Raw genomic sequence first — 72,089 nt, 5'->3', positions numbered from 1 at the left:
TGGAGAACTAATGGATAAATGACTTAGTTCTTAAGTGAATTCGATGATCACAGGCTATTCTCCATAAGGTTGGAGAGTATACAACAGAACAAGAAATATAATTCAAACTATCACAATTGTTACTCAACTCTGGAGAAGACAAGACCTGAGACAATAAGGAAAGTAAGTGGTCAGAATGATTGTCAGAACAGTGCTTAATCGGGTCACTTCAAACCAGCACCTAAGGTCTTCATCTTGGCCTTATGAAATTAGATAAGAATATTTGTCTTTTGTGCAAATAATTTGTGAAGCAGGAATGAGAAGTGCATTTAAATAGTGTTAGCTGCATGGTATATTGGTAATAAGTAAAAAGAATGTTAATTTGTACTGCAGTGTAAATGTTGATGAGCCAATCAGATATCAGAGCATTGATTTCATATACGGATGTGGGGAATCTGCATTAACCATATAAGGGAACTTGGCAATTTTAAAAATTACTTTTCAGCAAAAGAGAAAATGGTTTCCTTCTCTGTGCTGGGAAACCAATCCAATCTTAAACCAGCCTTGTTACATAGATGTCTCTGTGACTCTCCCCGGAGGTACCCAGGATTGTGAGGCACCTCACCACCACCTGCCCTTAAAGTGAGGAAGTATTCTCGTGGGGGCCCCTGCGGGGCCCGGGGCCTGGGGCAAATTGCCAGCTGCTGTGATCAGCTCCTTGAAATCATCAGGCTCTGGGAGCACAAACAGTGCTTTCCATGCCTCTGCAGGCCTTGTTTGCTCTGTATGCTTACACCAATCTCCAAGCCTTCAGAGCATTCCAAGGTGTCCAGCTACTTATTCGCTGAACACCCACAGAGTTACCAGGCCTGCTGCTCTGAATGTAACATTACACATCAGCTTGTAAGAATCATCTCAGGATCACCGCTTTGCTTATCACCACAGCACTTAGATACATCTACAGTGAAAACAAGAATCAGTTTATTATCAAAGAACAGAGATTCATATAATAGTGAGTAAGAATAGTGGAAACAAATGATTACATATAAAACAAAATCATAACATGCTTTATAGAGACTAAAACTTAAGCTTCTTTAGACAAGAGGATAAATTATTAGTTATCTCACTCAGAGTTCCCTCTAGAATTTTTCACCAAGCCTGGTTGAGATCTCACTTTTATGAAGCAAATTCTCTGTTCATTTACTTCCTAGGTGAGGAATGATATGGTGTCTACTTTGTTCCCCAAATATAGCAGAGAAAACCTTTGATGTGAACCTCAATATATGGTCCTCCCTGCCCCACCACCCCTTTCTGCTTGTGTCTTCCAGTTGCTTTTTTCCCTTTGAATTTTTTACAATCCTTAATTAACATTCAGTTGAGACTGGTGATAGGAGACCCACAGGGAAACAATACTTAATTTACATGTAAACAGCCTACTAGATCAACCTTTCTTGTCTGACAGCAAGCCTCTTTTTCAGCTTTGCTGGTGACCAGTTCCTAGACAGACTTTGAAAACATATATTCAGTATCTGTATATAACTCCGTGTATAGTATTTGTACATATATTCCACAACAGTGATGACTAGAGTGGAAGCCTTTTATTAGAGACCTCACACGACACTCGGTGAATGAGAATGTAAATACTAGACTTAGGAGATTCTTCCCCATGCAGCCCCTCAGTACACCTTGTGCACCTCAGTTTATACTAAGAGGCTTGTGGGCAACCCCTCTCCACATACATATGCAGTAGAATCACTCACTGGTTGATCCATAGATATTGGTTCAGAACTCTTTCTTGCCTTGACAATGTGTCTGCCACTATATTTGCTCTATCTTTTTTAAATGTACAATTTCCATGCCATATTTTTGGAGAGATGCTCCTGAGTAGCAGTTTGGAGTTGGTACCTTTTTGCTCTGTGTTGCCATACCAATGGAGAATGGTCTGTCAGGACTCTAAATTGTCTCAAAATAGACAAGGCCTTTACTATTTGATGGCCCATATAATCTCATGACATTCTTTTCTATGATAGAGTAATTCTGTTCATTGGATGTCAATTTTTTACTCGTTACTTTCCCCGGTTTGCACCAATACTGCTCCTAGACCCGTGTTGGATGCATGAGTGAACAGCTCAAACATTTTGTCAGTCCGGATGGGCCAGAATAGATTTCTCTGATAGGTTGTGTTGAGGTAAAGAAAATTCTTTGACAGGCTTCCATCCACACTATTTTGTTCAGTCTTCTTGCATAAGTCTGTGATATTAGACAAAATGTCACTGAAACCATTTACAAACCAGCGAATGCTTTTTATTCTGGTGGTATGTTCATATGCTGTCATACCTGATACCATATACACCATGGACCTTGAATCCTTCTATTTGCATCATTGTACTCTCTTTGGTGATGAGCCAAAATCTAAGCTGGATTTTTGTAGGCCAGGATGTATGTGTAATTATTCATAAATGGAGCAGAAAGACCACTCAAACCCTGAAGAAAAATCTACCCCCTGTACATACTTAATAAAAAAAAAAAAGTATTTTGGAGAAACCCTGCATATCATTGCCTTTCAGAATTCAGAGAATTGCTTAGAGCAATTCAGACATATATAGGCCTAAATCTGGCTTCATTTTGTTTCCTCGTAGCAAATATAATCCAAAGGGCAGGGGAAGGAGTGTAGCTCTACTAAATGGAAACAACAAAATGTAGCGACCCTGTAAAAGGCATTCACACCCTCCTGTGTGCTGTACTCTGTGTGGGCTATCTATGGTGCCATGGTAAACAGACTGGGAACATGAGTGTAACCATGGTATTTGCCAATACCTGGCCAAACCTCCTTGCAGAGGGTAGACACACTACAGAGGCTGCTAGTAGAAGAGCAGTGCTACAACTCTACTCTGGGGAAGACAATTCTATTTACCCTGATTTACCCTCCCTTGTGCAAAGTTTATTGACAGCATCCACCATAAACAGATGTTTGTACAAAAATATATTTAAAAAAGGCAGAACAATGGAATATGTGTAATATCAACAGGAAGCATATTTTTGCCTCTGTGACTCAGTCAGGTTTTCAACAGCAGATGTGCTGTAGTAAAAATTGGCTTGCAGTGGTACTAAGAACATAAGAATGACCATAGTGGGTCATGCCAAAGGTCCATCTAGCCCAGTATCCTGTCTACCGACAGTGGCCAATGCCAGGGGCTCCAGAGGGAACAAACAGAGCAGGTAGTAGATTAAGTGGACAACAAGTCATAAAACTTCTTGAAAACTTTTTTTTAAGTTTCATAAATTCCTTGAAGTTCAATCCTCCCCTTTCTTGATATCCTGCATCCACTTGTGATTTCTCCTTCCTTTCTTGCAAACTAAACCTGTCATCTGTCTCCAGCCAGAGCTAAAATTCCAGCCTAGTGAATAAAACTTGCATTTGAATTTGATAGGAGAGCTGTGTAGAGAGTAAGTATTGTTCAGGGATTAAGGCACTAGCCTAGGACTTGAGAAAGCTAGGTTCAAGACTTTACCATGCCACAGACTTGTTGTGTGACCACAAGCAGTTTACTTAGCCTCTTTTTCTCAGTTCCCCATCTGTTAGGGAATAAAAAATGCAATTAGCACTTCCATACCTCAGAGAGGTAAATACTTCAAAGAATGTGAGGCACTCAGATACTACAATAAAGGGAGACATAATAAATACCATAGATAGAAGCATTCTCATCTAAATTGCATGAAAATCAGATTTTCTCAGCATGTGTATATATATAATTTATTTCTGGTCAAAGCAGGACCCAGAAAATTAAACTATCAAGAGTACAAAGCATTTAACTAAAGTCATAAAATGTAACCAAAAGAATTCCCTTTTCCTAATAAGAGACTGTAATGCAAATCACATGAAAAACATATTTGTACTGAGAGGTCAAAAGGTAGAATGCTGCCTGAAAGAACAATGGAACGTCATACTTGAGATTTTGTTGTTTCAGTTAGCGAGGCCCACAGCCAGCCATCTGAACACCACCAGTTTTGGAGTGTTCAAAATCAAAATCTGAATCCAAGTTTTACAAATGATCCCTGACTTTTATAGTGAGCTGAACTATAACTTCAGAGCTAAATGCCTATAAACTTCAAAGTTTTTAAAATCTAGATATGGATTCTAACTTTTTGGTTTGAACCCATCTCTAATCTCACTGATTTCTATTACTTTGTCTAGACAATTTATAACTAAGAAAATTTAACACCCAGAAGTTGTAATAATAAAGCCGTATTGAGAGTAATAAACAAATTATGGATACGTAGCTGTATCTTCTATTTCCTTTTTAAAGAAACCAGTAAACATATTATACACAGCAGTCTGACTGCAGGTGAATTACATTTCAAAACAACCTTATTAAGCATTTAAGGTCAAACTTTCAGAAAGCCACCTCAATGTGTAAATGCATCCATTTGTGTACACAAAGTCCTGCTTTAGAACATGAAAATTAGTGCATAATCACCCAATTTGCCATTACAACTGTGGGATTTTGCACAAGGAAATGGATGTGCTCACAAATATTTTTAAGCACAATTTAGGAAGTTCTTTGAAAATATGGCTAGAAACTATGTGCTTCCTTTAAAAATGAAAAGGATGCAAAATGATGTAGATTCAAAATATTTGCCTTCTGAAGACAGTATTCACACTGTAGTTCCAAATATAGCTATATGTTTATAAATTAATATGGTGTAGACTGTTTTTACAGACCATTCAGTATGTGTATATAATTTAATAATTTTATTTAAGCAAGAAAAAGCATCCAGTGATTAATATGCATGATGCTTCCAAGCAGATTAAAATGTATTTTTAAGTTTCTCTTTGTTTCCCCATACATATTCACAAGCTATATTTGCCTAGTTTTGTTCTGCAAGAACTATCTTCTACAACAATGAAACCTTGATACTTGACTCAATATTAGTATAATTATCAGCCAACATCTAAATGCCCAATAACAAGAGTGTGATAGTATGCTTTTAATTAGACTTACCTTCCATTTTTTCTCCAATTGTTCACTCGGCTTCCATGCCATGCAGCCCTTGCCTACACCCTTCATATCCAAAGCCTACAGCAAAAGTGTTGAGAAAGACAGTGATAGAAGTTTCCAATAAGCAGCACCTTGAATATTTAATAGGAAGACTTTTGTTGAAACATCTTTCCTGATGTAATAATACCATGTGGCCCCTTGCACTGGTCTACTTTGGCTTCAGAGGGGGCAATTTAAATTAGTTTAACTCAGTGACACTCTCTACATGATGCTTCATGTGTCAGAAATTGAGAGAGAAACAAAACTGATTCAATGGAACCACTGAGAAAGAGAGAGGGTCAGATTTTCAAAGGTATTTAGGCATCTAATGATACAGATAGGTGCTTATTGGGATTTTCTACCTATCTCCCATTGAAGTCAGTCTATCAAATATTCAGTAGGAATGAAATTTATTATCTGTCAGTCCTATGTGAAGAGAGTTGGTGGTCTCAGTCCAGTTTGTGGTGAACAAATGTCCACTGCAATCACATTTGGTAATTTCAACACTGAGGCCAAAGACAGACTGAACATGATAAAATGAACCACTTTCCCACCTACACTGGTGGTTCTTCTAAAAGAGGGCTGAGGTGAATTAGCAAGGCACTGTGAGGAAGCTTGCAGTGTTATTACCAATGATGTACCAGTTATTACCTACAATGTATATATCTATAACATTTTTCAATACAATGAACGTTCATAGAAGACATTAGCTCTTCCTTTAATAAAGGAACCTGAAATAATCACAATTGTATGAGAGGTAATAAACTGGTTATGAAAGCCAGGTCTTTCTCAAGAAATGAAATAGGAGTATAGATTTTTGCTGTTGATTTCCCTTAACACTCTCAATAGAGCAACAACTTTTAAAACATCATGGCAATGATTTTTGTTTGTTTTTATTTCATAAAAATATATAACATTTGTATAGTGCCTCTGGTCCTGGACTGGAAAGTGAAGTAGGAAGGGAGATTCAGGCAAAGCCAGGGACAATACTCATTCAGTGCAACAAGGCTGCTGACAGATTGGTCCCTTACACTTTTCAGGGAGAGAAATATAATCTTACCAAGGTTTACTCTTTTAAAATGATTCCTTAACAGGATTTTCTCTGAAGTTTTGAGATGGTGTCTAACCCTAGGCTGTGGGAGGGTCAACAAGAGATTGACACAGAGTAGACATTTCTGAGAGATTCTGACCCAGTCCAGAGAAGGCAGTGTATCCAGCTGGACCTTGCTGAATACATGTAACTGAATATATGATTTTCTTTATATTTATTTTTAGTATGACATACTGTCAGATAAATTTAAATGAAATTTTATACATACACACATATATAAATAACTTGGCCTGACCAACTGATGTTATGTGTTGGCAAATTAATTGATATAAGGTGATCAGAGGCAGAAGATTTCCTGTCCATGAAGGGTAACTTTTCCTATGTTCCTAGTTGAGCAGGACAGGACTGTCACTTGTGTCAAGGAAAACAGGATTACAAATAGATAAAATGGAACAACCAAGGTAAAACATGTCTCAAAGGCATCTTTTACAAGGAGGAATTTGACACAAGCTCAAAGAAGCACATCTATTCAGACTATATTATGCAAATTTTCAGTTCTGATCTTGTAGGATGCTGACACTTTTGGCAAGGTCCTGAGTGTCCTATATGTATCTAGCAAGGATAGTTGTATAGAATCTGTCTCCATGGTATCTTGAAGACAATGGACTTTGAGGCCAATCATCATTTTGTGGGATGAGAGAGAGCCTTGTTCCTAATTCTAAAGTACTAATTTGATAGAGACATATCAAAATATTGTTTTGATTGTATTGTTTTGATATTGTATTGTATTGTATTGTTTGATTGTTTTGATATTGTAACTTTAAAAAGTACTGACTAATAAACATATCCTATTTCTCTTCAGACATGAATACTGGAAATAATTGTTGTTTTTGCAAATGCTGGTCATTGTGTTATTGGTATTATGAGTTAACATATGCAACCCATATGTTGAATAAGGGCAATAATTTGAACCATTTGCAGGGCGAATGCACTGAAATAGAACAGGGTTTTTTTTGGGGCGGGGGTTATAGATGAAAAGAATTTAGATTCACTAGCACAAAGCAGACCATCTGCTATAAATATATATATAAAATAACTAAAGCCTTAAAATCTTGTTAAAGCTACAATGTGACAGAAGTGGAAAGAAATACACTGTTGGAGTTAAATACTGCTGATGGAAAAGAACACTGCTGCAGAGAAACAGAGTGGCTTATTACTGACTGATTATACCAACTATTCTACTGTTGGCGCCCACCCTTTCTCCATGCTGCCCCATGCTCTTGAAACCACCTCCCTAACCCCAGCTGGTATATTTCCATCTCTTTCAAGTTCCTCCTAGCCCTACATGGCCTTCCATTTAACTTACTGAAAAAGAAGTTCTTTCTAAACCTATAAATGAAACAAATAATTCCCTTACATTGCTTTTGGCTTTTTCTCACTGCCTCTGTTGTGTTTGTGTGCTGTCCATGTATATTCCAATCCTGAAAGTGCTGAGCTTCTCCCGTGTGGGCTGAACACCTTCCTATATCATTGAAATTAGAGGGAGTTGGTGGGGGTTCAGCAACATATAAGCACTTGGCTCCTTCCATGATCTGCCCCTTACTTTGTAAGTTCTTTGGGGCAAGGAACTTGTTTTCATGTCATTCTGTAAGTGCCAAGCACACTTTGAGAGGTATAGATATAGTGACTAATAATAGGGTCCTTTGACAGCCTGACATAGGATTCTGCTGACTCACCCTGGCAGTCAGATCAGCTGGGTCTCTTTAGCTCTATCCCAGTGTGCATCTAAGGCAGAGAAAACTGGGTGAATAGATATAAGGCTTAGAACTGAAAAACACTAGGAACAGCTATGTGTGGGAGGAAACCTAGGTAGAGGTTTGTGTTTGGAGGGTTATTTTAATTGTGAATTTAAATAACAAACAGAGCTAAGTCTGGACTACTTTGTGGTGTGTGTATGAATGCCACCTGCTTCCCTGGGTGTCACACCTTCTAAACAAAGGGGAAAATGCCAGAAGTGATTAATTGGATAACAGGACTCAGACAACAGCAGCAAGCCAGACTGCAGCCCAACGACAACATAGCAGGCCTTGCTGCAGTTTGTGAAGGAAAAACAGCAGCAATGGCTCTGTGGCTCCGCTCTGGCCACTAGTAAACCCTAGATGTTCCCTGTTCCAGTTAGGATCATTAGATGACCAAGAGGCTTATTGGGTCACTTTTGCATGAGTAGCTACTGTAGATCAGTATGGAAAGGAGTCCTGAGGTTTTCTAATGGGACAGGCACAACCTGTGTATCGAGTTCTGGATAAGGACATTGCTACACACAGATCATAAGCTAAATTATTTTGGATGGATTGGGGATCTCAGAAGATAAATATTGGCAGAGATTTTGAAATAAGCCATAGCCCTAATTCCTTCATCGGATACCTGACAGAATGGCTAACCTGTGGAATTAGGCCTGAGACCCTTAAAGCAGGGAAACAGTGGACATACAGATATTGGAACAATATGTGGAAAATCTCCCTGAGAGAGTACAGACCTAGATGCTTTGGCAACAGCTATCTATGCTGGCAGAGATGGTGTGAAAAGCTGAGCGATACTAGGAAGCTGAACTGCCAACTCCATGGCCACACCCAAGAACTGAAGGACAGTCAGTTGGAAAGATGGAAGAAGTTCAAGAGAAAGAAAAAATGGACATCGGGACTCCAAAGGTCAAAGCACAAAAGACATGGACACAAAGCCTTGGGTTTTGCCAACAAAGACAATATGCACTTACTGATCCCATCTAAAGAAGTGCTGTGTGCATAAAGAACATGGAAAACATTCACAGACATACGACTGGTCATTTATATCATGGTCCATAAAGATAACTGAAGTTTCTATCAACTTTTTTGAAGAAAAATGCCTTTTTAAATTACACAATGTACCTTTTCACAATTTCCAGTTTTTTGAAGAAATGCAATTAAGTGATTTGTGTGTGTGTGTGTGTTTGATCAAATTAGTTTGAATCTAAACACAAAATGTTGAGGTTTTTGTTTAGTTTGGTTTTTCTCCTTTTCTTGTCCATTAAGAAAATGAGAGAAAATACAAAGAAAACAAAACTTTAAAAAAATGTTTTGGCAAAAAATAAAATAAAATGAAAAAATTGGGGAAAATTTTCAAACACAATAAATGTTTCATTTCATTTGAAAATTTTCATAGAAAAGAGCTCATATTTTTAAACTAGTCGTAAGGGTCATGCTTACTTATTCGAAGTGCTGCAAAATCATGATTACAACCTGTCCTGGGTGACAACCAGTTATGTCATGGGATATCCCTGGCTACAGACCTTATTAAATTATATCTGTTACAGTCCGTTTCCCAGGAGTGGGAGGAATTGTACAACTCATGCACTGGTATCTGGGAGCACAAGCTTCCACCAGTCTGTGGTGGTCAGACAGCAGATGACATGTCACACTTCGAGGGGGCTTTGCCAGAGATTCATGATACAAGCCATGTCTGATAGATGTGGCAATGGTATATTTCATTTGTAGCCTGGTTTTCAGAGCAGATCAGAGGTTTAGTAGAGGTGGGTAGGTGTGTGTGAGAGAGAGAGAGAGAGAGAGAGAGAGCTAAACAAGCCCTCCTTTCCAAGATCAGTCCTGTTCTTGTTGTCCTTATTTTCTTTCCTTGTCACCACTGCCATTCTGAGAATGTTTTTGATTATTAACATTACTTGGTGTTTGCTCACCTCCTATGTTACTATACTTGTGTAGTCACAGGGACCCACCCAGCAAAAAGCATGTATTAAAGCAATCAGACCTTGCCTTTCTTTATGCATTCCTTGTGCCTGGATCACACATGCACAACTGAGGAGCACAACAGTAGGGTTCAGGGGTTTGTGGGATGGCCTTACCCCTTTTAAGTAAGTCCTTGACTATTTTTGACATGCTCAAATCCATGGACTGCAACATGGATAGACTCACTGCCTTTCACTGACGGAACTAAGGAAGAGCACAATATTTTTGAGCTAGTACAGTTTGCATCAAACTCTCTTGTGAGCCGCCCTGGGATGGGATAATTTATCCCTAACAGTTCTTATGGAAAAAAAATATCATGCTTCATGTCACAGATGTTTTTCATTTTACAATTAAATGCTATCTTGGATCACTGCTCCATTCTCTTGCTCTGAAACAGTTAAAATCAGCTTAATTTTTAAAGCTATCAGTTCAGCAACCAGGGCCCCAGTTTTTAATGATTCCAAAAACAAGGCAATATTTTTGAAGACTCTACCACAATACCTCTATATAGGTTAGGAATTTGAGTGTATTCCTTCTAGGGACAATTCAAGAGGGTTTCACTCTTTAATATCATATTCAAGGAGAATAAATACCCCTTTCAAGTGTGCAAAGCATCTTGTCTTCCCTATTGTAATATGGTGACGGCCTTCTCTTTGAATTCTAATACATGACAACAATTTTCTAAAGGATGAAGCCTGCTAGGCAGAGTGTCAGCTTAATTCGAGCTAGGCAAAAATGTATTGGTTTTCAAATACTGTATAACAAGCCTCAGGATAGATATGAGCTAATGGAGATGAATTCAGTTGCATATAACTTTAAAGATGTACGAGGCAGACATGACCTTTCATGACATTTTTAACCCGGTAACTTATAAAGCCCATAACACAAAAGTTTTGCAAAAAAGAAAAAAAAACCAGATTGATACATGAGAAAGGGAACATAAATTAATGATGTTCTGCCACTTGACTCACCGCCTGCATCCATAGCCTGCCTGCTACATTTTGGATGATTTCCTGGGATTCGGAATAAACTACATTTAAGTCTAAATTCTTATCTTTTTCAAGCTATTGTTCCACAATTCATTTTAAAACTGAATTTGAAGGAGATCCTTAGGGGTAAAAATTATTTCAGGGGTATACATTATTCCTTTCATATTTGACATTATGTCCTTTTTTAATCCCAAAGTTCTCTAAATTTCTAGCAGAATTGAATCAATAAAGATAAACGTCTTCATATGCAAACAGTGGAACCACTGAAATGCAGAGAAAAGCAGCTTCAGTTCATTTATATTTCTTTTTTATAAGGCCATTACCAGGATAAATACTAAGCATGTGGTTTTCCTAACTTGAGTACTGTATATCTCAAGCTTGTGTCATTGTGAACATCATTGACCACGTATCAACTGATCAAAACAGAGACAGGAGAATCCTGGGTTCTAGGTCTATATGAATCATTAATTTAGGAATAAGTTGTATCAATTAGCCACATTCTGTAGTAATAAGGGCTTTGGATTTGTGCTATCAAGAAAAGTGGGAGGAAAGTCTGTGAGGGGGAAGATGTGAAAGTTGTGACATCCAATGGCATAGTGCAACTTGCTCCCTGCCCTCCCACGCCTCTTCAGGTCAGTTCAGAGTCTGGACCATGACCTACAACTTTCTCTCTTCTGGTTGGGAGTAGTTTAGGTTCCTCCTCTGCCCAGGCTTTCATAGAGGAGCAGTCCTTGTGCTCTTCCAAATACAAACTTGTCCCTAGCCCTTGTGAAGGAAACATGGATGAACTGACATTTCTTTGTCTCTCCCACGCCTGTTCATTCAAACTAGTGCAAGTGACAATCTGCTCCTTACTGTGGAAGCAGAATTTCTCCCATTGAACTCACTGAGGGTTTGGCCACTGAATAGAATTTGGTTTATATGTAATGCTTATAATACTCAGTACTTCAAAGCACTGTATGAAGTAATGTTGTATTAAATATGGATGATGTGGTGACTGTACAGGAAAGGTGTGCCAACCAGTATGCCTTTAGCAATTGCACACACAGAGTTTAAGCTTTAGAACCTGTTTTAATGAGATGGGATATTAGTCATTATGTTGGGATTTTCACCTTCGTAAGATGAAAAGATGACTTCTCATCCCTATCCTACTCTTAAACCGATTATGCTGCCCACATAATACACTTTGATGGATCTTTTTCAAAATGGGAAAATAAATTCATTTTAAGCTCCACTAATTAAAATTAATTTTAAACGTTTAAATTTACCAGGGTCCAAGATATCTCTCTTTGGATCTCTTTGTAATATTAAGGAGCATTAATTGAAGGCGATCATATTGGATTATGTTCCTCCACTTTTGTATGCTATTTCTAGCACTTCAAATAAAGACATGCCCACAAGATAGGGAAACCAGATAAAAATCTAAGATTTATTTGCACTTGGAAAAGGCTACGTGCAAGTACAATACAATATGAAAAGAGAATCAGAAATAAAATTAAGTGAATAAAATAAACATGTATACTGGAAATAGTGAATAAACTAAAATTTGGTTGATGTCTATCTAAAATCAGTTGTTATCCCCAGTCTCAGGCCTGGTCTACACTAGAAAAATTAAATTGGCTTAGCTACATCTCTCGGGGATTTTAAAAATACACACCCCTGAGTGGCATAGTTAATACAACCTAACCCCTGGTGTAGACAGCACTAGGCCAATGGAAGAATTCTTCCATCGACCTAACTTCCACCTCTTGGGGAGGCGGATTACCTATGCTGATGAGAGAATCCCTCCAATTGGCATAAGTAATGTCTACAATGAAGTGCTACAGCAGTGCAGCTGAGCTGCTGTAGCATTTTAAGTGTAGACATACCCTCAGTTACTGAGGCCATGGCTACACAAACAGCACAGCAGTGGCGAAGCTGTACCGATGCAGCTGTGCTGCTGCTATGCTGATGGAAGAGAACTCTCCCATTGGCATAAAAAAACCACCGCCATGAACGGCAGAAGCTATGTTGGCGGGAGAAGCTTTCCCACCAACATAGCGCTGTACACATAAATGCTGATTTTGGTGTAACTTACATCACTCAGGGGGGTGGTTTATTCCCACCCCTGAGCAATGTAAATTATGCCGACATTTCTGTAGATATAGCCTGAGAACTGGAGAAACTACAGCCGTAAAATCTACAGCTTGAACTGCTAGTTAGTCCTTGAGAGGAACAATAGCATCATTTAATTTAATCATTTCAGCCTTTTATTCTACTCCTCTGAGAAAGCCGAGACACTGCTTCCACTCCAAGCAAAGATTCTATGCAGATTGTCTTAATTGACATATCTTCCCTTTGTGGACTTTGTATTAATACAGATGGACTATATGGGCCACATATAACCTAGTTACTGTCCAAAAATAAACAGTTTTAAAGAAGGTTTGGGGTCTGGTATACAGAGACCTTAGCTTGCTTAGTACCAAGGCAAACACAACATTAAATATTCTTATAACCTTTTACAGATATACAAAAGGGGAAACCACTAAAGAATCTCAAATGTAAAGTATTAAATACAGCTTTTATTTAAATAACTTTTTTGTTCCCTTTTGCTGGACACAGTTTTTAGAAGTAAAAATCTCCTTGGTTGACTGTCTTTTAGATTGTATCAAAGATGGTAATAGTTGTTCTTTCTTGGGGGGAAAAGAAATTAGATAAGATGAACGGGAGCTGTCACTGTTGCTTTGGTTATTAAAATTCGATCCTGTTTCCTAAAAGACAAAACAAGACAAACACACACAACGGATGAGAAAATAATAGCAAAGATGTAAAGTGCAGCTTCTGTTGCTGGTGTTGAATTTCACTTTCAACCTCACTGCTGGAAAAACACAGGCACAGTACAGTCTTATTACCCACTTTGAGACTTGGCAAACGTGTACCAGCATTGAGATGTTTAGTGGAGCGCTTTAGCTGCCTTTTTTTGGTTACAGTTTACAGCAATATTGCAAAATATACAGTCTTGGCTGGTTAAGTCAGATTCCCATTAGACAGACAGAAAAAAAAGGGATAGGAAAGAGAAGAAATAATGTGGAGAAAGAAAAAAATGTGGAGGATGGTGTGGAAGACAAAGTCTCACATCCTCAGTGGTAGCTGGGATTTAGCTGGAGTTGGTGAAGGTGGTGGTGTCATCTGGGTCTTGCTCTCTGGGTCCAGTCTGGTTAAAAGACTTTATAGGATTAGGATTAAGAAGGTCCAGGGTTCCAGAAGGTTATGGGGTAGGCAGCCATGATGGTGAACCTCGCTTCTTCCCCTTGTCTTGTTTTTGTCAGCTGGCATCGCGCAGCCTCCATCTGTTCGTCCGCATTTCCCAACCAAAATCTCTTTTTAAAAAAAATACGCACACAAAAGAGAGTAATGGGAAGAGTCGGCCATCCTTTTATTTTATTAATAGGCCTAATTTTGAAACACCAATCTGGTTCATTATTTTTTTGGTTTTACACTGTATTGTTTACCAGGTATGACTGTAACACAGTCCTTCAATTTTATTACCTGTTTCTTTGTTTTATTTCAGTTTTTGTCTCCCTTTTGCAATTTCCCCCATCAATATTTATTATTATAGGTTATTGAGACACTTTATCAACTTTCACTTGCTTTTTACAGTTGAGTCAACAATTACAGTAAATTTGTAGTCCCAATTATTATAACATAATCCCTTTCTTTTATGAAATAATCTAGGATCTGACTTTGTTCATAGAATTATAATCACAAACGAATCTTATTTAACCAAATAGCAAAAAAGGTAAAAAGAAAGAAAAAAAGAAAAAAGGTACTTAGATATATTTTAAGGTTTCCATGTTTTTTATTCCAAAATTGGGATTTACAAAATGTACTTGATTAAATATTAAATAAATTACAGTTAAACCTTACAGATGATAACACCAGCAGTTTTAAATTTTGTTTTCATTTCTTGGTTTTGTTCTGTCTTTGACAGATGTTTAGGGACAAACTAGCTTTTGTTACTTTTTATTCTGTAATGCTCAGGATGGGTAAAGATGGGGAAAACGTTCCCCTTTTCTGCTGTTTACACCATTAAAACTGTACATTTGCACAAATCATAAGAATTTTTATGCCCCAGTTGTTAAGCTTGCTTACTTGGAGAAAAATCTTTAGCCTTGATGGCATTTTTATCCAAGAGTGTTCCTTCCATTACAAAGAAACAAGAAAATGATTGGGGGTGGGGGTGGGGTGGGGGGGGAGGGTTTGAACCACATTTGCATTTTAGCTATTTGCAGCACCCAAAGGTGCTAAAACTTTTCAGGCATTTTTAGTCTATGACAGACCTTGCCCACCTTTTTTTTACCACTAACAGGTGGGAGGACTAAATGGCCACTGTGGCAACATAGTCATTATGGGGATATAACTTGTAATAATAGCACAGTGCTGTCTTACATGCAAAGAATTGCGAAAACCATTGACATAAAAACCACTGCAAAAACACAAAAATGCACCAAAAGATTGCAAAAATATCAAGGAAAAAAATGTTAGAATGAAACAATTACTGAGTTTGGTGTTGCAACAGCCCTTAGTTTTGGATGTTTGAGATATAATTTACAGTCAATGCAGTAGAGGCTCTGAATTAAGACAGCATTTTGTTAACTGGGGGCTGCCCATTGTGTTATTTTACTAAAAGTTTACTTTGGCAGCTTAGCCTTCTTTAACTTAAAACACCATTTAAAAAAAATTTGTAAGCCTTTTGCATTAAACAACTAATACAAATTACAAACTTTAAAATAAAAGAATAAAACAAAAATCATTTATTAACATTAAAAACTTTAAGACATTTGTTAACCCTCTTATTTTTAGAACAGGAACAGATTAAGAATAAACCGCAAGAGTGGCCATACTGGGTCAGATCAATGATCTACCTAGCCCAGTATCCTGTCTTTTGAGAGTGGTCATTGCCAGATGCTTCAGAGAGAATGAATACAACAGAGCAATTTAGTGAGAGCTCCATCCCCTATCATAGAAGATTAGGGTTGAAAGGGATCTCAGGAGGTCATCTAGTCTATCCCCCTGCTCAAAGCAGGACCAATCCCCAGACAGATTTTTATCCCATTTCCCTAAATGACCTCTTAAGGATTGAACTCACAATGGTGGGTTTAGCAGGCCAATGCTCAAACCACTGAGCTATCCCTCCCCCAGCTTCTGATAGCCAGATGTTTAGGGATACCCAGAGCTTGGGGTTGCATCCTTGATCATATTGGCTAATAGCCATTAATGGACCGATCCTCCATGAACTTTCTAATTCTTTTTTTTATCTAGTTATACTTTTGGCCTTCACAACATCCCCTGGCAACAAGTTCCACAGGTTGACTGTGCAGTGTGTGAAGTATTTCCTTATGTTTGTTGTAAACCTGATGCCTATTAATTTCATTGGGTAACCCCGGATTCTTGTGTTAAGTGAAGGGGTAAATAACACTTGCTTAATCACTTTCTCCACATCATTCATGATTTTATAGAACTCTATCATATTCCCCTCCACACCAATCATCTCTTCTTTAATCTGAACAGTCCGTGTCTCCTCATATGGAAGCTGTTCCATAACGCTAATAATTTTTATTGCCCTTCTCTGTACTTTTTCTAATTCCAGTATCTTTTTTGAGGTGGGGTAACTAAACCTGCCCGCAGTATTCAAGGATTTATATAATGGCATTATGATATTTTCTGTCTTATTATCTAAGCCTTTTCTAATGGTTCTTAACATTCTTTCAACTTTTTTGACTGCCTCTGCACACTGAGCGAATGTTTTCAGAGAACTATCCAACATGACTCCAAGATCTTTCTAGAGTGATGAAAGCTAATTTATCAGGGGGTAGCCGTGATAGTCTGTATCTACAAAAACAACAAGGAGTCTGGTGGCACCTTAAAGACTAACAGATTTATTTGGGCATAAGCTTTTGTGGGTAAAAACCTCACTTCTTCAGACGCATAGAGTGAAAGTGAGGTTTTTACCCACGAAAGCTTATGCCCAAATAAATCTGTTAGTCTTTAAGGTGCCACCAGACTCCTTGTTGTTTTTGAAAGCTAATTTAGACACCCTTATTTTGTATGTGTAGTTGGGATTATGTATTACAATGTGCATTACTTTACATTTATCAGCATTGAATTTCATCTGTCCTTTTGTTGCCCAGTCATCCAGTTTTATGAGATCCCTTTGTTACTCTTTGCTGCCAGCTTTGGTTTAACTATCTTGAGTAACTTTGAATCAAATGAAAACTTTGCCACTTCTCTGTTTACTACTTTTTCCAGATCACTTATGAATATGTTGAAACAACTCATGTCCCAGTACAGTTCCTTGGGAGACTCACAATTTACCTCTCTCCCCTGTGAAAACTGACTGTTGATTCGTAACCTTTGTTTCCTATCTTTTAACAAGCTACTGATCCATGAGAGGACCTTCCCTCTTATGCCATGATTGCCTTCTTTGCTTAAGAGCCTTTGGTGAGGGAATTTGTCCTTTATCAACTTCTATCCTTTCCTCTTTGCTAGGATATAGATTACACTGCTCTACAGCCAAAATGCTTCTGAAATAAATGTAGTCAAACTTTACTAAAGCCAACAGATCATACCAGCAATTGTTACTTCTGCAAGGTGCCTCCAGTTGGGAAAGGTGTGTCAAGGAAGAAAAAGTGGACAGTGCATTATCCAAACATTCCATCAGCTATACGCCCAGGACTCTACGGAGAAGGACTACCGGTTCCTGATGCACCAGAATCATTCTCACTTGAGTCAGACCAGGAAGAGGAAGAGGATGAAACTTCTGGTCCTGAACCATCAATGTCACAGGACCCACATTTTCTCCCATCCTCCTCCTCTGAACCACACCTCATAACACAAGGTGAACTGAATGACCTTGTCAGGGATTTGGAACTACCCAAGAGTAAGGCAGAGCTGTTGGGCTCCAGACTACAGCAGTGGAATCTCCTGGCAGGTGATGTTAGGGTTTCCATGTTCCGTGACGGTCAAAAGGATCTTGTCCCATTCTTCTTCATACCCACACAAGGAAATAAAGAAACAAATCAACAGAGCCAGATGTGTACCCAGAAGCCTCCTGCTACAAGATAGGCCCAGAAGAGAAACTAACAGAACTCCACTGGCCATCACCTACAGTCCTCAGCATAATCCTCTCCAACGTATCATCAGTGATCTACAACCCATCCTGGACAATGATCTCTCACTTTCACAGACCTTGGGAGGCAGGCCAGTCCTCGCCCACAGACAACCTGCCAACCTTAAGCATATTCTCACCAGCAACCACGCACCACACCATCACAACTCTAACTCAGGAACCAACCCATGCAACAAACCTTGATGCCAACTCTGCCCACATATCTACACCAGCAACACCATCACAGGACCTAACCAGATCAGCTACAACATCACCAGCTCATTCACCTGCACGTCCACCAATGTTATATATGCCATCATATGCCAGCAATGCCCCTCTGCTATGTACATTGGCCAAACTGGACAGTCACTACGCAAGAGGATAAATGGACACAAGTCAGATATCAGGAATGGCAATATACAAAAACCTATAGGAGAACACTTCAACCTCCCTGGCCACACAATAGCAGATGTAAAGGTAGCCATCTTACAGCAAAAAAACTTCAGGACCAGACTCCAAAGAGAAACTGCTGAGCTCCAGTTCATTTGCAAATTTGACACCATCAGATCAGGATTAAACAAAGACTGTGAATGGCTATCCAACTACAGAAGCAGTTTCTCCTCCCTTGGTGTTCACACCTCAACTGCTAGCAGAGCACCTCACCCTCCCTGATTGAATTAACCTCGTTATCTCCACACTGATTTATACCTGCCTCTGGAGATTTCCATTACTTGCATCTGAAGAAGTGAGGTTCTTACCCACGAAAGCTTATGCTCCCAATACTTCTGTTAGTCTCAAAGGTGCCACAGGACCCTCTGTTGCTTCTTCATGGAAGGTGATCTTGTAACCTGCAACAACATCGATGGTGTGATGGCAGCCCTCAACATCGTTGATGATCCAGATGACTGGAGAGTGTTCATTGATTCATCGAAGACGAGTCTTAAAGCTGTTTTACTGCATAATGGCAATGTTTTGCCATCAATTCCAGTTGGTCATGCAGTCCATAGGAAGGAAACCTATGACAACATGAAACAACTTTTGAGGTGCATAAACTATGACCAACATCATGGCAGCTTTGTGATGATTTGAAGGTTGTTGCTCTCTTGCTTGGTCTGCAGACTGGATACACAAAGGACTGCTGTTTTCTCTGCGAATGGGATAGTCGTGCAAGAGATTCCCACTACATCAAGAAAGATTGGCCACTCCGACAGTCATTGGAGCCTGGGAGGAAAAGTGTTCAGCATCCACCACTTGTTGAATCAAGGAAGATTTTGTTACCACCCTTACACATCAACCTGGGTCTGATGAAGAACTTTGTCAAGGCCATTGACAAAACACAAGCAGCTTTCAAGTACCTCTGTGGAAAATTTCCAAGGTTAAGTGAAGCTAAGATAAAGGAAGGGGTCTTTATTGGTCCTCAGATTCGTGAACTTCTTCGAGATGATGCATTTGAGCATGCAGTGCGTGGCAAGGAAAAGACTGCATGGAAAGCCTTCCAGTTATTGGCAATAAATTTTCTCGGAAACAACAAGGCAGACAACTACAGGTTGTTGGTGGAAAACCTCCTCAAGGCATACAAAAGCCTTGGTTGCAACATGTCACTATAGATACATTTTTTGCACTCTCATCTAGATTTTTTTCCACCGAACTGCGGAGCAGTGAGCGACGAGCACGGCGAGCGATTTCACCAGGACATTGCAACAATGGAGAAACGCTATCAGGGCAAATGGAGTCCATCAATGCTTGCAGACTATTGCTGGACAGTGACAAGAGATGCTCCATTTAATGAATACAAGAGACAAGCCAAGAAGCGCCGAGTAGACACTGAATAGGACTAAATTATATACATAATAGTTTTTTGCCTTTTGTTTCATAATAAATTTTATTTATAGAACCCTTTTGCTGATTTTTAAAGTGTTACATAAACAGGACAGGTGAAATATTATCATGTAAAGCAACCATAAACACATGAAAAGACCTAGGTTTACAATTTATGATTAAAACTCTACTATCTACACAATATACATAGACATGAAATGTAAAAACTTAAATATCTTAGAAACAGTAGCCAATCAGTTGTTTTAATTGTCATATTTGAATTCAGCACATCAAAATACATAATAAATCGCACATTTTATCTCCGAAGCAGACGACTTCTCAAAAATTGTAGACCAGTGTTACCTGCTTCAATAAATCCTCCCTTAAGGGATGTCTTCATCTGAACCATGTGCTCCTCTGCCCCTGTCAGTGTCCCCCAACCCTTAGCTTAAAAATCCTTTACAACCTTTTTAATTTTACATGCCAGCAATCTGGTTTCCTATTGGTTTAGATGGAGCCCATCGTTTCTGTATAGTTTCTGCCTTTTCCAAATGTTTTCCCAGTGCCTAATAACCCTAAATCCCTCCTCCAAACACTATCCTCTCTTCTACTCACTGAGACCCTGCGCTTCTGCATTTCTATCTGGCCCTGTGCATGAAACTGAAAGCATTTCAGAGAATTCAACCAATGAGTTCCTGGACTTTAATCTCTAACCTATCAGCTAAATTTGGCTTCTATGACCTCTCTTCTACCTTGCCCTATGTCATAGGTACCTACATGCTTTGCTTTGCATGCTTGTGTGATGTTACACCCCATATAGAAATATGCTTATGATATAACTGAGATAATTTATGCAAGATGGGTCTTGTAAGGTATCATTGGAAAGGATATAATTTACTGAATATGATTATCCAATTTGTATGCATGTATCATTTCTGTATCTAAAGTTAGGAATATTGACTGTGTAACAATTACAACTGGGTGTATACTTGGGAAACACCCACCAGACAAGAGGCCATCAGCCTTGATGGGCCATTAGGAAAAAACAATAAGACTTTGAAAATACTAATCTCTCTCCTTTCTGAGAGGCATCCTGGGATGTTGCTGTGGCATTATTTGGTCAGGTGGTCATGTCACCTGGTATTAAACACCATGTTGGACTTCTAGTAATTTTTCACTAAAAGGAACGGGTGGTCAAGACTGGGAAACAAAAGATTCCCACCTTATGTAAATCTTATTTAAGGCTGGGGAGGAAATTGATCTTGGTTCACTGTTCACTGAATCTCCACCCAAGATGACTGCTGGAAACACCTATGGAACAAGGACAAAGGGAAAGGGGGAGGAGTACTGAACCCAGGCTGGAAAAGGGATCTGATCTGTGAATAAGATACCTGAAGATTGAAGCTGCAAACAGAGTAGCTACCTTCAAGAAGTTCTGCAACCTGCCCAAAATCAACATTTAGAGTGAGAAATTACTTCTTGAAACCAGTCTCTTTAAGATCTTAAGCTTAGTATGCGTGTTTTGTTTTATTTGCTTAGTAGTCGGCTTTGTTCTGTTTGCTATCCCTTATAATCACTTAAGATTTACCTTTTATAGTTAATAAACTTTTCTTGTTTATAACATAACCCAGTTTGTGCAATTATATCAGGAGGGGTGCAAGAAGCTGTGCATCTCTCTCTCCATATTGAGGGAAAGGGTGAATTTTGATGAGCTTGCACTGTGCAGACTTTTCTATACAGTTCAAGACAATATTATTTTGGGTTTCCTCCCCAAATGGGGTGTGCATTTGAGTGTGGGCAATTTCCTAACTGAATCTTCCCATAGAGAACTGCTTGCAGACTCTGTGTGATTCTACAGCTGGTGCATACCTACCTGTGTGTGTGTGCTGCCAGAGACCAGAAAGTCTGATTCAGCAAAACAGGGAGAGGGAGCCCAGACTAGAGGAGCAGGCAGGCTCAGTGAAATCCCAGTACATCAGGTGGCATCCCGGACGGGGGGTGGGAAGGGTCCAACCCGTCACAGCTTGTTCCAAACAAAACACATTTAAGGATTTTAAAACAAGCCTTCACATTGACACAGAACTGTGTACACTGGGGTTAAGTCCGTATAACAGTGTAAACACCCATGATTGACATAGTTATACCAATGCAAGTTTGTAATGACCTGGCCACAGAGACCTTAGCCTGCTTAGTACTATGGCAAATACACCATTAAAAATCTTTTAAACTTTTTATTAAAGATACAGGAAAGAGGAAAAAACAGTTAACAATTTGAAATGTAAAGTATTAAATAAGGCTTTAATTTTAACAACCTCCATTGTTCCCTTTCCCTTTAGCTGGAGGGAGTTTTTAGAAGGAAAAATCCCTTTGGCTGGCAGTCTTTAAGATGGTATTCAAGATGATAATCATTATTCTTTTTTGGGAAAAGAGAAGAAAATAGTTAAGCTAGGCTGTTGCTGTTGTTCTTAAAGTCTGATCCTCTTTCCTAAAATGCAAAACAAGAAAAACACCCACAAAAGGGAAGAGAAAAAAAATAGCAAAGAGAGAAAGTGCAGTTTCTGTCTCTGGTATTGGCTTTTACTTGCAATCTCACTGCTAGCAAAACACAGGCACGGCACACTGTCTTATCAGCAGGGCCGGTGCTACCATTAAGGCAAACTAGGCAGTTGCCTAGGGTGCCAAGATTTGGGGGCACCAAAAAGCGGTGCCCCCAATTTCCCCCCCACGGCAGCTCCCCACCCCTCCCCGGCCCAGGGAGCCGTGTGGCAGCTCTCCACCTCAGCTCACCTCTGCTCCGCCTCCTCCCCAAGCACGCCACCCCCCCGCTCTAATTCTTCTCCCCTCCCAGGCTTGCGGCGCCAAACAGCTGATTTGGCAGGGGAAGTGGAGCAGCAATGGCGTGCTCAGGGAGGGGGCGTAGCAGAGGTGAGCTGAGGTGGGGAGCTGCCGCGGGGGGGGGGTGGTTTCCTCACAGTGGGGGGGAGCTGCCACGGGGGGGGTGCCTCAGGACGGAGGTGGGGGCGCAAGGTGGAAGTTTCGCCTAGGGCGCGAAACTTCCTTGCACCGGCCCTGCTTACCAGCTGTTCTGAGAGACCTGGTAAATATGTACCAGCATCGGGCTGTTTAGGGCTTTGCTTTTATCTGCCTCTTTCTGGTTACAGGCTTACAGCAGTGTTGCAAAATGCACAATCTTGGCTGGCAAAGCCAGATTCTTACTAGACAGAAGGAAAAATGAGAGGGATAGGACAGAGAAGAAACAAAGTAGGGAAGAAAAAGGACATGGCAAGGTGATGGGGGGAGACAAACCCTTAGCTGGTATACAAGATTTAGCTGGAGTTGGTACAGGTGGTGGTGTCTTTCTAGCCTGTTCTGGTCAAAACATTCTTAGCATTAGGACAAAGAAGGTCCAGGATCCCAGGATACCGTGGGATGGCGAACCACACTCCTTCCTCTTCTCTTGTTTCAGTCAGCCAGCATTGTGGCAGCCTCCACCTGTTCATCCATACTCCTCCCACCCACCCCACCAAACTCTTTTCCTTTAAATAATCCCCAAAAGAAAATATGGGTGGAATAGTCCATCCTTTTACAATGTTATTTATCAATAGGCCTAATTTTTGACACACCAATTTTGGTTCATTATTTTTTGGTTTTAAACTGTCTTGTTTACCAGTCATGATTTTAACAGTCCTTGAATTATAGTAGGACTTTTTGTTTGTACTTGTTCAGGGGATTTTCTTTCTTTTGCAACATTTCCCATCAGTGTTTATTATTATAGATTATTGTGACACTTTATGAACTTCCGCTTTTTTACTGTTAAACCTACAATAAAGGTAAATTTGTAGGCCCAATTATTACAACTGGGCTGCTTCTAGAATCGAATCGAATTATTCACACCTCTGAGGGACATGAGTTGTACCGACATAACCTATAATGTAGATAAGCCCATAGCTACTGCCTCTCAAGGAGGTAGATTACCTACATCGATGGCAGAAGCATTACGGCAGTGCGGCTGCAGCCTTTTAAGTGTAGACAAGCCCTCAGCTAGAACACAGTCTGTGCAGCATTTTAATATTGTATGAAATTGGAGGAAGAATGCAGGGAACAGGGTCTACATATGAGTCAACAGCATAGCTGCCTCAGAGAGGTGTTAAGTGGCTCATTCCTCTCAATGAGATGTTCACAACTGAAAGACAATACTCAAGGGAGATGAATACAACCCGAAACAATAGCTGTGAGACCTAAAACCTGATCCATTCATGTCAGTAAGTGGGTGTTCCTTTCCCCTCCCCCAGGTCTGGAAGAGTTTCTGATATGTATCAAGCACAGCCATTCTCTGCTCCTCACCCCAGTCTGAGCACTGTGTTCTTGGTGCTTGCACTGAGCTTGCCTGTTCTAAGCTCACCACCCATCTGGCTTCCCCAGATACTGGCTCACATGGTGGGATAAGGGATTTAAACAGCTCCAGAAAGGCAAGTCCTTCGAGAACCTGGCTTACATGAGGGAGGCATGGGGTACAGACCCCATAGATGGGCAAGGGCACCAGATCCTGTCACCCACATGGGGAGGCAGGGAGCATGACTCAGACTCCCCAAGAGAGGCTGTGACCCCACAGATCCCAAATCACATGAAGGGGTTGGGGAGTGGAGTTCAGAAACCCAGATAGGCAAACCTCCTCCAGAACCTGGCTCCTCTCCCACTCCCCTAGTCTTCTGCTATGATCAATGGAACTTTATGATGTGCCAGGGTCAAATTGGGCCTTATGCAGAGGCCTTAGAGATATGTTTTGGCTGGGTTACACCACTTTCCCCACATTAGTCAGAATTTGGCTCATTGGTAGGTAATAGGTTTTTACCTACATATGTGAACAAGCTAAGAGTTATCTTCCCTCCTCCCTCTCTCCCCCTTTTTTTCTTTTAGTTTTGTTTTTATGGCATTATGTTTAGAACATTAAACTACACAAGGTGCCCATCTTTTTTTTAAAAAAAAATTTGGTTAAAAACAAACCTAATGGAATTTTTTGTAAATCCCTAACAGTTTTTCCCCAATTTAGCAAATAATTTCATCTGCCAGTTTTTCCCTGACACAAACCAACCTGCCACTACCTTGTTTAACAATATCTTGTTCAGTGATGAGAGTCATCAATAATATTATCTGTTAAGTCAGCACAGCTCTGAGTATTGGTTTATTATTAACTTACGTTAAATGTTTTAGCTCCAGGTCTCTACACTGCTAGATAAAGTAATATGGGGCCGAGCATAAATAATTACATTTAGGTCAATTTAAAATAAGCGGAATATGTATTAAGTAGATGTCCCTTCCTATCAGATTATAGCAAATTTAAGGTAGGGAGAGTATAAATTACTAGATAGTGTTTCTTTAAATCTGGTTCCACCTAATCTCAGCAGGTATTGTAACAAATAAATCAAGTAATAGAGAAATGAGTAATGATTTGGTATTTGGCAGTATTAAAAAGGTACTTTCCTTCCTACTCATCTATTTACAGATTTTGCTAATGACAAAAAAGGCTTTTTCCAAAGCAGAGGTGAATTTAGCACTTGTTTTTGCTGTCTAGATGTCTGAGATAAGTATAGTATGGCATGCTTTGAAAAGATTACCTTGCCAGCTGCTACAAAAATTTGAAAATGATTTATTCTCTGGATCAAGAAGACTTATTCCTAAGTGGAATACAGGTTGTTCTGCCCCAAAGTTAGTGTAATTTCTAATGTGATGAATAGGCATTAAATATTCAAAATGGATTACTCAATTTACTGGAAAACTAAGTTTAATGAGACATTGAATAACAATGCCCAGCAGAAAACTCCTGGTTTTCATCCACTTTCTGACAAATGTCCGTCTGATTAAAAATTTAGGTCAAAATTCTCTCTGATCTACAAAGCCGACCTGTTAGTCACAGCGTGAATCTAGTTTGCACATTCTGTATTTGCTTCACATATAGAACTTTGTGACCAGTGAGATTTTAGCACATGGCATGAGTGCAGCATAATCAGATGAAATCCCCAGTGTAGATCACAGAAGCTTGATGCACTTACTTTTTAATTTGCGCTGCTTTATTTATCAGTATTTTAAAAGGGAAAAAATTCTTTATTATTGATGTACAAAGAAACCCCAATGGCCACATTTTGTTCTCAGGGCCAAATCCCATTCACTTACTCAGGCAAAACTCCTGGCTCTCAGACATAAAAATGTGCAACCCTGTTACATTTCAGTTGACTTGCATGTTTATAAAGAATAGAAGAGCTTGGCCCAACACATTAAGTTTACCCCTCCTCCCCCATTACTTGTCATTCAGTATTTTTGGAAGGGCAAATCTAGCAGTCTTCATTGAGACAAATCTCCTATTTATGTCTACTGGGAGTTTTGCCTAATGAGGACTGAAAAAAAATTGGCCTAGTGAGGACAAGATTTTGCTCTCAGCTACACAAGTTTATATCTGGAGTCATTTCCCTTGTCTTTGGTGGAATGACTCTTATTCACACTGTTGTAATGGAATAGAATATGTCCCTATGTGCAATAGCAATATGTCCTAAATGGCAGACTCTCTCCATAACAAGGTTGCTTGGATGGATATTTTTAGCTGTCATCATCCATTCCTTAAGGTTTGAAGCTGCTTAAAGTCAAATACAGACATGCAGGCTTGTCCAAACTATCCCACAAATAGCTACAAATAATAAATATGTGTGCAGAAGTCAGAAAACAATTTGTAAAACCAAACAAGGGCCAAAATCACAACAAATATTATTTGCAATAAATAATTTGACCAGTTCTGGTTTGACTTCTCCTACACACAAGCTGGGTTCTGCTTCCATCAGTATGATGAAACCTGTTCAGTCCCCTTCTTGAGGGAAATTCTGACTTCTGTTGGCACTTCATATCCTACAAGGAATGGTGGTGGTTAGCAGTAGTCTAAGATTAATTGCCTCTCACACACACTTAGAGTTTCTGCCACTTTTTCTTCCCTGTTAATCAATATATCTTTGTTTTCTGGTGAGGACTCCACTACTAGGCATTGAATGGTTATGGTCTCCTTGTTCTTATCTACGTACACTTTCTGTGACAAATAAAAATTTAACATCCCACTGTGTCATCTGAATTTCAGTTCAGCTTATCCTGCTATAGTTTTATAGCCCTTTCTAAAACACTTTGCTATTGCCTGCTTATACAGAGGACAGGAAGGAGTGATGCTAGCTAGTGTGATTTTGTGTGTGCTCCCTGCTGGTGAGTTCAAGGTCAAGTAACCATTTGGAGTGGGAGGGCTCCATTCAATCTCCTTCCACTCCACCCCACTCAGTGTAAGAGGGCTTAAGCCCCTTCTGGAAGACAGAAAGATCATTATTCAAACTCAGAAAGATCCAAGATTTCCCTGTTTGATATGGACCAATTCAATCTTTAATTGCTGGAATTAGGACTTTAAAAAATAATTATACACTGTCACGAGTTTCCTAGTTTCATCTTTTCCTGAGGTAAGGTTCTGATAGAAAGGACATGAAAAAGACTCTATTAATTAACTTGTGGAGCGGTGTGTGTGTGTGTGTGTGTGTGTGTAACAAAAAACAACAACAAAAAACAAAGATAAAATTGGAGGAGCCACAAATTATATGGTTGATTTGAAGAATGGCTTTGAATTTAAAGGAATGTTTGTGAATGCTGCTAGTAAAGAAAATGTCATTTTTACTGTGTCTGGTAGTACAAGATGTTCTAGTGATTAATGTTTGTTCTTGATTTATGTGAATCTTGTTTTTAATAAACCTGTGGCCTTTTCTCACAAAAGCTTTGGTATAATCATGAATTCGTGACTTGTCTCTTCTTATATGGCCCCATCATACAGTTTGTGGTTTGGTTTGATCCCTGCCCTCCACACAGTGATTTCACAGCTTTAGTCTAAATAATTAATACACATCCTGACAACCAGATGTTGGCATCTGAGGAATTCTGTTTGGGAATCTGAGTGTGGCAAGGCACTGTAGCAAGCTCCAAGTATAGTTTTTCCTGTAATCTGGCTCTAAGCTTCATCAACTCTCTCTCTCTCTCTAGTCTATATATGAGCAAGACTCTAGCAAGAAAGAAAAAAAAAGATGAATTTATCATTCAATTTGCCTTTACAATTCTGTGAAATTATTTTTACCTTACTCCCTTTATAAATAATGGATTATATGTCATTATTTGTTCCACTGTATTTTTGACAACTTCTTACACTCTACACTGTCTTCAAATCACACTATTTGCTGTGGGACCTGATAGTTCAGTGGTTAAAGTGTGACTTTCAGAAATGTAGATATTAATATTCTTTGCACATTGCCTTTTCATAACCAGACTTTCAATGTCACGTTTATCTACATTAGAGATGGGTAAATAATGAAAGATATTTTCATGAGCATTTGTTTGAATGTAAATGATAATTTCATTTGACTGTTTTTTTTTCCTTTTTATGGTCACTTCCCATGAACACTAATATAATAAATATTTTTAGTATGAATTCTTACTGAAAGCAAGTTGTAAACTCACATGCTTGAAAACTTATGGAAAGCAAATTTAAAATAGATGTCTTCAAACACTTACAGCAGAAACTTTATGAAAGGCATTCAGCCTATCACAAAACAAAAACAATATCATGTGACTTGTATGTCCAATCACAAATAGAATATGTGAACAAGAGAAAATTACTATTTGCCTGTTCTATACATAGAAAATAAAAATCAATCAAATAATTGGTTTAAAAATATTTGCTCAGAGCAAACTGTTTACACTACACCAGGAAAAAGTGACTGAGTTTACACACACAGCAGAAGTCCATACATGGACACTTACAGAGTAAACTACAGAGAGACTGACAGGCACTAATGGATATGATGAGATGAGGGACAAACATAACACCAATAAGAGCTGCAAAAAGACTTAGGTGCATTGAACGTTGGGTCTGTATAATATAATTGTTGGGTTTTTTTTTTTACTCCTTACAGCCCTTTCACAACCCAATCACCATTTCTGCACATGCAACTGTACAAATACTTACAGCTGCCTGTGCACTTGTTCTGTATTAATATTTGCATGTTCAGGTCATTCCAGTGCCTAGATGAGCAGGTGAGAATTCATAGTGGAAAAGTTCACTAGTAAAAAATAATGCTGTACATGCAAATCCTAATAGCAATGCATGTGCATGTATGGTTCTTTGCCTACACTGAAAATCAGCCTGTAATGTATTAATCTGTCAACCTTTAATTGCTTGTCACTGGACTTTTTGATTCCTTGTTCAAGATCAAGATTTAGCTGCAGAATAAAAACTATGGTCATGTTCTTAATTGTCCTTGAAACCTACAGGTTTGAAAGCTTGTAAATGTTTTGTTTTATACTATTGTAATTTTCATGTCTACACAAGCACTTAAAGCTGTTTTCTGGTTTGGCCACTTTTGGCCCTAAATTGTTTTGCCCATCTCCACCTTTAAAAATAAAACTTTTTTCTGTTTTAGTTTGTTAAACTTTTAGAAGCTGTTTTTTTTATTTTGATATGTTAATGCATTTTGTTGTATTATGATGTATGGTGCCCTAAGTACTTTTCCAGGAGGCCATTTTAAATTCAAGAATTTCATTATGATTTATTGATCTTCACAAACATGCTCTGCACAAAATATAAAGGAAGTTACAGTACAAAAGAACTTAGTCTTAGAGCCTGATCTTGCAAGACCAAACTACAGTTCACAGTGAAGGACTTTGAAGTTTCCATCTCCAAGGAACATTCTTTTAAAGGTCCATGGTGTTAAGTGTTTTATCTACTGTATGTACCAATCTTGGAAAAATAGATTTTACAGCACAAAAATGCTCACCAATAAATTGCAAAAAGAGGCCACAGGCTTATATTGATGGCTGTGTTGCTAGCAAAATGTGTTTCGCTTTAAAAAAATCACAATTGACTTTTCAAAGGAAGTTCTACATTTGCTTTGCATCATCCTTCAGGTCATACTGGAAACAGCCAAGTGTAGCCAAAGCCTTTGGCTTCTTCTCAGCTGTTTCCAAAGTGAGCCAATGGTTGATGTCAAAACATTCATTTGGCAACCACATGATGTCTGTCTTCAATTCTGCTTGGGAAACTGCCAAACAACTTCTCTCAGCTATTTCTGAGCAGTGATTAACACCTGTCCCAATGATTTTTGTAAGGTTTCAGTTGTCTATTTGAAATTTTAAAAATAGCAGAATGTATCCATAAATAGCAAAAAAACAACAAAAAACACCACACATTTAACGTAGCCTCTGGTGTCAGGAGGAAAATAAAAAAATACTTAAATTAGAGATGGACAGTAAATGATGGTTCAGATCATATTTGAGTTCAGAGGCACTCAATGACAAATTAATTTAAATATTCATGATACCTCACTATAAATATCTACCACATTGAACATCCATTCCTCTTCCCTTCACACTGAACCTATTCTCATCCTAATCTGCCCCACAATTATTTCTTACCTTAAACCACCTTCTGGGAAAAGGGCTAGGTCCAAAGGTCTTATATCACGCTCACCATGTCAGCTGCCAGAAGGCAACTAATGCCAAGCTGGATGATCATTACTTGTCAGGGAAGCAAAAGAAGAGGGATCTTTAGGGAGGGAAGTTCCAAGTGTAGCTCTCCTAAGGGAATGTCTGAGCTAAATTAACCTGTGCCCTGTTCCTTTAAGAATTGAAGGTCTGTTGAGGGGCCAAAGAGGACAGATCTGGTTGTGTGTCCTTTGAAAAGACTAAGCAGCAATGGGACTTGTGCAAGCTATATGTGTTTGTATTTTTGACACTAAGTTTAAAACTGTCCCTGGCCTGGGAGTGTAACAGTTGGGATGTACAGGCAGGAGAGGCTGAATTGCAATTATCCCATCTCTCCAAAAGACAAACCTACCTACCTTCAGCTGCTGCAGACTGCTCCAGGAAAAGTTGCCAAGGAAGATTTAATTATTTGCAAATACAATGGCTGGGAGAGAGCTAGAAGAACTTCATTTGGGTAGGATGATTTTGATACCAGCTAAATGATGAGCACCAAAGAGATTTTGAATCTCTGGACACTTCCGATGACTTGCAGTGAAACTGCAGCAAAAAGTTGTTTTGTTTTAATCAGATATGTCACCAGAAGAGATGGGACACTTAGGAGCAAAGCAAGTAATCAGTCTGGCATGAGATCAGTTTTATTGGCCAAAGATGAAGTGGAACATTGGACATTGTTGTTAGTCTGTACATGCATCAAACAAAAAAATGTCACCAGCTTCACTAATTAACATAGTTACAATAGAACCATTTGCACGTGTATCGATAGACTTATTTCATCTCCTTTTCCCAAACCTCCCTTATCACCAAGAAGTCAGGCAAGACTGTGGCAGACAAGATCTTCAATGACTTTGTTTTAAAATTTGATTCCCCAAACGGATTCATCATGACCAAGGGGCAGAATTTGCAAATAATTTATTTAGAAGGTTACACTACTACTGTAAAACTGAAACATTTTACACAACCTTATGTTATCCACAGGGCAAGGGGGACATAGAAATGCTGAACCAAGCTCAGCGAGCTACATTCAGAACTTTGCTAGAGGAACAAAAGTAAAAATGGAAGGGCTCCCTTAATAAGGTCATCTATGCCTATAACTGTACACAAAATTAAGCTCCAAGGTTCTCACCCTTCTATTTATTAAGTGGAATTCACCCCTTTTGCCCATTGACATTGTCTTTGGTTTACCTATGAACTCTGTATGTACACAAGGAGACCATAAAGATTACTGTGAGAAATGGAAACAGCAAATGAAAGACAGTTATGAGCTTGTGGAACTTGTGGACTATGGCTAATAAGTCAAATGGATGGACTATCTGTTATATTTTGTTAATAGACATATCAGGACAACATTACATTTACAGCACTCATAAGGGAATGGAGACAGGAATGAAGGGCCTGTAGCTGGACCTGGGATCAGCTAAGCTAATCACACCTGAAATACCTAATCGGACAGATTGACTGACTGGCATTTCCAAGGCTGTGTTTAACCTAGCAGTAGCACTTGGCTAGTGGCTGCTCAATACTTATGCCCACAGCAGCCATTGCTCCTGTGCCTATCTTGTTCCCAGCCTTGCTTCTGCCTGACTCAGTTTCTAACTCATGTTTTACTGATTCTGGCTTCTGGCTCTTGACTTCAGCTCCAACCACTAGGACTGACTGTCACTGCTCTGAGCATTAGGACTGACCACTCATGCCCCAGTCCATGACAGTTTGAACAGCCCAAACAAACAAGGAGGTAAAGAAGGGGACAGGAGAAGGTTGGTTACTGGAATGGATCCCACTAAGGCTAGCATCATCCTGATGGAGTTAGTGGGTGCCCTACAGAACCTACAGATGCAGGTAAATGCCCTGCAGATGCAGAATGACATATTGCAGGTTCAGGCTTCTTCACCTGTGACTCCTCCCTCTTTGGAACCTACAATCTCCTACAAATAAGTTTGATTATGACTGCAGTCAGCTCTGCAGTTTTATGAAATCAGTGTGAGCACCTATTCCTGCTGCACCAGCAGTTTTCCCTCACTGACCAGTCCCGGGTGGGACTCAGTGGCGGATTAATGATTTTGCCGCCCCTAGGCCCTGAAATAATTGCTGCCCCTGGAGGCTGACCCCATATGAACTTGTTTTAGTTTTTTTAGTTTTAGTCTGTATAGCACGATTTCGGATACCGCGTGGGACCGCACACATGGATTCAAAACTCCGCGTTCAAACGGGGGTCCGGTGTATATCAAATATTTATTTTTTTATTTTATGTAGATGCAATGAAAGAAGTAAGTAATTACATTTGTTTATGCCTACATCTTTGAGCGGCAAACATATTAATTAATTCTGTATAATCCAGAGAAGTTGCTAGATCCTTTTCAATTGTCAGGAGAGAAAGGGAGTTTAATTTTTCTTCACTGATGTTAGCCCTCAAGTAGTTTTTAAAGCCGAAAATGATCGTTCCGCTGAACAGTTTGTAGCAGGTGTGCAAATGAATATTCGGAAGGCAATATCAAGATTTGGATATACTGATTGAATGAATGTTTCGATTTTGAAGAAGGCTGCAATATCTTATAATTGACTTCTTTTCATTTTCAGGAATTTCGACACCTTCCAAATAAGATTGAAAATGTAGACACTCATTCACAAATGATTCTTCTAAATCTCCTTGGTAGCATAGCTGTAATTTTTTAGCATGAACTGTTATATCTGCTGTTGAAGTATTGGTAATGTTAGAGAGAAACTGAAATCTGCTATAAATTTCTTGATACGCATTACTTCTGCATTTCAATTTGGAACATACAAGGTCTAGTATTGTTAAAAAGGTATCTACTTTAAATTTATCTCTACCACACATTTCCACTTCAACTTCGTGTGTTCCTTCAGCTTGCAGTTTATGCTTTCTTTTTCGCTTTGTGTCAAATTCATAGTCTTCAATTTCAGATTTTTCTTTGGCTTTCTCTTCGTACATATCAAACAAGTCCCGTATAGAGTTAATGTATCATATTAGTGAGTTGTAGAGTTATACAACTGTCTGTATATCAATATAAACATTTTGCAGTTTTGGGCTAGTTATATGAAATCTTTCCAAGAGTGAGCTCCAAAATACAGCCATAAAAGCTGCCTCAAGTCGATCGAGTTTTCGCTGCAGGCCTGCAGCTTCATTACATGTAACAGGTTTCTCAGTAGAATCTTCCTTCATTGTTTTTAAGGCTTTAATTATAGCATTACAGTTTTCACTCAAATAATGACAAGTTTCCACTCAAGATGACCAGCGAGTCTCAGAAAGTCTTTTTATTACTTTACTGCCTGGCTTCAAATTAGATAGTAAAATCTCCCACCGGTAAGTAGAGGCAGAAAAAAATGAATAAAGATGTTGGACAGTTGAGAAAAATGAACATGCTTCTTGACAACTTTCTGCTGCACATACTCCAACCCAGATTTAAAGAATGCGCAGAACAAGGCACGTACACAGCATAAGGATTTATATTCTTAATTCTTGCTTGCAACCCGCTATATACAGCAGACATGTTAGTGGCATTGTTGTATGACTGGCCACAGCAGTTTGCGATATATAATCCATAACAATTCAAAGTTGAAAGTACAGCATCAGCTAACTGTTCTGATTTGTGGCCAGTATTTGGTAAAAAACAAAGAAACCTCTCTACTGGTATGCCATCATCGTTTACATATCTCAGTATAAAAGCCAATTGATCAACATGAGATATGTCGGGAGTTGAGTCAACGCTTATCGAGAAATATTTGGCTTCTTTTACTTCTTTAATAATAATTGAGATCACATCTGAAGCCATCAATTTTATAAATTCATTACATGTATAGGATGATAGATAAGATACGTTACCTCGACCTTCATTTCCATAACGTGCAATGTGACTTGCTAAAAATGGGTCGAATTCTGCGACAAGCTCAAGGGCCATCATGTAATTGCTATTATAAGTTGATCCAAATTTTTCCACTTTACCTCTAAATGCAAGTCCTCTGCTTGAAAGTTTCTTTACCACTGCTACAATCCTTTTCAACACATTTCTCCAATACATAATGTCTTTTTCCATTTGAAATTTTAAATTCATACCAATTCTTCCGGATATCTCGCCTCTCCTCACCATTGTCAGTACACACGTTTTATGTTCAGTCGAATTTTCATGTTCACGTAGTCGAGTTGATATGTTTTTCCAGTCATGGTATCCACTCGTCGCCAGACTAGAGATCCCTTCAAATATTCGACATGGGGCACAAAACACAGCTCCTTTGCTCTCTGAATATATAAGATATTGCCGTGGCTTTACTTCACCATTTAAAAGATGTCGTTCAAACACATTTTTTGTTAGAACACGTCTTTTATCAGTATATTGCCTTTTTGAGTTAGTAAAATCACTATCGATATTTTGTTTAATACCATGCATTGATAAATACTCAATTGTAGCATCATTCAATATCCATTGGGCCAGATCGTCACTTATGGTAGATATTCCAATATCAGATTGAATTTCTGATTGATGTGATTTGCAAATCTCAGCAATATTGTCAAAGATATCCAGATCAACATGATTCCCCGTAGTCTCTGATACACTAGTATTTGGAACATTTTCTTCAACACTAACCGCAGCTGGAATTTCTTCATTAGTTTTAATATGTACTTTATACACATCAATATTTTCACTTTTTACTTCACTACTTCTTTCAACTTTTTTTTCTGTCTCACTGTCGGCACTAACTGATACAACAAAGGAATCAATTTTGCACACTTTTGCTATCATTTCATTTTCCCTTTCTTTCTTCTGTATAGCATTTTTTTTTTAACTGAGCACCGCTTAATTTCTTCCTTCCAGTCATACTGTTAATTAACGCTTAGGATTGTCATGACTCCAGTCCTGAGTATGTTGCTTACTAAATGGTTTCTCCGTCGCGCCGTCATTGGTGGTTTCAATACATGCTATCATGATTGGTAGAATCGCGGCGTGCAATGCTGCAAGTACAAAAATGCTGGACTGCTATTTTAAATTTGCTGCCCCTGAAAATTTGCCGCCCTAGGCCTAGGCCTTGTTGGCCTAGGCGATGATACTCCGCTGGTGGGACTTACCATTAGCCTGCTGACCAAGGAGTCATTGGCTTGGTCCTCCATACTCCTGGAAAAGTCTAGCCCTCTCCTGAACCAGTTTGAGGACTTTGTTGAAGTCATCATGGAACTATTTGTTGATGACCCGAACCATGTTCACAGCCAAGGCTGCACTCCAGACCTTGCCACAGAAACACTGGCCAGTTCTAATTATGCTGCAGAGTTTCAGCATTTGGTAGCTGATACCACATGGAGTGAGGCTCTGCAGTGCTACCTCTTCCAATCTGGCCTCGAAGATGAAACCAAAGATGAACCTGCATGCATAGAGCCACCGGCTGGCCTGGATGCCGTGACTGAACTCAGTATTAAGATTGACTTTCTTTCTGGGCAGTATTCCATCAGGCAGTCCCAACCCTCACTGGTCTTGCCAGGTCCTGTCTGACAGCACCTGGTGTCCTCATCCAACTGGAACCCATGCAGCTTTGTCAAGCTTAGCTGTGTCTCTCCAACACAGATTAAAACTGGCTTACAGTATCAGGCCTATGCCTGTATTGCATTGAACTGGGATACTTCCCATCAAGCTGCCCTGGAAAAGTCCAGTCTATATTTCTGCTCAGGAAATGGCAAACTCCAGCCCCAACACAGGGGTCTGAGGTGGGTTGGCATTTTTCTCCTCTCTCCAGTACTTAATGTGAACTACCAGGCATTAAATATGGTTACTACTCAAGACCATTGCCCTTTATTAATGAGCTCTTTCAAAGACTGCACTCTGCCAGGGTCATCAGCAATCTGGACTTTCACAGAGCCTATAATCTAGTTCAGATGGAAGAAGGAGGCAAGTGGTCTTGCCTATTTTACTTTATTTACTATATTACTTTCATCAATGTTTCACAGACTTAACCTGCAATTTTACAAACAATTTCTGTTGACGGTGATTAAGAAAAATAACTTAGCTCATTGAGTCTTACCACTGGTGGCTCTGCAGTGTGTACAGGAGCAAAAATCATTAAACACTTATTTTTGTTAAAATAAGCAAGTGTATCCCTGAATATGCACAGTGGATAGATCTATTGGGTAAGAATGTGCCATTTTACGTGGACACTGTTGAGACTAGAACATAATTTTGGGACAGAACCTCAGTTGGTGTCAACTGTCATAGCTCCATTGAAGTCAGCTAGAAGTCAACAAGACTACAATAAAATAAAATACTACAATAAAAGCTACATTGATTTACACCAGCTGAAAATCTGGCCCAAGTCTCAACAAGATCTACAAAACAAGATAAGTTTGAAGTTTCATTTATATAGTGTTTTGGAAACAACCAAGTGGGGAAAAAGAAGTTAAGTTCATTTATGTAGACTTCCATCGTTCAAAAATGCTTCAACCAATTTCAGTTACAGTTTCAAGATATCTTCATCTGTTGTCTGAGACCTAATATGGAAAACTTCTGTGTCAAAGAAGCTTATGTTAGAAAGAGAGGTAAAAAGGAAGTAGGAACTCATCCATTGTTGTAATGGCCACTTCTGATTTTCACTATCATATAGAAGCTGAGAGAAATTAATCTGTTTAGTTTCAAAATCACCCAGCCACAATGTTCAAACTATATGCAAACTTTAAAAATTGCTATAACACATTTTGAAATAAAATATTTGTATAATTCCATCACTACTGATCTGCCAAGACCCAGGTTATGTGCTACTCCTGATATGGCTGATGTCAACTTTAGTACCTAAAGTGGTATACAGAATGCAGGGTACTACTACACAGTAGCACCCTGTACTGCTTATGTTTTATGCCAGCAATACTTGTATGGTAAACATGTATCACTAAACCCAGGTCTGTGCAAGTGAAGTTTTTTGTTAACTTTTAATTTCAATTATTTGTAATTTTGCAGTTATTTTACTTCATGTCAATCAAACAATTGTTTCTATTAAGAGGAAAACATCATTTGAAATTCATAGTTTTAAAAAATTGATTGCCCATCCAATGGTAATAAATTAAGTCTAGATCATTTCATTGCAATGGAGAAGGTATTTTAATTATATTTTTTATTTAGGATTTTTAAAAATATGACAGGATTTTTTACAATGTGTTAACGTATGCAAGTGACAACTCATTCTTTCATCTGACTGTCAATACGTTCCAATTCAGATGTTTGCCTTGCAGCCGTTTGGTGTCACCTAAACTTCTCTCATGGTGATGACATCCTAATATGAAAAGAGACACCATGGTGGCATGAAAGCAGGACTGCCACAATACATTTGTTTAGCTCTTTTTCCTCTGCTGTCTCAAGGCCTCCTTCACAAATCTGATACTATATGCAAATTGGACCATCACAACATTGAGTGGAAGCAAATTGCACCCTAAATGGAAATGTAGAGAATACGAATGTACTTTTGACTATGTGCTCAGAATTCCAAATCGTCACTAGTGGGAATTACAGGGCAACAATCTGAAGGGATTCTCTTTCAGTCCTGCAGCTCTGCTTCAGCTGTATTCATCACAGATGCCGACCTCTGGAAGTGGGAGTTTATATCTGAGAACCTAGAGTTTAGAAGCAAAAATCCAAGTAAATGGGCTAGAGCTGTCAGGCCTCATATGGGCTCTAATGGATTTTTCTCCTTTACTCAAAGGCCTCATTGTACAAGTGCTCAGACACAATAATACAATGTTGCACCTCAAGCTGGACAAGCAAAAGATCTGCCCTGTTATTCTACAGCTTTGATGTCAGTGCCTGAAGGCATTATTTCAACAGGGATATAATGATATCCATGGCCTGTCTCCATAATCTTTCCATCCGAGAAATCTGCAGGGCTGCTACTGGGAGATGTATTCACATTTTAACCCAGCACTTCTCTCTTGGCTGGGCATCTCTATCTTATGCTCTCCATCACAAAGCAATTCTGCAAGCCTTGTTTCATTAGAATTCTTCAGCTCATCGACCTGCAGGTTGTACTGCTCACAAGACTCCCACAAATAAGAATGTGCAGAGGCCATCTTGAAGTAGAAAGAAAGGTTATTTATCTGTAAGTGTAATTCTTTGGGTGTTGCCTCATCATATTCATACTACCCACCCTCTCCCTTTGAATTCTAATCTCTTAAGGAGTCTGGACTTCAGCACTAGGGACTAAGGCAGAGGGGAAAACCTGGATGATTTTGTTAACCTTGCCTCCAACCATTCAGCACGGTGAGGGGTGACTTTTCATCCTGACCCACACTGCTTCTCTAGATGGTTCCCAAAAGTTCAACTGCATAGCCTACAAACATGAAAACAACCAAAATCACTAAAAAGCGTGAACTTCATAAAGACACTGGATTTATGGCTCATTACAACTCCCTGTAACCCACTAACCATCCTTTGTCCTACAACTGCACAGGGTGTTAACTGCCCCTTCATCTTGACTGGTCTCTTGCAACACATGATAACTCCTTATCTGTTCCATCTTATATTTAACTGTGACACTGACTTGAAGAACAGCTCTAAGCCTGTCTCTCTCACTAGCAGAAGTGAGATATTACCAATAAAAGATATTACTTCACCCACCTTGTTGCTCTACCGTGAATAATACATAGAGGCAATGGTCTCAACTAACCATAGTTACTGTAAAGAAACTTTTTCTTTTTGTTTGAAATTTCTTGGAAATGTTGAGCAGGAAGGCCCACTCGGTACTGCCAACCTTTGTGTTTTTATTGTGGTGCACTGTCAGCAATGCAAGAATAAATTTTGTTTAAAATTCAATATTTTCTTGGTACATTAGATAGTTGGTGGGTTATGTCAGAGCTCACAATTTGACTCAGTCTTGTACCATGTGTGGAAATACTAGACACTGTGACTACACATGCCTGGATGTGCTCAAAGACAATCCATGGTACTATATTCCCTGCCAGGGAAAGGTATTTGAAACTTTGTTGAAGGACTAACACTAAGAGACATCAAGACCCCAATCTGGGGATATTGGTCCCTGGAGGTGGGCCAAAGTCAATGAGATTTCTGCTTAGGAGCCAATGGGGGGATGATAGAAATATGATTAGTGGTGCTAGAGCTTCTTAGTCTGAGAACATAGCTGGCCCTATTTAAAAGGGCTCTGTGCTGGGGGGTGGGGAGGGGCTGACCAAATACCAGGAAAGATGAACTTACAAGAAGAAACAGCAGCATTGACTCTGCCCAGTCTGAAACACTGCCAAGCCTTGGACTCACAGTAGCTTCCTCTCAAGATGACCTGGACTGGATGCCCTCTAATCCCTGCAGGGAAACGGGGCGGGGGAGGCTCGGAGCTAAGATTTCAGACACTCCAGCCAGATGTGAACAGCTGGGGAATGCCCCCACTGGCAATCAAGGGAAGGTGTGGGTGAACTGAGACATCCCCTGTGATGGGTTGGATCATAGAAACCCCCTTGGGAACTGACACCTGATGTGCTGAGACTACCTTTAAGCCTGTTTTCCCTGGCAGCTTGGGACTTCAGTGCCTTGCCTGGTTTGAGCCAGACATGCTTGCCTGCTACAAACCCAGACCCAAGTCTGAACCACGTCCCCAGAAAGCTGCAGGTTTAACTGAAAACAGCTTAAGAAGTATTCCTGTCTCCAACACTCAGGTACCCAACCCCCTATAGAGTCCAAACCCCAAATAAATCTGTTTTACCTGTATATCTTATACAGAGTAAACTCATAAATTATTCGCCCTCTATAACACTGATAGAGAGATATGTACAGCTGTTTGCTCCTTCCCTCCTCCCCCGGGTATTAATACATACTCTGGGTTAATTAATAAGTAAAAAGTGATTTTATTAAATACAAAAAGTAGGATTTAAGTGGTTCCAAGTAATAACAGACAGAACAAAGTGAATTACCAAGCAAAATAAAATAAAACACGCAAGTCTAAGCCTAATACAGTAATAAAGTGATTACAGATGAAATCTCACCCTCAGAGATGTTCCAGTAAGCGTCTTTTACAGACTAGCCTCCTTCTAGCCTGGGTCCAGCAATCACTCACATCCCTGTGGTTACTGTTCTTTGTTCCTGTTTCTTTCAGGTATCCTTTGGGGGTAGAGAGGCTATAACCTTTGCAAAGATATGTTACATGGTGTATCTAGCATAAAACATATTCTAGTTATGTCATATTTACTCTTAAGCATATTTCTATAAAGCATTAATGGAGTGCAATGTCACACCCCCTAACAACACACAGGCCCCCACATGGCCCATGGAGGGCAGAGTGTAAAGGGAGGGACTTAGAGGACTGGAGGTGAAGTGGGAAGATCAGGGGACCTGCAGATGTAATGGGGGCTCTGGGTGGGCTGGAGGAGAGTTGTGGGGATGCAGAAGGGTGGTGGGGGAAGGACAGAGCCGGCTCCAGGCACCAGCTTAACAAGCAGGTGATTGGGGCGGCTAAGGGAGAGGGGCGGCACCTGCGGCAATTCGGGGGCGGCAGGTCCCTCACTCCCTCTAGGAGCAAAGGACCTGCTGCTGAACTGCCGCAGCCGATCATGGCTTTTTTTTTTTCCAATTGGCACCGCTGATCGCGATCGTGGCTTTTTTTTTTTGCTTGTGGCTGCAGAAATGCTGGAGCCGGCTGGGGCTGAGGAGTCTGGGGGAGGAACAACCCCCACACATGACCTATAGTGGGGAGAGGGTAAAGGAGTGGAGGGATTTGGTGTCCTGGGGATAAGCGTGGGGGATAGGAGAAAGTGTTGGATGGGGGGACAGAAATGGGTGGGGATGCAGTGGGGGAAGAGATGAAAGGCTGTAGGGCCAATATGGGTGGCATGACAGAAGGGGAGTCACCCAGCTCTGTGAGAGGGGTATATCAGGGTGCCTGTACTAGGGGGCTGGACAGAGGGTATGGAAGATGGGGTGTCACCCAGCTGCAAGGTGGGGAATGGTTCATCAGGGATCAGAACTTACCATGACACCAACCACTCTCTCCTGGCTCCTGTCCCATGGGGCTGGCTCAGCTCCCTGCTCCAGACATTGGGGTCACAGCACTGTTCAGGTTTAGCCCAACCCCAATTTTGGGAGGCAATCCATGGATTGAGACACGCCGGTCTAGGGCAGTGGCACCCCAAGTCCCACAGAAGGGTGTCAGACAAGAGGTCTCAGCCTGGGACTTTGTCCTCGAGTCCCAGAGCTAGAAATAGTGACTAAACTCTACCCAAACCTGGATGACTTGGAAGAACGTGGGACCTAGTGATTGGGTCCTCTCACAACAGACTATGTCTATACAGTTATAACACTTGGTCAAATTGATTCAAACTGATTTTCTTTGCTGCGTCTTCTGCAACCAATTAAGTCAAATATGGCTTTCTAATTAGTGGAATCTCTTTAATCAGTCTGAACAATAGTAATAATCAAGTTAACATTGTGAAAAGATCTGTGTTTCAAGCTGTGTCCAGCCCCAACTCATATCTGGGTTCTAGCAGTTGAGGTGTGAACACCAAGGGAGGAGAAACTGCTTCTGTAGTTGGATAGCCATTCACAGTCTTTGTTTAATCCTGATCTGATGGTGTCAAATTTGCAAATGAACTGGAGCTCAGCAGTTTCTCTTTGGAGTATGATGAAGTGGGCATTCACCCAAGAAAGCTTATGCTCCAATACTTCTGTTAGTCTTAAAGGTGCCACAGGACCCTCTGTTGCTTTTTACAGACTAACACGGCTACCCCTCTGATACTTGACACCATGCAAGGCACTGCATTTAGCTGTATGGAATGGAAATCTATCAACCTCATGAAGAAACTTGCACAAATACAGATATCATCTTTCTTTCCAAATGCAAATGGATGGACATCATACCAAATGGACTGAAGGTGAAAAATCCATTGCTATCTACGTACTGCACAGACCACAGTGAGAGATTATGCCATACACTATCAAAGAAACTGAAGAACCACCTGATCAGCATCCTATACAGCAAACAGAAAAACATCAAGAAAGAGCTCTCCAACCTGGAGACTTTCATAAATAACCAACCCTCCACACAAATGGACTTTATTAAAATAAGACAGGAGATCTACATTACACACTTCACCTCTCTACAAAGGAAAAAGGACCATAAGCTGTCTAAAATCTTACCTGCCACATGGGGCCACAACAGGGGTAACCCTAACTCACCTAGCAATATTGTCAATTTATCCAGCTACACACTCAACCCAGCAGAAGAGTCTATCTTATCTCGGGGGCTCTCTTTTTGCCCCAGCACCCCCACGAACATGATACAGTTCTGCGGTGATCTGGAAGCCTACTTTCGCCGCCTCCATCTCAAAGAATACTTTCAAGATAATACTAAACAGCGCACTGCTACACAGATACCCTCCCACCAACAACACAGGAAGAAGAACTCCACATGGACTCCTCCTGAGGGTCGAAATGACAGTCTGGACCTATACATAGAATGCTTCCACCGACATGCACAGGCAGAAATTGTGGAAAAACAACATCACTTGCCTCATAACCTAAGTCATGCAGAACGCAATGCTATCCACAGCCTCAGAAACCACTCTGACATTATCATCAAAGAGGCTGATAAAGGAGGTGCTGTTGTCATCATGAACAGATCTGACTACCAGAAGGAGGCTGTCAGACAACTCTCCAATACCAAATTCTACAGGCCACTTTCCTCAGATCCCATTGAGGAATACACTAAGAAACTGCACCATCTACTCAGGACACTCCCTACACTAACACAGGAACAAATCAACATACCCTTAGAAACCAGATCAGGGTTATTCTATCTACTACCCAAGATCCACAAACCTGGAAATCCTGGATGCCCCATCATCTCGGGCATTGGCACTCTCACTGAAGGACTGTCTGGATATGTGGACTTCCCTACTCAGACCCTACGCCACCAGCACTCCCAGCTATCTCCATGACCCCACTGATTTCCTGAGAAAACTACAATGCATTGGTGACCTCCCAGAAAACACCATCCTAGCCACCATGGATGTAGAGGCTCTCTACACAAACATCCCACACACAGATGGAATACAAGCTGTCAGGAACAGTATCCCTGATGATTACACAGCACAACTTCTTGTTGAGCTCTGTGACTTTATCCTCACGCACAATTATTTCAAATTTGGTGACAATATATACCTCCAGACCAGTGGCACTGCCATGGGCACCCGCATGGCCCCACAATATGCCAACATTTTTATGGCTGACCTGGAACAACACTTCCTCAGCTCTCGTCCACTCACGCTCCTTCTCTACCTATGCTACATTGATGACATCTTCATCATCAGGACCCATGGGAAGGAGACCCTGGAAGAATTCCACCATGATTTCAACAGCTTCCACCCCACTACCAACCTCAGCCTGGACCAATCTACATGGGAGGTCCACTTCCTAGACACCACAGTACAAATAAGCGATGTCCACGTTAACACCACCCTATACCAAAAAACACACTGACCGCTATGCCTACCTTCATGCCTCCAACTTATACCCCGGACACACCACACGATCCATCGTCTACAGCCAAGCGCTGAGGTACAACCGCATCTGCTCCAACCCCTCAGACAGAGACCAACACCTACAAGATCTTCACCAAGCATTCTCAAAACTATGATACCCACACAAGGAAATAAAGAAACAAATCAACAGAGCCAGATGTGTACCCAGAAGCCTCCTGCTACAAGACAGGCCCAGAAGAGAAACCAACAGAACTCCACTGGCCATCACCTACAGTCCTCAGCTTAAACCTCTCCAATGCATCATCAGTGATCTACAACCCATCCTGGACAATGATCCCTCACTTTCACAGACCTTGGGAGGCAGGCCAGTCCTCGCCCACAGACAACCTGCCAACCTTAAGCATATTCTCACCAGCAACCACGCACCACACCATAACAACTCTAACTCAGGAATCAACCCATGCAACAAACCTCGATGCCAACTCTGCCCACATATCTACACCAGCAACACCATCACAGGACCTAACCAGATCAGCTACAATGTCACCGGCTCATTCACCTGCACGTCCACCAATGTTATATATGCCATCATGTGCCAGCAATGCCCCTCTGCTATGTACATTGGCCAAACTGGACAGTCACTATGCAAGAGGATAAATGGACACAAGTCAGATATCAGGAATGGCAATATACAAAAACCTATAGGAGAACACTTCAACCTCCCTGGCCACACAATAGCAGATGTAAAGGTAGCCATCTTACAGCAAAAAAACTTCACGACCAGACTCCAAAGAGAAACTGCTGAACTCCAGTTCATTTGCAAATTTGACACCATCAGCTCAGGATTAAACAAAGACTGTGAATGGCTATCCAACTACAGAAGCAGTTTCTCCTCCCTTGGTGTTCACACCTCAACTGCTAGCAGAGCACCTCACTCTCCCTGATTGAACTAACCTCGTTATCTGCATACTGTTTTATACCTGCCTCTGGACATTTCCATTACTTGTGTCTGATGAAGTGGGCATTCACCCACGAAAGCTTATGCTCCAATACTTCTGTTAGTCTTAAAGGTGCCACAGGACCTTCTGTTGCTTCTTACAAGTCTTGTGCACTCTGCAACTGAAAATGGGCCAAACCAGTGCAGAAACAACCCACAAGCATCACAGTTCTCAAAACTCCATGCAGTGCTATTTAATCTGATAAACTACCATAGCAAAGTCCATTATCTTTAAATTATAAAAACAAAAGTGAAATCATTGCATTTGTATTGTCCCTGATATTTCTTTAGTGTTTCAGCAGTTGGGCACTGATTTAATTTTTGTTTCACTAGGCGGACAGGAACGCCACATAGATTTAACTTAGAAAACAAGAAGAAAAGGATGAAAATTATTATATTCTTGATCTGAGGGTTCTGTAGTGGCCAGGCACTTTTCATATTGCCATTTTCAGTAAATTGCTCTGACAGAAAAGGTCACATAGCTTTTTGTTGGAAAATAAAGGATAAAATAGGAAAGAAGAAATATAATTGTTTTGGTTGAAAAGTTCAGCAGGCTCTAGACACATTGGGCAGTTTGGACACCATCATAAGCTGCAATGACAGCAAAGTCAATTGGGCACTGCAACTGATTTAATTTCCTTTGCACTGGACTGACAGCAAAGTCAGCTCATTTTAAAAGGACATTGTCAGTGCATTTTCAATAATCTTTAATATCATTTGTTTATCATAACCACTTGGAAGGTTGGCACTGGAGCACCATTGGCTTATCAAAATATGTTCTCCTCCATAGCACTCATACTCACAGTGATTATTGTAGGCTTGCTATTGATTTTGCAAACAGTTACAGTGCAGGGCACTGTGAAAGAAAGGTAATGTTTTCAAGCAGAATGGATGGATGGTTTAATAAATAAAATTAAAAATGACAGATTTTTGTAGAGTTTGGAAGTTTTCTAGTGTCCAGATATGACCCCTTGATGTAACTGGCTGAGGGCACAGGAGATGAATACAATTTTACAGGGATTCTCTGGGTTGGATATATGCATAATAGTTCACTCTAGGGTGGCATATGAGGTCTCTACTGAAAGCCAGTAGCACACTGATGATCATGATCATTGCAAAATGTATGTAGAGATAATGTTTAAGGAGTTATGTATCTATATAAAAATATATTCTTAAAGTCTTGGAGTTAAGACAGGTCACCAGGAGGTGACATACCACAGAAATGTTCTTTTCAGGCAGGCGGTAGAAAATACCAGTCTCCCTGACTGGTCATGTGTGTAGAGTGCCTCATAATGTATGCCTATTTGCATACAGAGCAGGGCAGAATGAAAGATTGCAAAATCTACCAGATATGAAATTTACAGGATGAAATAAACAGGTGTTCTGTTTATGAATAAAAAACAAAGATTGTTCTGGTCTATCTTGGGCTGCAAAGAAACACATAGAATCCTTTGCCTAGCAGGCAAACTGACAGTGTTCTTATCTTAGGCTAGGTCCACACTACCCGCCTGATTCGGCAGGTAGAGATCGATCTTCTGGGATCGATTTATCGCGTCTTATCTGGACACGATAAATCGATCCCAAAAGCGCTCCCCTGTCGACTGCGGAACGCCTGGTCACCGAGAGGAGGAAGCGCTGTCGACGGGGGAGCTTGCCAGCATCGCGTGGACGAGCAGTAAGTAAACTTAGTTCGATCTAGGAAACGTCGACTTCAGCTACGCTATTCTCGTAGCTGAAGTTGCGTTTCCTAGATCGATCCCCCGCCCCAGTGTGGACCAAGCCTTATAAAAGAAGGGTCACAGCCAAGCTTGGCTGTAAAATGCAGCAAAGATTTTGGATGAGTAATAAATACTCTACGAGACATGACAGTATCTTTTTTTATTAAGTCTAGGCTCTAGAATGTGTGTTATGACTTTATGTATAACCATTTGTTTCCAAACTTTTACTTCCTACTACTGTACTTGAATTTCTGTGCTTTGTTAAATAAATTTACATTTGATTTTACTATAAAAATATATAAGTTCTGGGTGTTAAGCACAGCAGTGATCTGAGGTAGAATTGGTAAGCTGTTGGGTACCGTTTCTTTGGAAGCAATGAATCTCTAAATACTGTAAATGTCCAGTGGACCAGAAGCTGGTCTGAGGGCTCAAGGGTTGGAGTGTGTCAACCACTAACATGTAAAGTAATAGCAGGGCTTTCAAGGTCTAGAAGGGAGTGCTTGTGTTGCCTATAGTTGGTAGAGTTGGGGCACCTGACCATGGCAGGCACAGAAATGGTTTCCTCATGCAAAGGTAAGGTGGTAGCGAGGTGCCTCACAATCTGGTGTACCCCTTGGATGCATCACACCAGGCACATTCGAAACTTTGTCAAAGTTCATTTTACTTCATTGTCACAATCTTCAATGATACCAAAGAAATCACATGTTTTTAATACATAGTAAAGAGGAAATATCACTGTCAGAAAGTTGCATATTCATTTCCACAACTACAGCACAAGGACCTAAAACTTTAGTTAATCTCAATCTGACATTATAACCCCTTTTATTTTCTTTATACTTTCCTTTTGTTGCATTTTACCCCACAGGCATCCCTATTACGTAAACAAAAAAGTTAAATTAACATAAAATCAGCTACAAATTTTCTTAGGCAACCACAGAACCAAATGCTCAAGGTAGATTCTTTTCCCCCAGTGTACTTGTATTTTAAGTGCAAAATAGATAAAAGTAATGAAAAGGCATTTCTTTAAGGTAATGGCTTCCAGGCTGCCAGTACAGCATTAAACACACACAGCTAGATTCAGTCCTCAGTTCTTTTCCTTCAGCTCCCATGGAAGTCAATGCGAGATGAAGGAACTAATTGGTGATGAAGAACAGGAAAAGATGTGGGGGGGGGAGTGTTTGAAGCTTGTTGAAAATAACTCCTGGTTTGATCAAGAAACAAAGTACCATGTAAGTTGAAGCTTCAATTATATTGAGTATATCTCCTTCTCCAGAAGCAACAACAGGTCTGCTGTCTCTAAGTAGGTTGTGTAAGTCATAAATTGGACCCTACAGCAATGTACTTATTCACAAACCCTAAAACCAACATTCTTTCATTATGAAATGACAGCCATCATCATATGAGAGAATTGGAACCTATTAAAAAGATGTTCCCCCTTCTTTTAATTGTATTTTGTTAGTGATGTTGCCAGTTTAATTAGTCTAGGAAACGGGAAGAATTTTTTACTTCAAAAGAAGAAAACTAAATACTAAACCTATGCATTAAAGTAAATGTTCATGGTCTGATTGAAATGCAGGAAAAAAATTAGGAAATTCAGAGTCAAACTTCTATAAATGATTCTTTATCACTTTGACCTGTTTAGATACTACAACTGCTGAGGTTTCATTACTCTTTGTGATGTGATAGATTCTATATATTGCCATACTTTTAACAGTCAGACTGTTTCATTGCTACTTCTGTGCTGTGAGTCATGCACAGAAAAATAAAAATTTTCCTTGCCATAGTTGGTTTATATTAAAACTTTAATGTTGATTTAGGGGAGTTATCCCTATCTTTCCATTCTATCTTTCTATTTCAAGATAAGAATACTCTATATGGAAATAGAAAGGTAAAATAGATAAACATAATTGATAAATCACATTAAGGGACAAACTTACATTGACAATAACAAGGAAATTACACTCTTTTCCTATTTCTATATATATTAATCTTGAGGGCAAAGTGTGTTACTGGATTAATGCACTACGTTTATTTTTATTTTGGCACCTCTGGAGACTAAATTCTTGCTTAGGTTGATAATGAAAATGAGTTTGGTGCTTCATCTAAGTTCCTGATGGGCATTTGACCATGTCCCAAAACCTCTATTCAGATTACAGAGACACTCAGACACTACAATGATGGAGGCCATATACATATCTAACATGTATAGATGGATAATTGAACTGAAATTGCCAGTATCTACTCAAACTTCCAAGTCTGTAACACTGGTGGAGAGTTGCTGGGATTCATACTTATTTTACAATAGCAAATCTACTTGACAGAAACCTGGATTGCATGTGTCCATACCACATCTGAATCTAGCCTGTGCTATGTCTGTCTTTATTGCTACCAAATCTCTTACTCTCATGACCTGAATAGCCTGAATTGTATAGTGCTTATGAAAGCATTTTGCTGCAGTGGGATTTCTGCTTCCATGAGATCCCCTGGATGGGGATAATTTTATTTTTACATAACTTACTCATTTTAATCAACAAACTTTAAAAAAAATTACTTGATCACAAAATAGACCATGTATAAGGGACCTGAGAAGCAGGTGTATTAATCTTTTAAGATAAATTAATGGGGGGAAATATCATTTACCATCGCAACGCTTTGGTCTTCAAACTAGTGCATCTAGAGTGAAGGTGGTCCATTGACCCTAGTCTTCAAAGCCCGTTGGACCAATGGGAGACTTTATAATGACTTAATGGACTTTGGATCAGACACAGGGTGTTTCATTCTATTCCTTTTTTCCAGATGCTAAACCACAGTGGCAAAAATCTAAAAATACTTTACTTTTCCATGTAAACAATTATAGCTGCTATTACAGGAATGCTATGCAATCCCAAACAGAAGGGCAGATGATCAATGCAATCAGGAATGGAAGAGGTAGTGGCCTGTGCAAACTGGACAGGGAGGTTTATAAAGCAATATCTCTTAAGATGTGGTCCATATTAAGAAAATGTTTGAGAACCCCTCAGTATAATGAAAGGCCATATTATAAGTGATATGGGTGAGTAGGTTACAGTTAGAGCTGCAATGAGCCATTTCTTGGCTCTTGTGCCAATTGTTATGAAGTGGGGTTGAATTCTAAGGGCTGTTAATTTTAGCAGGTTTCACTGTTCTTTTTATTTTATATATAATCTCTCAAATTATCTTATCTACACAAGGAAGCTATTGCGAAATAAGTGAATTCAAAGCACCATAGCTATTCCACGCTATGTCCTCATGTGAACACTCATTTCATGCTGAGTGCCTTTGTGTGTGTTAGCATAATGGATTAAATTAGGATAATAAATAATTATTGGAGCAGCTTGTCTCAGACTTTTTACAATATGGAGTTGGCAATAATGCACACTAAAACATTAAGGATAAACTTAATTGTATTGGTAACATTAATCTAATGTTTTTTCAATCTGTTGTAAGACCTTGATTCTTGTGACCATGTGTGAGGAAAGGAGAATGGGGGTCCACAAAACTTTTCCATTCCCACCTGTCCTAGCAGGATCTTTGAAATTCTTTGTAGACAGCAGTGTGGGGCACCAGGTGGTCAGGAGCATGTTACGCAGCTGGCTACATAATTCAGTGTGAATTACAATGGAGGGGATAGGAACTGAGAATTTTAATATGTAAGATAGAAACTGCAGTGAGCAGGTGGTCATAAGTACAGGTTTTACCGTATATGATATAGTAATTGTCATGTGATAATGGTATAGCGTCAGAGTTGTGTTCGTCCAACACTGAGCAAGGATAACAGTTTTATCCCTAAAGCTGCAGGACTCTCTCACTCTGCTTCAGTTTGGAGCTTCTCTCAAAGCCTTTTCACCTGACTAGTTTCCTGTTACAGATTTAAAGAAAATCTACACACATCCTCTCAGTAAGGAAGAGTCATTGTGCCAAATTCTGCTGCTCCGCTGACATTAATGGAGATGCGAAGGTGTGACTAAGAATAATTTGGCTCAAAATGATATTGTGAAAAATAATTCCACATGTATTCTAAATTAGAGAGCAACTGAAATAAAGGAGTTTGAGAAATAAATAGCTTCTATATTATATGTATTTTCATAAGTGTTTGGATACTGTTAATTCAAAAGGATCACTTAATATGAGAAGACACTAATTTAGCTATTTGTGTCACAGACCTTTAACCTCATCTCAGAATGATGCAACCTCTGTGTAAGTTTCTTTTTTGGACAAACTAATTTAGCTGTCCAGGCTCTATTCCTTTTGGGGAACACACTCTTAAAAATATGAAAAAATCAACTGTGTTCTTAAAATCAATTTAATCTAATCTGGGACCACAAACACTAATATGCAGTAAGCATAACCATGTGCCTATTACTGCATGCCATCATTCCAAGGCAGAGTCAAGATTGTCTAGGTGCCCTAACTGTGAATTTCCACACCTTAACATGTTTGGATTTCTTTAAAGTTTAACACCAACTCTGAGTTTCCTGGTTTATAATGCTGCTTTTTTGGGATAGTAGCTAAGTCCCGTTAATATATATTTTACCCTAAATTATAAATGTATATACTCACCCCTAACGTAGTTTTATTATTTTTGTTTGGGGAAACATAGGTGAGCTATAAATAGGCACATTCCTATGCTTCGGTAGCTTTTTGAAGCTGAAGAGTTCATTTTGCTACCCAGGAGCACATAGGACCTGATCTTGAGCCTAGTGAAGTCAGTAGAACTCTTGTCTCCAACTTCAATAGATGTAAGATCAAGCACATGGACTATAACCTTTACTTAATGTATTTTCATGCATATTAATTCTCTTGCACTTACTCCATTACTTGATTCAAGTAAGCCCAGAAAATCTTCCCCCTCCACCAGCACCCTGTTTCAAAGAATCTGGTGAGTTCAATAGAAAGCCTATTAATCTTACTCAGTAAAGAATTTCTATTAAAAGAAAATATCTATTATGCCAAAGGAGAACTTATGAATATATGGTAATTGCTCATCCTTACTGAACTGAATTTTATAACTTGGCAGCTGCCTGCATGGAATTCCTGCTGATATTCTGCTCTTGGAAAGATTCTCTTTTCTTTCTTCTTAAATTTATTTTATTGCTTTTGGAAAGAATGTATATGTTAAAAAGATTCCTTACTTCCAAAGAAGGTAAAGAGAGAAAAGAGAAGACTGGAAACGAGAGGCTAAGAGCAAACTATGGGAAAAGAAATTAACTATGAGAAAACTCCTTTAGTGATTGACTAGACAGCAGGGAATGAGAGAAGTCCAAATTCATGCAAGGCAGAGAAGGGAGCTTTGATTCTCTGCTTAGCTATTGGCTACGTAAATGGGTCTGGGGCCAGCTGATTGGCTGCTAAGTGCTCTACCTTGATATTTGAGCTTAGCCCAGGCTTGTCAAAAACCTTTGCCTGGTTAGCTGCCCTGCCTTGTCTTCCCTTAATTGTAGATTAGGAATTGTGCCACTTACGATTCTGTAGATATGACTGTTTTGCCTATTTTAGGGGTCAGGAAGGAATTTTTCCCATTGGGATAAATTGACATGTACCGTGGTGGGTTTTTGCTTTCCTTGCAGCCTCCTGATAGCACAGCTGGGTTAGATCTTATAATAGGAAGAGGGCCTGAAATGTAAACCCTTGTGTCAGAGGCCTGTTATGAGGCCTGAGGCCTGGGCTAAAGTAGTGGTCAAACCTTTGTTGATCTAAAGCAAAGTTAGGCTGTGAGCTAGGCACGACCTGCTCACAAAACAGAGCAAGAATAGGGCTGATATTGCAGAAACACACATTCCTAAGAGGTACTAAGCACAGAGCACTCACTCAAACAGATTCTAGAAGGGTAGTACCAGAACACCCCGATACCAGCACATTCCCCAAAGATAACAGGAACACACTGACCCATCCCAAAGAAAAGGCCAGGATAACAGCATGATGGACTGAGATGTTTTGATTTACCCAACAGATACAAGGCAATGGGGGGCACCCAAATATGTCAGAGGCGCAATACGTAACTTGTTTATCGGTGTATAAAGATGTATCTCAGAGGAAGTGTCTTTGTCTGGCCTTGGGCTGGAATGGGAAGTCCTGCCATTCACTGAGCTGGTCCATTGTAACAGGCATACATGTGTTAGCGGACCTATAGAGTGTTCCTCATTAACAATAAACCTGGCTGGGTGCCTTTGCTAAAAACCGAGTCGGTGGATTTATTGGGCAGTTTAATTGAGACTTGCTATCTGCACAAAGCTGGGACAGCACACTGGATGAACACACACACAGAGCCAACATCTGACCACAGACGTAATAGGATTCAAAGTTCATATAATGCTGTTATGATTATTGATTGGCTGCAATTTATGGCTAGCATCTAGTGCTGGTAAAAGCTAAATAGACTGGCTCCCAGAGGTAAATAAGACTTGAGATTGTGCAGTTGACCTTGTGCTTCCAGAGGGGGAGGAACTTGAAGTCTTTGCAGAGAAAGGTTCTCTCACTCTAGACTTGTAACCTCTGTCAATCCACTCCTCTTCTACTGGGACGCAGGGGAAGGTTTCACAACTGAACTTAGTTTGTGAAGTAGAAAGGAGAGGGTCTACCCTGAGGAGTTGTTTGGTTTATGGTAAAAGCCCTGTAACCACACTAGAACTAATTAAATGCCTGGTACGTGAGAGCTGAGGCAGGCAATATTCTGCCCCTCCCCAGGGCATAATTAATAAAGATTGGAGCCTCCTGTTTAAACCTATCCCATCTGTCTGTCTATCATTCACCTTCTTGTCTTGGTCAACCTATAAACGATTTTATTACCAGGAATGTACCTAAATTCCCTCTTATTAAAGCAAATAGACCAGATTTCCTTAATTTTATTGAACTGAAAAAGGTGTAACTGGGGATTTTTAGAGAGAAAGAATGGCCCTGTGGCTAAAGCACTGGTGGCTTAGTCTTGCAAGAGACTAAACAAAGTATTTATTTTAGCAGTATTTAAGTAATCCCATTCCATACTTATTGTAAGGGGACTTTGGTGCTGATCACAAAATAGCTGGAAGAGGTAGTGACCCCCTGAACTTCAAGCCTTGTGGTTAAAGCACTCACCCAAGATTTGGAAGACCCAGGGTCAAGTCTACCCTTTGCCTGATATGGAGCAAGTATTTTAATTTGAGTCTCACCTCCAAGAGTGCCCTAGCCATTGTGCTATGGGGTATTCTATAGCATATCTCCCTCAAGGTCTCCTGTTGTTCCACTAAGTATAAAATAGTCAAATGAAAAAAGTCTTATTCAATTACATCATGTAGTGGGAGACAGCTAAAAAGTGACAAGTTTTTCAAGTGCTTATATACCAATGCTAGAAATCTAAATAATCAGATGGGTGAACTAGAGTGCTTCATATTAAATGAAGATATTGATATAATAGGCATCACAGAAACTTGGTGGAATGAGGATAATCAATGGGACACATGTAATACAAGGGTACAAATTAGATCAGGAGGACAGAACAGGTCATGCTGGTGGGGGAGTGGCACTATATGTGAAAAGAAAGCATAGAATCAAATGAAGTAAAAATCTTAAATGAACCAAATGGTACCATAGAATCTCTATGGATAGTAATTCCATGCTTGAATAATAAGAATATAGCAGAAGGGATATATTACCGACCACCTGACCAGGATGGTGATAGTGACTGTGAAATGCTCAGGAAGATTAGAGAGGCTATTAAAATAAAAAACTCAATAATAATGGGGGATTTCAACTATCAGCATATTGACTGGGTACGTATCACCTCAGGACAGTATGCAGAGATAAAGTTTCTTGACACCTTAAATGACTGCTTCTTGGAGCAGCTGGTCCTGGAACCCACAAGAGGAGAGGCAATTCTTGATTTAGTCCTAAGTGGAGCACAGGATCTAGTCCAAGTGGTGAATATAGCTGGACTGCCTGGTTATAGTGACCATAATATAATTAAATTTAATATCCTTGTGGCAGGGAAAACACCACAGTGACCCACCCCATAGCATTTAATTTCAGAAAGGGGAACTACACAAAAATGAGGAGGTTAGTTAAACAGAAATTAAAAAGTACAGCACCAAAAGTGAAATCCCTGCAAGCTGCATGGAAACTTTTTAAAGATGCCATAATAGAGGCTCAACTTAAATGTAACCCCAAATTAAAAAACATAGTAAGAGAACCAAAAAAGGGCCACTGTGGCTAAACAACAAAGTAAGAGAAGCAGTGAGAGGCAAAAAGGCATCCTTTAAGAAGTGGAAGTTAAATCCTAATGAGGAAAATAGAAAGGAGCATAAATTCTGGAAAATGAAGTGTAAAGATGTAATTAGAAAAGATAAAAAAGAATTTGAAGAACAGCTAGCCAAAGACTCAAAAAGTAATAGCAAGAATTTTTTTTAAGTACATCAGAAGCAGAAAGCCTGCTAAACAACTAGTGGGGCCACTGGATGATCAAGATGCTAAAGGAGCACTCAAGGATGATAAGGCCATTGCAGAGAAACTAAATGAATTCTTTGCATCAGTCTTCACAGCTGAAGATGTGAGGGAGCTTCCCAAACCTGAGCCATTCTTTTTAGGTGACAGAACTGAGGAACTGTCCCAGATTGAGGTGTCATAAGAGGAGGCTTTGGAACAAATTGATAAACTAAACAGTAATAAGTCACCAGGACCAGATTGTATTTCATCCAAGAGTTCTGAAAGAACTCAAATGTGAAATTGCAGGACTACTAACTGTAGTCTGTAACCTATCATTTAAACCAGCTCCTGTACCAAATGACTGGAGGACGGCTAATGTGACACCAATTTTTAAAAAAGGCTCCAGAGATGATCCTGGCAATTACAGGCTGGTAAGCCTGATTTCAGTACAGGGCAAACTGGTTGAAACTATAGTAAAGAACAAAATTGTCAGACACTTAGGGCATGGCTGCACTTGCAGATGTAGAGCACTGTGAGTTAAACCCACCTTCGTAGAGCGCAGTAGGGAAAGCGTTGCAGTCTGTCCACACTGACAGCTTCAAGCTCACTGGGGTGGCCACATTTGCAACACTTGCAGCAGCATTGGGAGCGGTGCATTATGTGCAGCTATCCCTGCATGCAAGTGACTGCAATGTGCTTTTCAAATGGATGGGGTGTGTGTATGTGGGGGGAGAGAGAGTGGGGTTTTGGGGTGCTGAGAGTGTATCAGCATGCTGTCTTGTAAGTTCAGACCCCCCTTCTCTCCCCCCGCCTCTTTCTCACTCACTCAAAGCAAACAGCAAATGTTTGCTTTTTCTCTGAGCTGATTAGCAACCGGCTTCTCCGAAATGGAGCTTTGAAAGGGCATTTCCGCATTCCTGCAGCCGAATTCACAACAATGACAAAAGTGGCCACTTGACTTAAGGGGATTATGGGACATTTCCAGAGGCTGATCACAGCGCAGTAATGCAACACCTCGTTCACACTGGTGCCACAGCACTCCAGCAGGGGTGCAGCAAACGTTATTCCACTCACCATGGTGGTGTACCAGCAGGTGTTGTAGCTGCGGAGTCAGAGCGCTCTATGTGCCTTACCAGTGTGGACGGGGAGTGAGCTAGGTGCCCGGGGCTGAGCTGTAACTCGCAAGTGTAGCTAACGCCATAGATAAACATAATTTGTTGGGCAAAAGTCAACATTTTTTTTTGTAAAGGGAAATCATGACTTACCAATCTACTAGAATTCTTTGAGGAGGTCAACAAGCATGTGGACAAGGAGGATCCAGTGGATATAGTGTATTTAGATTTTCAGAAGCCTTTGACAAGATCCCTTACCAAATGCTATTAAGCAAAGTAAGCAGTCATGGGATAAGAGGGAAAGTTCTCTCATGGATTGGTAACTGGTTAAAAGATGGGAAACAAAGGATAGGAATAAATAGTCATCTTTCAGAATGGAGAGAGGTAAATAGTGGTGTCCCCCAGGGGTCTGAACTGTATCCAGTCCTATTCAACATATTCATAAATAATCTGGAAAAAGGGGTAAACAATGAGGTGGCAAAATTTGCAGATGATGCAAAACTACTCAAGATAGTTATGTCCCAGGAAAACTGCAAAGAGCTACAAAAGAGCTACAAAAGGATCTCTCAAAACTGGGTCACTGGGCAACAAAATGGGAAATGAAATTCAATGTTGATAAATGCAAAGTAATGCACACTATGTTTTCCAATCCCAGTTATACATATAAAATGATTGGGTCTAAATTAGCTGTTACCACTCAAGAAAGATCTTGTAGTCATTGTGGATAATTCTCTGAAAACATCCACTCAATGTGCAGCAGCAGTCAAAAAAAGAAAAGTGAACAGAATGTTGGGAATCATTAAGAAAGGGATAGATAATAAGATAGAAAATATCCTATTGCCTCTGTATAAATCAATGGTATGCCCACATCTTGAATACTGAATGCAGATGTAGTCGTCCCATCTCAAAAAAAGATATATTGGAACTGAAAAAAGTTCAGAAAAGGGCAACAATAATTATTAGGGTATGGAATGGCTGCCATATGAGGAGAGATTAATAAGACTGGAACTTTTCAGCTCGGAAAAAAAGACAACTAAGGGGGATATGATAGAGGTCTATAAAATCATGACTGGTGTGGAGATAATAAATAAGGAAGTGTTATTTACTCCTTCTCATAACACAAGAACTGGGGACACCAAATGAAATTAATAGGCATCAGGTTTAAACCAAACAAAAGGAAGTATTTTTTCACACAATGCACAGTCAACCTGTGGAACTCCTTGCCAGAGGATGTTGTGAAGGCCAAAACTATAACAGGGTTAAAAAAAAAGAACTAGATAAATTAATGGAGGATAGGTCCATCAATGGCTATTAGACGGGATGGGCCAGGATGGAGTCCCTAGCCTCTGTTTGCCAGAAGCTGGGAATGAGCGACAAGGGAATGGATCACTTGATGATTACCTGTTCTATTCATTCCCTCTGGGTCACCTGGCATTGGCCACTGTTGTAAGACAGGATACTGGGCTCGATGGACCTTTGGTCTGAACTAGTATAGCCATTCTTATGTTCTTAAAATACTTGACTGGTCATTGGAGAAGAGGTTTGAACTTGGGTATCTCCCAAAATGGAGTTAAATTCAATAGCCAAAAACTTTGGAGTTTTTAATTTAACACGAAACTGAAAGATTTCTTCAAAATGCCTGTGAAATAAAAAAAGTGAGTTATTCACCCAGTGACTTGGACCTTGCTAGAAGCAGTGTTCTCTCAATTATTGACTGTATGAGGCTATTCATTTCCATATGTCAAGGCTGGATCCCCACTTTGAACTTTAGGGTACAAATGTAGGGGCCTGCATGAAAACTTCTAAGCTTAACTACCAGCTTAGCTCTGGTTCTGCTGCCACCATTTCAATGGATTCCATTCCTGGGAAACCTTGAAAAACCTTCACCAATTCCCTGGTGAATACAGATCCAAACCCCTTGGATTTTAAAACAAGGAGAAATTAACCATTCCCCCTCCTTCCTCACACCAACTCCTGGTGAATACAGTTCCAACCCCCCTGGGATCTACAACAGGGAGAAATTAACCATTCCCCCTCCTTCCTCCCACCAACTCCTGGTGAATCAAGATGCAAACCCCTTGGATCTTAAAACAAGGAAAAATCAATCAGGTTCTAAAAAGAAAGCTTTTAATTAAAGAAAAAAAGGTAAAAATCATCTCTGTAAAATCAGTATGGAAATTAACCTTACAGGGTAATCAAACTTAAAGAGCTCAGAGGACTCCCCTCTAGTCTCAGGTTCAAAGTACAGCAAACAAAGATAAACACTCTAGTAAAAGGTACATTTACAAGTTGAGAAAACAAAGGAAAACTAACACGCCTTGCCTGGCTATTTACTTACAAGTTTGAAATAGGAGAGACTTGTTTAGAAAGATGTGGAGAACCTGGATTGATGTCTGGTCCCTCTCAGTCCCGAGAACGAACACACTCCCAAACAAAGAACACAAACAAAAGCCTTCCCCCCCCCCCAAGATTTGAAAGTATCTTGTCCTCTTATTGGTCCTTTAGGTCAGATGCCAGCCAGGTTACCTGAGCTTCTTAACCCTTTACAGGGAAAAGGATTTTGGAGTCTCTGGCCAGGAGGGATTTTATAGTACTGTACACAGGACAGCTATTACCCTTCCCTTTATAGTTATGACACCATATATCAAGAGATAGAAAAGATTGGGTCTGATTGACTTCAATGGGCTTAGATCAGGACCCTATATTAGCTGGTTAATATTTTTATGCAACAGGATGGTGGACTTTTCTCCATTTAGACTGCAATAATTAATCCCGAATGGAGAAGTTTGTGTCTATTACATAGGTGGCAAAACCTGGTACTCTTGAATGGTCTTATTCCCATATGAAGAGAGGTCTTCCTGTCAATGGGTATGGTTTTCTACACTCATGCAGTTCTGGAGAATTCCTTCTTAGTTGTGTATGTAGTGATGTAAACTAAGCTCTGATCAGTTTCTAACAATAACTTTTTGGTACCGATTTACAGGAAGGATTAAACAAGGGTGTCGGAGCATGCCTTGTGCAGTGTATTTCCTGCTGTTCTGCAAGTTTTAATTATGAAATGGCTAATACTATTCCATTTTCTGTTTCATTTTGTATAAGACTGTTTTATCTATACTGAATTATAAGGACCTGTAGGACTTTAATTCCCGCCCCACCCCCAGCAATTTATGATTAGCTTGGCTAGAAGCAGCACTCCTCTCCCACAGGTCTTTTTGTTTTGTTTCTCCCCACCCTTTCCCCCCAAACATTGGGAAAATATGAACAGGGAAGCAAGAGACATAGAATCCTGTCAGGGGTAACCATTCATCATGTTTTATTTGCTAGCTTTTTACAATTGCTTTACTTTTATCCCACAGAATGGAAACATTTTGTTCCATTTTAAGATTTAAAAGTTGAACTTTAACTCTGCCTCCTTGTATATCCATTACAATATGGCATTTAATTATTTGACCATATTAGATCTCCAGTTATACAATATAAACGTACTAATTTCCACCTCATTGGATACATATAGCTTCTAGCTTTTTATTGACTTTGGCATAAAGTAATTTCATTGTCCATAGTAGGTTAGTGTATCAGTCCAACCCTACCAGGTGCTCACTTGTTTGGGTCCAGCATATCTAAATGATCACCTAGAGCTCTGAGATGAGGACTATGGATCATAACTTCACTCTTCATGCAGAACAGAACTTTCTACCACAAGCCTAAAGCTTGTTGATACAAGAAACAGAGCTTTCTCGGTGGTCAAACTAAGACTAGAGAATGAATGCCAATAGGGGCTAAAGACCATCACAAATCTTACTACTTTCCACGCCACATGCAAGACACACTTGCCTTCTCTAACAAACACAGAGCAAATTGATCCTTTTTATAATATGTATTTCCTATGTTCAACCCTATCAAAACACTGTACACTTAATTCTCCCATTGGGGCAAGGATGAGAGAGACTGAAACACAGGACAAATGTTAGTCATGTCACTTAATGCACTATTGGAAAATGCCCAAATACTATGGTGATGTAGGCAGTCTAAGACATCATTACAAAAGTATCGGGCTTCTTTATGACAAGTTCTCTTTTCTCTAAAGGTGTACACTGGTATAATTTAAAACCAGAATCTGCCCCTCGTGGTTTGCAGTGGGACTGCTCCTGGAGTAAGGTGTTACTGCGTGAATAAGGGCTTGTCTATACTGGCATGCTTAATCAGCTCAGCTGCAATCGATGCAGTGGTGTCGATTTAGCAGGTCTGCTGAAGATGTGATGAGTAGATAGGAGAGCACTCTCCCATCTACTTCACTACTCCACCTCCCCAAGAGGCAGAAGGTAAGTCAGTGGTAGAGTGCTCTCCCACCAACATAGATGGTGTAGACACCACTTTAGGTCAATGTAAGCTACGTCACTCAGGGGGGTGATTTTTTTCTTACATCGACATAAGTGGCAGTGTAGACCAGACCTAAGAGAAGCTGAATCTGACCCTCAATCAGCAGCCATATGTCATGCATTTCCTTCAGCCAGAAAAGTCTTCTTTCTGTACTCTTCAGGGAATGAGAAAGTTAATTATGAGATAAGTGTGTATTATTTAACAGGATGATGTGATGTGATTATATGCTATCATAATGCATACCCAAAGGAGGATAGATATTCCAGACTTGAGTCATTAACCATGCAATAATATTCTCATTGTAGTTTTGTATGGAATTTCCTAATTTTAAATGTCTTTTTTAATTGTGATATTTGTCAACCCTCAATCTTGATAATAAAAACTAACAATTTACATTTTAAAATGATTTTCCCTAAAGTAACTGAGATTGGGGTTCCGTATTCATTCCTTGGACCAGCTTTAGCATCTCTCTGGAAGCTAGTTGGTTAAAAACAATCTCCCTCAATACCTTTTGATACAACTTATATCATAGATGGATTTTCATTCTGAAATTCTAAACTTTACAACTGATTTCATAGACAAATGAAGACAAATTTTAGAGATAATTTTGTGCATAAATATTTAAGTTTCAGAAACCCTAAAATAGATTTTAAAAAATACAGTTGCAGCGTCAAACATTCTGTTGCAGCATTGGAAATCCATAAACAATAATATTATACTACTGGTTTGAAAAACAGTGAAATGGACAAATTTAATGTCATTTACTAAACTGAATTAAATGCAAAACGTATATCTACCGAAAATAAATTGTGAAAAGTAAATTAGATCTAATTTCCTTGTGTGTGTGTGTGTGTGTGTGTGTGTGTGTGTGTGTGTGTTTTCTTTCTGCCCCAAAGACTACTGTACACAAACATATAGTAGTTTTTACTAGGCACATGGTTTTGACACTTTATTTTTTCTTTTCATAGAGTCTGGGCAAAGGACTAGAAATAGAGTTTGACCTTTAATATGTGCATGTGTTAGTTTATAACAGTGGTTCTCAACCTTTCCAGACTACTGTACCCTTTGCAAGAATCTGATTTGTCTTGTGTACCCCCAAGTTTCACCTCACTTAAAAGCTACTTGCTTACAAAATCAGACATAAAAATACAAAAGTGCCACAGCAAACTCTTACTGAAAAACTGTATACTGTCTCATTTTTACCATATAATTATAAAATGAATCAATTGGAATATACATATTGTACTTAGATTTCAGTGTATAGTATATAGAGCAGTATAAACAAATCATTGTATGAAATTTTAGTTTGTACTGACTTCACTAGTGCTTTTTATGTAGCCTCTTGTAAAACTTGGCAAATATCTAGAGGAGTTGATGTACCCACCAGAAGACCTCTAAGTACCCCCAGGGGCACACATACCCCTGGTTGAGAGCAACTGGTTTATAACACCTCAGCTAGTTAACCCAGTAACGTGATATGGAGGGAAAATGAGACTTTTTATATATTTTGTAAGAAAGATACATCAACCACTATCTATAGTGGGGCAAAAATTGGCATGTTTGTTAAAATTCGCAAAGTAGTTAAAATTCACAAAATACTTTAATATGTACTTCTTTAAAGGACATAGGCACTAGTATGTCTAGCCATAGACACCTAAATGCTTTTATTTATGATATGTGACAGCTGTGCCTGCTAGATAAGAAAAGCATTGTGAAACAGTAGAAGTAATTTTCCTGCCACTTATTTATAGACACCACTGCTATTAAAAAAACAACAACAACAACAGAGGAAACAAAATCAATCCCAGCATTTGGGAGAAAAACTCAATACTTATTTTGTAAACATTATGAATGGGTACAGGGATAGTTATTCCACTTCATTTCCCACACTTGTTAGATATTAATCGGCATGGTGAAGAATTCTCAGTGGTTCCCAGATGCATTTCTTTGCTAGATGTCAAATATTGTAGGACAGCTGCTAACTGCTATTCAACTTTAGCAGTTTCTAATGATGTATATATACCAAACAGTATTCATGGCACGTAATTTGAGTGTACCTTGGAGAGAGCTAATAGCTACCTGCTCTGGCAAGGAGGGACTATTAGATCTCTCTAAAGAAGTGAAATAGACTTATTTGAAGGAATACATTGAGATGCACTATCCCCCCATTTCTGAAGCTTCCCCTGGGCTCCATGCCACAAGATCAGTTCTGTTAAAGTACTACAACATTTCAGATAAGAAAATATCAAACTATTGATTTGCTGACTGTTAGTTTCTAAAAATCCTTTCCGTTCCTCAAGACCATTAGAGTATAATTAGAAAAGAAGGATTGAAGGCACATTGTTGTCTTTTCTGTGGTAGTGCAGCTCTGAAATCAGGAAGAAATAGTTCTCCTCTGACAGGATAATGGACATATGCTCTTAGAAATGTCTTGTAAACCTATGTACAAGTGCCTCAGCTGTGAGCATAATACTCCTTAAAAAGGACTTCTGTAGAAATTATAACTTTTTAAAGTAAATTAGCTTTAATTCCAAAGTGTTATCCACAACATTTCATACAGTGATGTTTTGTATTAAACATATACAAACACTGGTTCTGGGTTAAAAAGGAAGAGCTAGACTAAAACAGACTGTTAAAAAGAGATTGTACAACGACAAATTCATTGCTGAAGTAAGAGGATGCAACTTCAGTGAAGTTGAGCCTTTTTTTTTTTTTACCCACCGCTAATATGACCCAAAGTGCTCTTGTTGCCAGCTGTGAAACTAAAGTTACAGAAAAAGTTGGAGAGCTCCAGGCCCAGTTCAGAGAAAATTCTAAGCATGTGGCAAACTGCACTGTATCTCCTGAAGGAAGTTAACATCTTCTATTTTCCTGCAGTACCAACAAATCAGAGCATTGGTTGTTGACTACCAATGATGCAGCTTACTGCCTATTTGACTGAAAGTAGACAAGGGGCTATTTAAGACTGACAATGTGGGAGAAAGAATTGAAGACAAGGAAAACTAGGAGAAACAGGAAAAAAGGATTGGCATAAGACTAAGATTGTAGAAAGATGCCACTTTGCCCTGAAAGCATGAGCTTCCCTCTGGAGATAATTTAGCTACATTGAACACTAAATTGCTTGGAGTGAGTTTTCTTTGGGTTGAGTTGATCAGTTGACCTGGTGGAAATATAAGCAATGGACACTTACATGTAAGAATCTACAATATGATCAGGGCAGGCTCTATTCAGAAAGGATCAAATTCATCACTTTGTAGCGGACCAACACCAGGTTTATGAAACACTTATTGTGATCGCTGCAGTATTGAAGCAGAATAACTTCCCAAGTTTATGGGATGTGTGACAGTGAAATGTGATCATGTTGATATGAGAGCATCTGAGGTCACTATTAAGATTTTATGCTAGAGTGGGAGTTTGGGGTACATAATGCTTTTTGGAATTCGTTGGAGGTGGTAATGAGAACTTTCTACTATGTTGCCTACATTATTTTTGATGTGAAAGTTACAAGGAATTCAGGAGACTTTCCCCTTATTTCCCTGACTCTCTACTGAATTGGTGAGGTGTGTACTTATACCTTAGCCGTCACTAAAGGAAGTCTTTTTTGGTGTGTTTACATGTTACAATAAACTCTATCCTGTAACTCATTTAAAGTCATGCTGAAGATCTATTGCCCAAAATAGTATCAGACAGAAATGCCATCAAGTTAAGGCCTCACTTTGCTCAGTCAGTGGCACTCTAAAAGCCTGGGTAACTATTACAGATCATATTAACAGATGGAATGGGGAAAGGAATGGTGGCAGGGTGAGTTAGGGACTTCTGAAATGAAAGACATGAAGAGGGGGGAAAAGAGGAGAGACATAGAAATAAGTCCCTGTTAGGGAGAGACCTCAATATCCTTACAAAAAATAATTTATTACAACTTCATATTTAAGACATTATTGGTTCTTTGCACCCTTATTGAATACTAAGATATAGCTACAAGAATGTTATAGTTGGGATTCTTGGAAATATAATGCATATGTTTAGCTAGTTATATTACAGAATGATAAAGCTATTAAAAGAAGCTCCAAAAGGTGTCTGCTTCTATATCCCAAGGACAAGCAAACGTCAAGAAGATAGACCATGTGCAACATTCATGTTTTAAGTAGAGGTGTAATTGTAAAAAGGAATGCAGTGTGATATCAGAGCAATAAATCTAGCTAAAGTGGGCTCGACCAACTCCTACTATCTTACAAGAAAACGTGTGTGTTCTTAACTTGAGGGGAAAAAAAACATATGTAACTGAATATGAAACAGTTATGAAATAAGTTTAAAACAAACACCTTTGAAATGAGTACTTGCAAATGTTTGCTAAATGCAGAGTTCCTAATGTCACTTCTATGTGAATAGTAACATGCTTTATGTACCAATATGAATTCTAATGACCTTGCTATACTAATACAATAATAAGAGGCCATTTAAGTACAGGATACCTATATTAATGGGGAATCAATTATGGCAGTGCACAAGCAAAGCCTCAACCAACTCTGGAGTCAGAATTCTTGTCTTCTGAAGTGAACAATTTTTAACTATTTAAAAATGAAAAACGTGTAACTGTCTTCTTAAATTTAAAAAAAATGACATTTTGAGAACTATACTTTCTGGATAAAGAACAGGAGCATTGGAACTTTTTTGAAAGCAGAAGTTCACTTTCCAACAAACTAATATAGTTGAAAGAAATCTCAAACTGGATTGAATTAAAGTCTAGATCTTTCCTATCATAAGAACAAAGGCAATTAAAGAACTGTTGCATAGTCATTCAACAGTTTGCCTATTCAGGAGATGACAGTATCACCTAAGCCAACCGGCCAATGAAAGGGTGAAAGAAATCAACTTTGAATCTAACAAGCCTGAAAGAGATGTGTGCTCCTACAATTCCATGTATGTAGTAATGAGAAGGGTTTAAACTCTGACATGAGCGCCCCTATTCACATTTAGCTATCCTGCTGAAACACAGTACTCTATAAGCACCCTGCCATAGACTGATAAGAAAAGCAGAAAAGACTCAAGAAAAAACCCACCCAGGAAAAAATCTTCCCATGGATTGGTGAGAGGAAGTTAATTTAAGATACTCCCAAATGATTAGATTTAGAACTCTTGTAATGATTTTCTTGGGATATTGAAATATTGTAACTTGAAACACCAATAGTTTCTGCTGTTAGTCACCGGGAGGTTAGATCATGTATTCCTTGGGAAGAGACAGGGCCTAAAGTTTAAACATTGGTAAACAGAATGTCATGGGAACTGGTTTTAAGATTCATAATTGGCCTGTCTTAAGACAGATCCTTAAATGGCTCCTTTGATTTCATAAGATTTAGTTTAAATTGCTTACTTTATAGTAAGTAACCTGCTTAGGTTTTTAATAACTAAACAGGCTTCAATTGTCCTTAAAGAAATTTTGCCCATACATAAACAGTTAAGTGTCTAATAAGATTCTAAAACTGAATTCACAATTTTGGAAAATATACTTTGGGCTTGGCTTACCAGGGGAAGCACCCCTAGTGGTGATTCACTATCAAAAGGTATAATCTCTGTTAAAAGCTCCCCACAGAGATACATACAAGGGATTGTTACAGAAGTAACCAGTTTATTTTGTATTCGGTCATTTGTCTCCTTTAATATAGCCAGGGTTAACTTCCTTGGTCTCAATCAGTGACTAACCCTAACCTTAAGAGTTGGCAGTTTTTCAAAGGGACACTATTAAGGGCCCAAAAGCAAGCTATTCCGCTGGGTAGGAAAGATAGAAAATGTGGCAAAAGACTAGCTTGGCTTAATCATGAGATCTTGCATGATCTAAAAAATAAAAGGGAGTCATATAAAAAATGGAAACTAGGACAGATTACAAAGGATGAATACAGGCAAACAACACAGGAATGCAGGGGCAAGATTAGAAAGACAAAGGCAAAAAATGAGCTCAAACTAGCTACTGGAATGAAGGGCAACAAGAAGACTTTTTTATCAATACATTAGAAGCAAGAGGAAGACCAAGGACAGGGTAGGACCACTGCTCAGTGAGGAGGGAGATACAGTAACAGGAAACTTGGAAATGGCAGAGATGCTTAATGACTTCTTTGTTGCGGTCTTCACCGAGAAGTCTGAAGGAATGCCTAAGATAGTGAATGCTAATGGGAAGGGGATAGGTTTAGAAGATAAAATAAAAAAAGAACAAGTTAAAAATCACTTAGAAAAGTTAGATGCCTGCAAGTCACCAGGGCCTGATGAAATGCATCCTAGAATATTCAAGCAGCTAATAGAGGAGGTATCTGAGCCTCTAGCTATTATCTTTGGAAAATCATGGGAGACAGGAAAGATTCCAGAGGACTGGAAAGGGAAAATATAGTTCCCATCTATAAAAAGGGAAATAAAAACAACCCAGGAAACTATAGACCAGTTAGGGAAGATAATGGAGCAAGTAATTAAGGAAATCATCTGCAAACACTTGGAAGGTAGTAAGGTGATAGCGAATAGCCAGCATGGATTTGTAAAGAACAAATCATGTCAAACCAATCTGATAGCTTTCTTTGATAGGATAATGAGTCTTGTGGATAAGGGAGAAGTGGTGGATGTGGTAGACTTTATTAAGGCATTTGATATGATCTTGCATGATATTTTTATTGATAAACTAGGCAAATACAACTTAGATGGGGCTACTATAAGGTGGATGCATAACTGGCTGGATAACCGTACTCAGAGAATAGTTATTAATGGTTCCCAATCCTGCTGGAAAGGTATAACAAATGGGGTTCTGCAGGGGTCTGTTTTGGGACCGTCTCTGTTCAATATCTTCATCAATGACTTAGATATTGGCATAGAAAGTATGCTTATTAAGTTTGCGGATGATACCAAACTGGGAGGGATTGCAATTGCTTTGGAGGATAGGGTCATAATTCAAAAGGATCTGGACAAATTAGAGAAATAGGTAAACAGGATGAAGTTTAACAAAGACAAATGCAAAGTTCTCCACTTAGGAAGGAACAATCAGTTTCACACATACAGAATGGGACAAGACTGTCTAGGAAGGAGTACAGCAGAAAGGGATCTAGAGGTTATAGTGGACCACAAGCTAAATATGAGTCAACAATGTGATGCTGTTGCAAAAAAAGCAAACATGATTCTGGGATGCATTAACAGGTGTGTTGTGAGCAAGACACGAGAAGTCATTCTTCTGCTCTACTCTGCGCTGGTTAGGCCTCAACTGGAGTATTGTGTCCAGTTCTGGGCACTGCATTTCAAGAAAGATGTGGAGAAATTGGAGAGGGTCCAGAGAAGAGCAACAAGAATGATTAAAGGTCTTGAGAACATGACCTCTGAAGGAAGGCTGAAATAATTGGGTTTGTTTAGTTTGGAAAAGAGAAGACTGAGAGGGGACACGATAGCAGTTTTCAGGTGTCTAAAAGGGTGTCATAAGGAGGAGGGAGAAAACTTGTTCACCTTAGCCTCTAAGGAGAAGCAATGGGCTTAAACTGCAGCAAGGGAAGTTTAGGTTGGACATTAGGAAAAAGTTCCTAACTGTCAGGGTGGTTAAACACTGGAATAAATTGCCTAGAGAGGTTGTAGAATCTCCATTTCTGGAGATATTTAAGAGTAGGTTAGATAAATGTCTGTCAGGGATGGTCTAGACAGTATTTGGTCCTGCCATGAGGGGAGGGGACTGGACTCGATGACCGCTCGAGGTCCCTTCCAGTCCTAGAATCTATGAATATATGAAACTCTTGTGCCTAAAGAGTGGGAACCACACCCCTGAGTTGGCAGAAAGAGAAACAATTAGTAAGAGCTTGCCTACAACTTCTTGTTACTTTAAACACTCAGTAATTTTTAAGATAAAATTACTCAGCATCCAACAATTTAAGACTACCTCATTCTATCTCACATCCCTCTAATGCAAAGCCTGCAGGAAAGAGCCTTCATATGGATTCCTCCCAATTTTTCTAATGGAATAATCAGAAGGTTTAGCCCCCAGCATGTGTACAAGAGACACAGTCACTTAAGTAAAGAGACCATGTGCTGCAAAGGATTCTGCTACTGGAAGTTGCCCCTGCAAATCTCTGGGAGTGTTTGCTTTATGTTAGAGTCAGTGCAGTTTCAGATTGTATTAACTTTGGAGTATATTAATCACTGGCATCAAGGGGGAGAATGAATATGACAGAGTGTACCTGTTCTTTGTGATTAACTACAGGAGGCCCTTTGGACCTACTACACCCTGCCCCAGAAAGGAAGCAAGATGGGAAGAAGGGTGCAGTGAAGGTAGATCCTCCAGGCCTCCCTAGAGAAGTCTCTTTGAAGCAGCCATCTTGGAATATATAGACACCTCATCCTCAAAGGGCTAGGGACACCCAATGAGAGCCCAGCAGGCTCGGATAAAAGGCTGCAAGGCCTAGGAGCTCTGGGAGTGCAAACAGGACTACAGCATGGTATGCAGCTGCAAGGAGAGTGTTCTCCTCTACAATGGGATTACTCCCAATCTGATTTTGCCCTCTCCCACCTTTTTCCCATGCACCAACCCCCTGCAGGGTTTTCAGGGCAGTGGGAAGTATAGTGCTGCAGTCCTCTTCCTGCTCCTAGAGCTCCCTGTCCCAGAAGATCCATGTAGAAGATTTCATCTAGGGGGGAAACCACCCACCCAGATACCAAAGTATTTCTAAGAAAAGGTTTTGGAAAAGGAACAAGGCTTGCGTGTATAAGTTGCAGTTAATGGCAATCATTGAAGGGTGGCACCAATCAACATGTGCATAAAGAACAAAACAAGATGTATCCAATTTTCAGTCTACCGAAGTTCACAAGGCTTTTTTCAATGCAGATGAGAAATACTATTGAGACCAGTGCCAGAAAGCATATGTTTAAGGGTGTTTTACTTAGAAAGTCTGACATGCCATCGAAATCTGTTTCAGTTCTATCATGCATGGTTTTCTGCCTCTAGCAAAATTGCTGTCCCAATATATCCCCATCCAGGCTCGCTGGGGCACTGTGTTCATGGAGACAAACCCTGCTTTCCTAGCTGGGCTTTATTGCTAATTAGTCCTGGCCTACCTGCTAGGTGGACCCAGGCTGGGCAATTGGCCGCATGCCCGTATTACCCTTTTGCAGCCTGAGTGAGATACGCATCTCATCATGCTGCTATATAGTGGTGGTGGATAGCTGCAGCCTCAGTAAATTACCAACTGTCACCAAAATTTGGCACCTGGAGAAAGTTAATGAAAAGAGTTAAGATTCCTGTAATTATCCAGATTTTAGTGAGCATTTTTTTCAATAACTTTATTAACATTTTTAAAATGTTTTTTTCCTTACTCTGAAAATACACTTTACTCTGAAAATAAAATATAAATCCATCCTTTGAAAAACATATCTGCAAGCAAGCAGCCTGCAGCAAGAGAATCAAATGAATAAATATAGTCTCAGATGTCTTCAGTCTATAGAGCTCCAAGTAAAATAATCTTCAAGGGCATTGTTTAGATGAGTTTTAATGTTCCACGTTTCCAAGAACCTGAAGCTGTCTTGTAGGACAGTCCTGCATGGTGTGTATGATAAGCATAATAAAAATAGGCAGCAAATTGATAAGACAATAGATTGATCCTGAACCTGCTTTATTGCTAAATCTGGTTGCTGTTAGTCAATTTCTCCAGCAGGCAATGTTTTTAGACATGAGATATGAGCCCCAATACATTAATGTTTCCATATGCTGCAGCATAATTTTAAGGGAGAAACTAATAGAGGACCAGAAAATAATTGGAAATGTATATATGCAATGGGAGGAAGAAATCTGGGAATCGGTAATAATGGAGATCTAGTGATGGTAATAGGTATCTCATCAGATATGAGCTTGTCAGGTAATACAGCAACAAAAATGAGTGACCCATGATGATATAAAATAGGGAGGCAGTAGTTCCTTGGCCTCTTTGGGAGGCACCTGGAATGTTGTGTTCATTTCTGTGCACCTCAATAGCAGAGAGAATTTTTGAAGGGATTTCAAAAAAGAACTAAAATGAAATAAAAAAGCTAAGTATTCTAGAGGCAATTGTGATTCTTTCCAGGGTTATGAGGCACTCCATTACCACCTGACCTTGGTCTAAAGAAGCCTCATCTGTACCTACTAGGGATCAGATCCCTGGCCCTCGCAGTCACAGGCAACACAGGCACTCCCCTCTCATCTCATGCAGGTTAGTGAGAGGCATGCTCCAACCCCCATGTCCTCTGAGCATTTCCCTGTGGTGTACAGCCCACTAACCCCTGGATACCAGGTCTGCTGTTACCAAAGCAACAATACACCACAACTTACTAGTCACACCTTCAGAACACAGCTCTGCTTAACACATAGATTTCTTTATAGAGAAAGCCAGTGTACATTTATTTAACAAAGAACAGATTCAGTGCTAGTGAACATAAATATTGGAAGCAAAGGGTTTTGTATAAAACAATAATAAACATTCTGGAGACTAAATTTATCTAACAAGATGCCCTGATCTCTAATAAGGTACTACATACTTAAAGTCCTTCTCACAGCATTGCTCCACCAGGCTGGGTGAGACCCTCCTTTGGTGAGAACAAGACTGCTAGCAGCCTGTCTCCCCAGATGAAGGATGCCAGGGTGTCTTTATGCACCCATTAGGACATAAGAAAGCCTGTACGGGTCAGACCAAAGGTCCATCTAGCCCAGTATCCTGTCTACCGACAGTGGCCAATGCCAGGTGCCCCAGAGGGAGTGAACTTAACAGGCAATGATCAAGTGATCTCTCTCCTGCCATCCATCTCCACCCTCTGACAGACAGAGGCTAGGGACACCATTCCTTACCCGTCCTGGCTAATAGCAATTAATGGACTTAAGCACCATGAATTTATCCAGTTCTCTTTTAAACTCTGTTATCATCCTAGCCTTCACAACCTCCTCAGGTAAGGAGATCCACAAGTTGACTGTGCGCTGCATGAAGAAGAACTTCCTTTTATTTGTTTTAAACCTGATGCCTATTAATTTCATTTGATGACCCCTAGTTCTTGTATTATGGGAATAAGTAAATAACTTTTCCTTATCCACTTTCTCCACATCACTCATGATTTTATATACCTCTATCATATCCCCCCTTAGTCTCCTCTTTTCCAAGCTCAAAAGTCCTAGCCTCTTTAATCTCTCCTCATACGGTACCCATTCCAAACCCTTAATCATTTTAGTTGCCCTTTTCTAAACCTTTTCTAGTACCAGTATAGATATACTAACCAGTCTTTTGTTCTTTAGCTATAAACAGGATTCCCTCTGTGGCTATTCACCTCTTCCTGTTAATTTCTTTTCTCAGGGTCCCCACAATCTCTTCATTACCATTTGACTCCGTATGCAAATCAACTTCCACTAAACTCCACAATACCCAAGTCATTTAGGGAGATAAGTGTCTCACACCACCTGTGTGGTGAAACCTACTGTGACAGACCCAGACCAGTGGGGTAGAGGGCAAATATACTGGTCACTGGATGAGTAGTTTTCTGTTCCCTGAGTGACCAGAGCAGGGACTGCACTAGAGTAATCAGGAACCTGCTAGAACCAGTTAAGGCAGGTGGGCTAATTAGGACACCTGGAGCCAATTAAGAAGAAGCTTCTAGAATCAATTGAGGCAGGCTAATCAGGGCACCTGGGTTTTAAAA

General features: G+C 39.7%; 1 pseudogene; it reads right to left on the bottom strand.

The window, feature by feature from the left end:
• Positions 1–32,616: 32,616 nt before the first annotated feature.
• On the bottom strand, positions 32,617–35,098 carry LOC117878351 (annotated as a pseudogene).
• Positions 35,099–72,089: the final 36,991 nt, after the last annotated feature.

Source organism: Trachemys scripta, chromosome 5 (genome assembly GCF_013100865.1).
Source record: "Trachemys scripta elegans isolate TJP31775 chromosome 5, CAS_Tse_1.0, whole genome shotgun sequence".
In the NCBI taxonomy this organism is placed as follows: Eukaryota; Metazoa; Chordata; order Testudines; family Emydidae; genus Trachemys; species Trachemys scripta.
The sequence above is the reverse complement of the archived record's forward strand: the minus strand, read 5'-3'. Positions and strand labels throughout refer to the sequence as shown.